At 38.4% G+C, this 72,089-nt stretch overlaps 1 protein-coding gene and 2 long non-coding RNA genes across 3 annotated transcripts; 1 reads left to right on the top strand and 2 right to left on the bottom strand.

The window, feature by feature from the left end:
• Window positions 1-17,519: 17,519 nt before the first annotated feature.
• On the top strand, window positions 17,520-18,784 carry LOC134485985 (uncharacterized). The gene is made up of 2 exons (XR_010064468.1): window positions 17,520-17,600; window positions 18,273-18,784. It is a non-coding gene; the product is annotated as an uncharacterized LOC134485985 (long non-coding RNA).
• Window positions 18,785-41,135: 22,351 nt separating this feature from the next.
• LOC103691720 (uncharacterized) lies at window positions 41,136-54,595 on the bottom strand. The gene is made up of 2 exons (XR_010064469.1): window positions 54,372-54,595; window positions 41,136-41,271 (listed from the first exon to the last, which is right to left on the bottom strand). It is a non-coding gene; the product is annotated as an uncharacterized LOC103691720 (long non-coding RNA).
• Pdha2 (pyruvate dehydrogenase E1 subunit alpha 2) lies at window positions 50,766-52,314 on the bottom strand. The gene has a single exon (NM_053994.2). It carries the CDS (start codon window positions 52,272-52,274, stop codon window positions 51,099-51,101), a length of 1,176 nt encoding a protein of 391 aa, NP_446446.1. The 5' UTR covers window positions 52,275-52,314; the 3' UTR covers window positions 50,766-51,098.
• Window positions 54,596-72,089: the final 17,494 nt, after the last annotated feature.

Raw genomic sequence — 72,089 nt, forward strand, 5'->3', positions numbered from 1 at the left:
ATAATTTACTAGTGAAGACCATACATCTAAATAAAACTGATACTTCTTCAAAAGTTACAGTTAATTACTTTTTAATCTAAGACTGGCATCCAAAATGATTGTAGGTAGATACATAGATGATAGATCAATACATAGATAGATGATAGATAGATAGATAGATAGATAGATAGATAGATAGATAGACAGACAGACAGACAGATGGATAAATACATAGATACATAGATAGGTGATAGAACATTTCAAGCAACGTTAAAAAACCAAAGTTATCAAACTAGAAGTATCAAAGTCTTAATAAACTATGCAGCAAATAATTTTAAACATACCTGGGTTGATATTCTATAATGCCTCCTGAATGAGACTTAATTTCTAAATTGAATAATAGGTTGTAATGACAATTTCACTTTGCTAGAAAGGTAATCATAATGTATTACATTCCTAATAAGTACCATGAAACATTAATTCATAATTCCACTTGTCATTACATAATTTACAAAAGTTATCCTGAAGAGTTACTGATTAGAGATATCATTCTTCCAGTAAAGTTCTTTGTTTCAAACTTGTGTTTGTGGCTTTTCCTTTGAAAACATTTACAATATTCCTAGCATGCCAAAGCCATCTACAAGTGTTCATGTCAGATATGATATTTTTCCATCTAAATATAATTTCAAATATCAAAAATCTGTAACTGCATATTCACTTTTTCTTTCCAAGGTTATCAAGCTGCCATACCTTTTGTGCAAACCAAATCTGGAGTTTCTCTAAGTAAAAGAGTTTCTTAAAGAGATTCCCTTCTGTAGCCCTATCTGGTTTGGAATTCCACTCCTCAACAATAAAAGAACTTCTCAGGGAATCAACATCCCTAAATTTCAGCTGTATTACAGAGCAATACTAATATAAACAAAAGAAAAAGAAAACAAACAAAAACTATATGGTATTGGTAAAGAGACAGGCAGTTAGATCAATGGAATAAAATTGATGGCCCAGAAATGAATCCACACACCTAATGGAAAAATGACAGCATTTTTAACAAATGGTGCTGTTTCAACTGGAGGTCAGCATGTAGAAAAATGCAGATCAATCCATTCTTATCACCATCTACAAAGTTCAAGTCCAAGTGGATCAAGAACTTCCACATAAAGCCAGATACACTCAAACTAATAGAAGAGAAAGTGGGGAAGAGCCTCAAACACATGGGCACAGGGGAAATTTTCCTGAACAGAATACCAATGACTTGTGCTCTAAGATCAAGAATCAACAAATGGGACCTCATAAAATTGCAAAGCTTCTGTAGGGCAAAAGACACTGTCAATAGGACAAAATGACAACCAACAGATTGGGAAAAGATCTTTACCAACCCTACATCTGATAGAGGGCTAATATCCAATATATATACCAAGAACTCATGAAGATAGACTTCAGAGAATCAAATAACTCTATTAAACAATGGGTTACCGAGCCATACAAAGAATTCTCAACTGAGGAATATCTGAGTGACAGAGATCCACTGAAAGAAATGTTCAACATCCTTAGTCATCAGGGAAATGCAAATCAAAACAACCCTAAGATTTCACCTCACACCGTTCAGAATGGCTAAAATCAAAAACTCAGGTGACAGAAAATGCTGGCAAGGATGTGGAGAAAGAGAAACACTCCTCCATTGTTGATGGGATTGCAAGCTCGTACAATGACTCTGGAAATCAGTCTGGCAATTCCTCAAAAAAATAGGACACAGTACTACCTGAGGACCCAACTATACCACTCCTGGGCATACACCCAAATGATGCTCCAACATATAACAAGGAAATATGCTACACTGTGTTCATAGCAGCCTCATTTATAATAGCCAGAAGCTGGAAAGAACCCAGATGTCTTTCAGCAGAGGAATGGATAAAAAAGATGTGGAACATTTACACAATGAAGTACTATTCAAATATTAAAAACAATGACTTCATGAAATTCTTAGACAAATGGATGAAACTAGAAAATATCATCCTGAGTGAGGTAACTCAATCACAAAAGAATACATATGGCACGCACTTACTGATAAGTGAATATTAGTCCCAAAAGCTCGGAATATCCAAGATATAATTAACAGACCATGTGAAACTCAAGAAGAAGGAAGAGCAAAGTCTGGATGCTTCAGTCCTTCTTAGAAGGGGGAACAAAATTACTCACAGGAGGAAATATGGAGACAAAGTGTGGAGCAGAGACTGGAGGAAAGGCCATCCAGAAACTGTCCCACCTGGGAATCCATCCCATATACAGTCACCACACCCACACAATATTGCTGATGCCAAGAAGTGCATGCTGACAAGAGCCTGATATAGCTATCTCCTGAGAGACTCTGCCAGAGCCCGACCAATAGGCAGATGCTTGCAGCCAACCATTGAAGTGAGAGCAGGGTCCCCAAGGGAGGAGTTAGAGAAAGGACTGGAAGAGCTGAAGGGTTTTGCAACCCCATAAGAACAACAACAATATCAACCAAGCAGAACCCCCACAGCTCCCAGGGACTAAATCATCATCCCAAGAGTACACAGGGATACACCTATGGCTCCAGTCACATGTAGCAGAGAATGGGCTTGTAGGAAGGAGAGGCCCCTTGGTCCTGTCAAGGTGGGGTGCCCCATTATGAGGGAATGTCAGGGCAGGGAGGTAGAGAGGAATTGGGTGAGTGAGACAGGGTTCACCCTCATAAAAAGCAGGGGGAGATAGAGGGTTTTTGGAGGGGAAATCAAGAAAGGAGATAACATTTAAAATGTAAGTAAAAAATATCCAATAAGAAAAAAAAGAGGGGGGTTGGGGATTTAGCTCAGTGGTAGAGCGCTTGCCTAGCAAGCACAAGGCCCTGGGTTTGGTCCCCAGCTCCGAAAAAAAGAAAAAAAAAAAGAAAAAAGAGGATTGTCAGTGGAAGTAGTAAAATCAAAGTTGCTTTTTAAAAAAGTAAGTTGTCCTTGTCCTCACAGCTATTTGCCATGGTCTTAGCTAGGCCAATGCCTACTTGTGGATAACTCATTCTTGGCTAGACCCCTAACCCTGATCCTAGCTCTACACTCACCCAGTCCCTAACTCTAACCCTAACCCTTACTTTAACCCTAGCTTCTCAGTTTAATTTTAATGTCAAGTCCCATTAAACAGCAAGTGCCATCAAACCTTGATTGGATGCCATATCAGAAAACTAAACTAAGTGACAAGCACGATATCAGGTGTCCACTGAGAGGTTTGAAATGTAAACATAAATCTCAGGGAACTAATGCTCCAGGAACAATATTATTATAATAGGAATAAAATATGGCCTCAAATTTTTATATAAAAATGATTAAGTGGGAAACCCAAATGCTTATATAGTGGAAAATACTAAGTGTAGTCCTTAAATAGATATCAAAGCTAAATGATGCTAAAATTTTAATGAGATTTGACTCACTACCATTAGAGGCCCATTTCTTGCTCCTCCCTGATAACAACAATGCTGACCCTGGAACCATGTAGGCAAACTGGTTTTAGACAACACAATTGGAATAAAAACCCAACAGGGAGGGCACACTCTAATGATAGAAAGCAGCCAATAGGGTCTCATGCTTCTTCTGAGATAAAATAGGATTCTTTTTGGGAGGTTCAAGAGACACTAGTGCTACAAAAATGTGAATCAGAAAGTAACCCCATCATGAAAAAGTGGTCATGGAAGAGTTCGATTTCACACCACACTGAGTCCACAACTCCTCTCAGAGTCAAGACAGAGGAACAAAACTAATGAGAGGGAAACTCAGTCATAACACTCAGTCACGTATACGAAGTCGGAAAACTCCATACCGTGTTCCTGCTAGGAAAAGCCGAATATGCAAGAAACACCCAGCCAGAGACATTAGATATTCATCTGTCCAGAGGCACTAGAGTCAGTGGATAAACCCTCAAAAGGGACAAAACACACACATACTGTTGGATCTGGACCCATATCAATAAATTTTGACCCCCTGAAAAAAATAAGAAAATAAATACATTATTCTTGAAATTTTTTCATGTATTAATTGCTGCAGCTTTGCACTTTTGCCTCTTTCAACCCCCTGAATATTCCTTTTTAAAATCATTTTGTTTGTTTACATTCCAAGTGTTAGTCTTCCTCCCTGTCATCCCTCCATGAAGCCCCATCCCATTCCCCTCCCTGTGGCCTCTCCCCACCCACTCACTGACCCACTCTTGCCTCACCCCTCTACCTCTGAAAGATCAAGTGCCTCCCCTCTCACTGATGCCAGATAAGGCGGTCCTCTGCTACATATGTAGCAGGAGCCATGGACTAGCCCATGTACACTCTTTGGTTGGAGGTTTAGTCCCTGGAAGATCGGCGGGGTCTGGGTAATTGATACTGTCTTTCTTTTTTTTTATTATATATTTCTTTACTTACATTTCAAAGGTTATTCCCCTTCCCAGTTTCCTGTCCATAAGCCCCCATTCCCTACCCTTCCCCTCCCCCATACGGGTGTTCCCCCATATACATCCCGCTTATTGCCCTCCCCCATATTCCCCTGCACTGGGGGTCTAACCTTGGCAAGACCAAGGGCTTTCCCTTCCACTGGTGCCCCAACAAGGCTATTCTCTGCTACATATGCAGTTGGAGCCCTGGGTCAGTCCATGTATAGTCTTTCGGTAGTGGTTTAGTCCATGGAAGCTCTGGTTGGTTGGCATTGTTGTTCTTACGGTGTTGCAAGCTCCTTCAACTCTTTCAGTGCTTCCTCTAATTCCCCCCAAGGGGGTCCTATTCTCAGTTCCATGGTTTGCTGCTAGCATTGACCTCTGTAATGGACATGCTCTGGATGTATCTCTCAGGAGAGATCTATATCCTGTCTCTTACCCATGCATTTTTTAGCTTCATCAATCTTATTTAGTTTTGGTGGCTGTATAGATATGGGCCACGTGTGTGTCAGGCTCTGAATGTCCATTCCTTGAGTTGCTGCTCTAAACTTTGTTTCCATATCCCCTTCTATGAATAATTCCCCCTTTGAAGAAGGAGTGGGAACATCTGCATTTTGGTCATCCTTCTTCCTGAGTTTCCTGTGGTCTGTAGATTGCATTTAAGGTAATTGGAGCTTTTTGGCTAATATCCACTTATCAATGAGAGCATACCAAGTATGTTTTTCTATGATTGAGTAACTTCACTCAGGAAGATATTTTCCAGTTCATTCCATTTGCCTATAAATTTCATGAAGTCATTTTTTATACCTGAGTAGTACTCCATTGTGTAGATGTGACACATTTTTGGAATCCATTTCTCTGTCGAAGGGCATCTGGGTTCTTTCTAGCTTCTGGCTATTATAAAAAAAGGCTGCTATGTACACAGTGGAGCACGTGTCTTTGTTGTATTTTGGAGCATCTTTTGGGTATATGCCCAAGAGAGGTATAGCTGGGTCTTCAGATAGTGTAATGTTCACTTTTCTGAGGAACGTCCAGACTGATTTCCAGAATGGTTTTACCAGTTTGCAACCCCTCCATCAAGGGAGGAGTATTCCTCTTTCTCCACATCCTCGCCAGCAACTGCTGTCACCTGAGTTTTTTACCTTAACCATTCTGACTGGTGTGAGGTAGGATCTCAGGGTTGTTTTGATTTGCATTTCCCTGATGACTAAGGATGTTGAACATTTCTTTAGATACTTTTTGGCCATTCGATAATCGTCAGCTGGAAATGTTTTGTTTAGCTCTGTACCCCATTTTTAATAGGTTGATTTGGCTCTCTGGAGTCTAACTTCTTGAGTTCTTTGTATATTTTGGATATTAGCCCTCTATCTGTTGTAGGATTGGTAAAGATCTTTTCCCAATCTGTTGGTTGCCATTTTGTCCTAATAACAGTGTCTTTTGCTTTACAAAAGCTTTGAAGTTTTATGAAGTCCCATTTGTCGATTCTTGATCTTAGAGCATAAACCATTGGTGTTTTGCTCAGGAAATTTTCTCCAGTGCCCATGTGTTCGAAACTCTTCCCCACTTTCTCTTCTATTAGTTTGAGTGTATCTAGTTTGATGTGGAGGTCCTTGATCCACTTGGACTTAAGCTTTGTACATGGTTATAAGAATGGAGCGATTTGCATTCTTCTACATGCTGATCTCCAGTTGAAACAGCACCATTTATTGAAAATGCTATCTTTCTTCCTTTGGATGGTTTTAGCCCCTTTGTCAAAGATCAAGTGGCTGTAGGTATGTGGGTTCATTTCTGGGTCTTCATTTCTGTTTCACTAATCTACTTGTCTGTCTCTGTACCAATACCATACAGTTTTTATCACTATTGCTCTGTAATGCAGCTTGAAGTCAGGGATGGTGATTGCCCCAGAAGTTCTTTTGTTGTTAAGTATAGTTTTCACTATCCTGGGTTTTTTGTTATTCCAAATGAATTTGCAAATTGCTCTTTCTATCTCTATAAAGAACTGAGTAGGAATTTTGATGGGGAATGCATTGAATCTGTAGATTGCTTTTGGCAAAATGGCCATCTTTACTATATTAATCCTGCCAATCCATGAGCATGGAAGATCTTTCCGTCTTCTGAGATCTTCCTCAACTTCTTTCTTCAGAGATTAGAAGTTCTTGACATACAGATTTTTCACTCACTTGTTTAAAGTCACACCAAGATATTTTATGTTATTTGGGACTAATGTCAAGGTTGTTATTTCCTTACTTTCTTTCTCAGCCTCTTACCCTTCAGTCTGCTGGCACATCTTAGCATCAGCAATAGTGTCGGGGTTTGGTGTCTATGGATGGAATGGATTGCATGGTGGGACGGTATTGGGTGATCTTTCCTCCCCTGATTATTCTTTAGCTTCTCTGTATGATCGTTGTTTTTCAATTCTGTTTTTCTTTCAAATATTCTGTCTGAAAATTTTGTCTCATGTTGCTATCCATAAGTTGATGAATACAGGTTTTCTTTTGCCCAGTTTGATAACCCTCCATCTAGAGCCTTAGTTACAGAACCAATTGTTTACTAGATGCCTCTCTTTCGTTGATTTGCTAACATCTGTGAATAGATTTGATTAAATTGCATTCATAATCTCCAGCTGGTACACAGCTGCTGGGTTTCCTGTCTTGGTAACTAAGCAATTCTGTCAGCTCTCTCTCACCTTTCTTTCTTTCTACGCTTTGACCAACTGTAACCATTTCAACAAAATGACAAACTTAGTGTACCTGAGACAGTTCTGGAAACACAACTGCAAAATCCATCTTAGTAGCTGGCATTTGGATCTGCAAAGTAGCTTTATGCTGCATATGTTGATGTCCAGAATTAGAACATTTGGGGTTGAAACTTGGCTCTTCCATGCAATGGCGTGTGAATTTGGTCAGGACTGTAAATGTCCTATTGCCTACTTCGTTCATCAAGCAAAAGACTATCATAGTACTTAATGAAGAGAGTTTTTGTGTCCTAAATGGTTTATATACACAAGGTAGAGGAGTTGAACACGCTAATGTTCATGTGATAACTGTTTCTGCTACTGCAATACAGACATCAAATCTCGTGCTGTCATCATTTTGGCATACATTTTCATGCTTTTTCTATTTAAGTAACTATGATAGTCTCTTTTAATCTCCACTTGGCTGTAAGTCTTGACCTTTGTCCTAAGAAACAGTTATTATCTCTTACTCTACTGTTATTCCTCAGTGACTTCATTTTTCTCTAACAAAATTAAATTATTCAAAACCTTCTATAAACCCACTCACGAGCTTGATTTCTGTACCTTTCCAAATTCATTTCTAGTACACCTAAAAGTCTACTCTGCATTCTTACCCAAAACATGAATATAGTTTCCATCTCTTAAACATACAACATTGAGTTTCCATTTAAACGATTTACCATTCTGGCTCATATATGTAGAGCATTTCTTTTTTTGTATATCTATTTATGAAATAACTCCTTCTCAACCATTAGTATTCTTTTTTAACATTTATTTATTATTATTGTATGTGACTGTGTGTGCCATATATATGTATATATATGTGTATATATATATGTGTATATATATATATATATATATATATATATATATATATAATGTGTACGTAAGTCAAAAGCTAGGAGAGGGTCTCATATTTCCTGGACCTAGAGTTTCAGGTATTTACATGCAGCTTGAGGGAAGTGGGGCAAATGGGTCCTCTGTAAGAGTCGCCAGTGTTCTTTACCATTGGGCCATCTGTTTAACCCTTCATTCTTATTGATAAAAAGAATGTCTCTCCACCAACTTTAGGTCCCATGGCCATGTATTCTACTCTTATTAGAATTATTCATATATAACAAAGCAGATGTGGAAGTATGAGTCTATCTCCATCACTCAACTGTAACCACTATGAAGACAGACATCTTCTCTTCTTACATTGTTTATCTCTGCTCTCAATATAATATCTGGAAGGTCAGGTATATACAATGTGAAGTGAAGTACTCTTCACTGTCACACTATCTCTCCTGTCACACTGAAGAAAAAGACCCCTAATTACCAATAAATATAAAATGTGACATAAAATAAACAGAATAGCAGTATAGTCCTGGAAACAGCGTTCACTTAATGATCACCTTTAGGTAAGAAGAAGCTTAGCCTAAATGTAAACACAGAAAAGGGAAGTAGATGACACATAAGCATAACAACTCTTTGAAGAGATATTATCAGTTGAGAAAGTCTTATAGAAGTTTTATTTTGTATTATGCTAAATAAAATCATTTTTATATAATCATACATTAACATTTTCACTATTGTTACCTTACTTTTAGAAGGAAAGAGAGAAAGAAAAAATAAGTAATGGGACTTAGCCACAAATCTCGTCTTGATTAGTTGTGATTTTAAAATTCACTAATGTGTATCCCCTCAAACTGGGACTGGTAGCGAATATTCTGAAGCCAACTGACACTTATTGTTGTGTTAAAGCAGGGGAAAACAATGAAGAAGGGGAAAACAAACTAGAAGCTAAAATCCCCAGTTAAGAGAAAGGAATTCTGGGTTGGGTGGAGACTGAGCATGGACATTCCAGTAAAATAGCTCAATCCTTAGCCTTAGAGACCACCCCTATGAAAGGGTTATTCTATAAAGGACAGAGTCACTATATTTTCTTACTTTCTTCTTCTTCTTCTTCTTCTTCTTCTTCTTCTTCTTCTTCTTCTTCTTCTTCTTCTTCTTCTTCTTCTTCTTCTTCTTCTTCTTCTTTTAATTATTCATTTTAAGTTCTGATCACTGCTCCGCACCCCTCCTCATCACCTCCTTCAGCAATCCTTCCCCCATACCTCTTTTCCTTCTCTTCTGAGTGGGTGGTGGCCTCCCTGGGTATCCCTGCCCTGACCCTGGCACTTCAACTCTGGGAGGCTAGGCACATTCTCTCCCACTGATGAGCTTGAGAAACAATGGAAATTTGCAACTTTCGGGAGAGACAGAGAACTGTGAAAAGAGAGTTGCCCAGGAATCATTGGGGGTAACCTCAGCTGTGACTCCCAGCATTGGGGATATATCATCTGTCGGGGCCACCTCCAGCAGTAAGGCAGAAATCAGGGTAGAAAGACAGAGTGACTCTTTAATGAAACACCATTACAATCCAGAACCCTTGTCCCCATTGCGGTATCTTAAGGGCCAGAGCCATAATTCATAGATCTGTCTACTTTGACTTACTCAGAAAATCATTACTTTTTCTTTTCTTCTTTCTTTTCTTTTCTTTTATTTCTTTTTTTTTTCAGAGCTGGGGACCGAACCCAGGGCCTTGAGCTTGCTAGGCAAGCGCTCTACCACTGAGCTAAATCCCCAACCCCTCTTTTCTTCTTTCTAGTTCTTTTCTAATATCGGTTTTCTTAAATTGTGGTACTTTTGTCCCACCATTTTGGACTTCCTTGCTCTTCATCTAAAGCCATGTGTCTGCCCTCCATGCCAATTTAAGTGGCATGGCCTTCGCTTTTCTCTCCTACATTCTCTTCTTGACAGCATCTAGATTTACATCTTGCCTTCTCTAGGATTTTCCTTTTAAATTCTACTAGAACTGTCCTTATATTTCCATTTGAGTCCGTGCTAAAACTATTGCATTAATGAAACGAAGACCCTAAGTGGGATCTCAATTTCCCTGTGTCATCAGTCCAAAGCACTAATATCCTTGACCTTATTCAACTACATTCATAATAGAAGGCAGAAAAAGAAGATGGATTGATTTATCTTTTACCTATTAAACATAATAAATTAAATTAATTTGCTCATCAATAAAGATGAAATATTTCTTTTATCACCATACAAACACACATGCACACACACACACACACACACACACACACACACACACACACACACAGATATCACCATAAAATACCATCAACTCCAAATAATTAACTTAAGAGAACTTTACCCATTACACCACAAAATCCTTAGGCCTAACATTACAATTTATAGTCCTGTATTATATAAATGTATATGTATCTAAAAATGAAAAAAGTCGATTGCATAACGCAGCTTCATTTAACTTTTCTGGTGACTGCTTTATGACAGTGACCTACATGGTCTGAAAATGTAATGTGACAAAGAATATATCTGCTTTCCATCCCAAGGACATTCTTGAAAATGAGCTGTAATATTTCAAGAGTTTTATCCTTGTGAGTAAAATGTTAATAAATAGATAAATCTTTAGCACTTGCCAAGTCATGAGCTCGTGTTCAGTGGAACTAAAGGAAGAGATGAGAAGCTGGAGTGAAGAATAGAATAGAAATTTTTAAGGTTGTCACCATTATAAAAGTTAGTGTAATCCGATGAGTTTTTCTTGGTCAAGGTTGACAGACACTGCAATTGGAAGAAGTTATTAGTATGTATCCATCTACAAAGAATCAAAACAAATAAGCCACCTGTACGAATAAAACAGGGTGAAATCCACATCGGCATTATCTCTAGAGTGACCTCGACAACTAAGAGGACTGGCTGTGAGGTGTCCTTCCGTTCACACATTTCCTCATGCTAAAGAAAAAGAATGACCATGACAGTGAAAGCAGCTTTATCAGAGAAGAGAGAAGAGAACTCCAGTGGGCATCCCTCACAGATAAACAGAAAGAAATTATTCAGTAAATTTAAAATTTTTTTGATAGTTTAATCTTAAATATTGAGCTAGAATTTATATTTAACATATCATTTCAGTTTATCTATTTTATTTAAAATTTATTTTGTAATAAGTAAAATAATGTGTAAAAGTTATATGTTCCCCACCTTTAATCTTCTTTATAAATTTAGATTATCAAAATCCGATGACAGAAGACTGGTTTTATGATATGATTTTCAAAGACGAGGTAACTAGGTTCTGAATAAGCACATGATAGGGAGAGTCCTAGTAAATGATAAGGTGTAAGTCCAACCCAGGATCCCTCAGACTCAGAAGGCCTGCTTTGAAATATACCATGTTCTATAACTTATCTGTTGTATTATACAAATAATAACCCTCCACAGGCAAATTGTGTTCATCATTGGTTCTCCAGCTTGCTTCAGTCAGGCCCAACAACTCACATTCTTTTTTCAGAAGAACCATAATATATGCTTTAAATATTCCTTTAACATTAATCAGTCATAAGATAAGGAATTCACATACAATCCCCACTCCCCATAATTACTAACTATATGTTCTTATGATTCAAAATTGGAAATACAGTTGAAACAAAATATATTTACAGTGCCACATAAAATAATTGAGTAAAATAGCACTTACATACCTCCTTTTAAAAATATGTTGAGGAATCATTATGATTTGTAAGAACTGGATTGCTTGAGAATGTTTAAATTAGAAGTCCACTTAAGTCTTTTAGGATGGCACAATTTCTATTTAATAAATACCAGAGCAACTGTTCAAATACCTTCTCATGTTAGTCTCTCACTCAGTGGCTTCTCTGACAGTGTTTAGATGACCCATGATGTGGCTAGCTTATAGAAGTTAATGTCCCATTATTACCAAACATTTGCCAATTCCACTCTCTAATTAGTCATTAGGAAGGTTACTGATTTTACATTTCACAGAAAATGTTTAGGGGGACAAAAATCTATACCAATTTATTATTATTATTATTATTATTATTATTATTATTATTAATTAAAATACATGTTTTTACAACCCAGTCATTATCCACTTCCAGATCCACTTATTAACAGTTCCTCATCCCATTCCTCCTCCCCTGTCTCCAAGAGAATATCCCCACCTGCCTCTCAGCAGACATCCCCATTCCTTTGGCCTCAAGTCACCCAAGGGTTAGGTGTGTCTTCTCTCACTGAGGCCAGATAAGGCAGTCTGCTGTCTATGTGTCAGGAGCCTCATATCAGTCCTGGTTGGTGGCTCAGTGTCTGAGAGCTCTCAGGTATCCAAGTTATTTGAAACTGCTATAGGGTCGCCCTCCTCCTCAGCTTCTACCAGCCATTGTATCGTTTTTTTTAATAAATGGTGGCATTCAGCCATTTATAAACATGAGAAGTGGTAATTACTATGATAAAGTTTTAAAACTTAATATATTATTCATATGTGTGTTTGTGTGTGTGTGTGTGTGTGTGTGTGCGTGCGTGCGTGCACGCGCGCCATTCATGCCATAGCATTTATATGGTTTTCATTTGTAGAATCAGTTGTCTCCTTGCTCTGTTACGTGGAATTGAAGGAATTAAATCATTCAGTCAGATCTCAGCAAGCACCTTCACTCACTGAATAGTTATTTTTTATTACTTTCATTTATTTATTTATTTATTTATTTATTTATTTATTTATTTATTTATTTATTTATTTTGGATCCAGCCATTGCCTCCTCCCAGGTCTCCCTCCCATAGCTCCTCATCCCATTTCTCCTCCCCCCTGTATTCAAGAAGATGTGTGTGCTTTCTGGTTGGTTGCTCAGTGTCTGAGAGATTTCAAGGGTCCAGGTTAGTTGAGAGTGCTAGTCTTCCTTTGGGGTCCCCATCCTCCTCAGCTTCTTCCAGCCTTTCCCTATTCAACCACAGGGGTCCCCAGCTTCTGTCCATCTGTTGGGTGTTAGTATCTGAATCTGACTCAGCTGCTTGTTGGGTCTCTCAGAGGATAGCCATGCTAGTCTCCTGTCTGTTAGCACAGCATAGCATTAGTAATAGCTTCAGGTCTTGGAGCCTTCTCTTGAGATGGATACCAATTTGGGCCTGTCGCTGGACCTCCTTTTCCTCACACTCTTCTCCATTTTTGTCCCTGCAGTTCTTTTAGACACAAACAATACTGGGTCAGAATTTTGGCTGTGGGATGGCAACCTCATACCCCCACAAAATGCCACTTTATTGGAGGTGGAGTTTACAAGTTCCCTCTCCCGACTAAGGCAACTCCCTTTAAGTCCTGAGAGTTTCACACCTCCTAGGTCTCTGATACTTTCTAGAGACCCCCCAGCCCAACGTAGCATATTTTCATTCGTTTCTTCTCTCTCCCAAGTGGAATTGAAACATCCTCACTTGGGCTTTTCTGATTGTTAAACTTCCTGAGTTCTCTGGGTTGTATCCTAGGTCTTCTGTACTTTTTTGGCTGATATCCACTTATTAGTGAATATATACCATGCATGTACTTTTTTGTCTGAGTTAACTCACTCAGAATGATATTTTCTAGTTCTGTCCATTGGCCAGAAAATCTCATGATGTCCTTGTTATTAATAGCTGAATGGTATTGTGTAAATGAACCACATTTTCTGTATCCTTTTTTTTCTTGTGGGACATCTGGGTTGTTTGCAGATTCTGGCCAATAATGATAGTGGAGCACATGTCCCTGTGGCATGGTGAGGCACTTTTAGGTATATGCCCAAGAGTAGTATTGCTGGGTCTTCAGGCAGATTTATTCCCAATTTTCTGAAGAACCTCCAGATTGATTTCCAGAGTGGTTGTACCAGATTGCAATCCCACCAGCAATGGAGGAGTGTTCCTCTTTCTCCACATCCTCGCCAACATGTGCTGTCACCTTATCTTAGCCATTCTGATTGGTGTAAGGTGGAATCTTATGGTAGTTTTGACTTAAATTTCTCTCAATACTAAGGTTTTTGAACATTTAAGTGTTTCTCAGCCATTCAAAATTCCTCTGTTGTGCATTCTCTGTTTAGTTCTATATTTCATTTTTTGATTGGGTTGTTTGGTTTTGTGGTGGTTAGCTTCTTGAGTTCATTATATGTTTTGTATACTAGTTCTCTACTGGATTAGGAGTTAGTGAAGAATTTTTCCAATCTGTAGGCTGCTGAGTAGTAATATTGACTGTTCTTTTGCTGTACAGAAGCTTCTCAATTTCGTGGGGTATCATTTATTAATTCTTAATCTTACAGCCTGAGGCATTGGAGTTCTCTTTAGGAAATCTATCCACCCCCACCCCTGCCTGCCATTGAGTTAAAGGTTCTTTCTCACTTTGTCTTCTATTTAGATTCAGTCTATCTGGCTTTATGTTAAGGTGCTTGATCCACTTGGACTTGAGCTTTGCAAGGTGACAAATACAGATCTATTTTCATTTTTTCTAACCAGACTTCCAGTTAGACTAGCATTATTTATTGAAGATGTTTTTTTTCCATTGTATATTTTTGTCTTCTTTGTCAAAGATCAAGTGTCCATAGGTATGTGGGTTCATTTCTAGCTCTTCAATTGTATCCCATTGTCTCTGTATCAGTACCATTCTGTTTTTATCACTATTGCTCTGTAATACAGTTTGAGCTCAGGGATGGTGATTCCCTCAGAAGTTCTTTTATTGTTAAGAATTGTTTTCACTATCCTGGGTTATTTTCTTTTCACATAAAATTGAGGATTGCTCTTTCCATATCTGTGAAGAATTGGGCTGGAATTTTGATGGGAATTGCTTTGAATCTGTAGATTGCTTTTTATAGGATAGTCATTTTTACTATGTTAATCCTGCGAATCCACAAACATAGAAGATTTCTTCATTTTCTGAGATCTTCTTCCATTTCTTTCTTGAGAGACTTGAAGATTTTGTCATACAGATCTTTCAGTTGTTTGATTAGAGTTACCCCAAGATATTTTATATTATTTGGGACTGCTGTGTTATTTTACTTCTTTCTCAGCCCACTTATCATTTCTATAAAGAAAGGCTATTAATCTGTTAATCTGTTGGGTTAATTTTATATCCAGCCACTTTGCTGAAGTTGTTTATCAGCTGTAGAATTCTCTAGTAGAATTTTTGGGGTCTCTATATATACTACCCTATCATCTGCAAATAGTGATACCTTGACTTCTTCTTTGCCAATTTGTATCCTCTTGATCTCCTTTTGTTGTCTTATTGCCCTAGCGAGAACTTTGGGTACTATATTGTATAGATACTGGAACAGTGGGCAGCCTTGTCTTGTCCCTGAATTTTACCCACTGAATAATCTTTAAGAGTCATTACTTCATAATTTTTTCTTCATTTTACTCAATGACAATATTATATTTACTCCTAGAAGCATGCTTACTAAATAACTTCACAGTGGTGAATAATGAGTAATAAAAAAAGAGGACCAGGGCATAGCATGGAACAACTTTACCATCTGAAAAGATCGCTATATCAAATGCACTTTTGCCATTCCAATAGCTTAATGAAAATGTATCTGTGCACAGGGACACCTTTACTGTATGAGATTATCTAGCTGTGTTTTAGGCTATGTGTAGTTTCGTAATTTCATACATCATCTTCATGCAATGGAAAAGGTAATGGGGGCAAAGCATGTATATTCATCACCAATAATTATTAGAGCAAAGATTAATTGCCACCAATAATGATTAGCCAAGTTGATAATTAATGACCATAGCCTACCTACCACAGCATTAAAAAGGCAATTATGTTCCTCACTGCGACATCTCATCTGTATCATGTAGCAAATTACAATTGTAAATGATAATGCATATTGAGGATTTTATTGCTGCATAATTAATTGAAGATGTGTTCTCAAGCTATGAGTCACTGACTGATTTTATGCAAATGGCATAATGTAAATAAAACATATGATGTAAATTTATTGCTCGAAATTTAATTCAATAAAATTGAATCATCCCAGCATATGGAAAAGTACTTAAATAAATGTATTTGTTAAAATTTAATAGATGTAGCTTTCACTCCAACTGGAATTCTAAGTTGCAAAGACCAGCAAGAGAATGTTTCCATAAAATTTCTTTTCAGAAAACTAATTATTGATGTAGATAGTAATTAAATGACAAGTGAAGAGAAGAGCAATGTAATTCTGAAATGCTGAAAATAATGGGACTCAAATACTCCATTTTTATAAAACAGATGATGTTAATTTTTACAAATAAAATCATATAACTATTTTTCCAAGACATGGTCTCACTATGTAGCCCTAACTAACCTGGAACTTATTGTGTATACAAGATTAGTCTTGAACTCCAGAAATTCACCTGCCTCTGATTCTGGAGTGCTAAGATGAAAGGCACAGAAGGAACTGGGAGAGAGGTATAGAGAATCAGGAAATCAAATAAAAATATGTAGCAGTGGAGGATGAGGAACTGGAGATAGCCACTGGTGGGTCCCAAGTGCAAGGGAAATGAGAGGCTCCCAGGACCCAATGATGACTTTAACTGAAATGAGCAAAGAAGGGGAGCTAGAACCCATAGATCCCACCTCCAGGAGATAGTTATGGCCATGGTTGAGGCATGGGACCACCCACCCATCTCAAAGTTTTTAACCCAGAAATAGTCCTGTCCAAAGGAAGAACAGGGATAAAATGGAGCAGAGACTGAATGAAGGGCCAACCAGGGACTGTCCTACCTGGGGATCCATCCTGTCTGCAAACACCAAACCTGACACTGTTGGTATTGTCAAGAGGCACTTGCTGACAGGAACCTGGTGTGGCTGTTCTTTGGGAGGTTTGGGCAGCAACTGACCAAGGCAGATGTGGATGCTTAGAGCTAATCATCAAACTGAGCCCAGGGGCCCCTGTAGGGAAGCTTGCAGAAGGACTGGAAGAACACAGTGTGATTATAGCTCCATATGAAAACAACATCAGCTGGCTGGACCACTCAGTGCCCTCAGGGACTAGACCACCAACCAAGGAATGTATAGGGAGAGATCGTGGCTCCAGATACATATGTAGCAGAGGATGACCTTGTCTGACATCAATGGGAGGATAAGCCAGGGGTTCTGTGGAGGTTTGAAGCCCTAGTAGTAGGGGGATCATGGAGTGGTGAGGCAAGAGAGGATGGGTGGGTGTGGGAGCACCCTCATAGAAGCAAAGGGGGGGATGGGATAGGGGTTCCAGAGGGGAAACTAGAAAGTGGGATATCATTTGAGATGTAAACAAAATAAATGGAATGATTAATAAAACACACAATTAAATTAAATGTTAAAAAGCACATGTCATCACAAGCAGTCTAACTAGCAATTTTACAAAAAGAAAAACAAACAGCAATTGGACTTTAGACCCACATCACAAAAGGGTCATCATACCTGGTTCTGGAAACCTAGGCAACTTGCCATGGGTCTTGGAAGGGAAGTCACAATGTCACTTACTAAGTCATCATAATGCTTGACTATATTCTAAATTTAGAACCCACAGATAAAGGTTCTCTTAACCTATCACAAAGGAAACTTCTCTGTACAATATAGAGCACTGTAGAAAACTACAGCCAATAAAAATGCAAAGACATGGATGTCAGTCAATGGATACAGGTACAAAGGCACAGGAATCACTGTAAAGAGAGGACAGAAAGATCTAATCCAGAGGATCAGGGAGTTTGCTGTAGGTCTCTGTCTTCTAGGGATGTCAGATGCTACACCCGTATAGTCTTAATAACACCACTGCCTGAGCATGACACAGATGAGGACAACAACAAGAGATATGCTAAAATGGATGAGGAAATCTCTTTCACTTCAGCTCTAGAAAAGAAAAGGAATGCTGAGATTGGAAGAACTACTTACCCCTAGGGACAGGGACAGCAACTGGCTATCCAATCTTGGAGATACACTTTTAAGGATTATGCTTTTAATGCATGATACTTAAACACCAGAGCATAAAGAAATAGCTACATTTTATAACTGTAAAACTAACAAAAACAAGGAACAAAGTGGACATCATCATTTCAACAGATGTTACAGGACATTTGTAAACAGTACTATCTAGGATATTTTTCTTGAGGCCACTTTAGTAACTTGTATTTCTCCATATCTGGGGTAGAGCAGCAAAAGTCAGTACTAGCTTTTTTTGTGGAAGGAGAAGTTGAGGTTCCTATGGGATCTCACCACTGAGCATGATCTATAAACAACAGTCAGTATATTGTCTGCAGATAAAACTCCCTATAAGTCTCTATTGCAAGCACATTCTGACTACTTCATATGACTTAGATTTCAGCAGAGTTGGATAGAAAGGATCTCCAGCCTCATCACCATGCCTGCCTTTAGAGTCATCACCAAGACAAATCAGCTTCCAAGAAGCTCCTCAGACACACAAGTCGGAAGATGATTGGGAATTTTCATAAAAGCGTAAAGGATGCTAAGTACAAATCCCAGAGAACCAGACAACAGAGATCATTGTTCTTTCTAGCTTCCTGCGATATCTGAAAAACTGAATCCAAACAAAAGAACACAAGGAAAGTTGGCATTGAAAATTGCTATCACGCTGATGTGCAAGCAGATAGAAAAACTAACAAGCAAGGATGTCTTAGAAGTTTCCAGAACATTGGACTTCTATTACACAACCCTTTAGAAAAATGAGTAAATATAAATAAGCAAACAAAAAAGGTGTTTAAGGAGACCAAATGAATCATTCACTATACACTAAATTAGATTATTGTAGAAATGGTCATTAGGAAATCAAACTCTAAAGATAAATTGGTAAATCTATTAAAATATATACATTTATATCTGTGTCATTGGATGCTAAGTGGGTAGATGGACAGGAAGATGAATGGACAAACAGAAGAACAGGTCTGTCAAACGGAGTGCAATCTACATTTTGGAATATATTTAAATCCTAGGGGCTTTAAAGATGGCTCAGTATTTCAGAGTGCTTATTGGTTTTTAGGAGAACACAGGTTCGGTTCCCAGGACCTACATCAAGTGTTTTACATTTAGGTGCTTCTCAGACATTTGGTATTCCTCAGTTGAGAATTCTTTGTTTAGCTCTGTATCCCATTTTAATAGGATTATTTGAGTGTGTGGAGTCTAACCTCTTGAGTTCTTTGTATATTTTTGATATTAGCCCTCTATGGAATGTAAGATTGGTAAAATTTATTTTACCAATCTGTTGGTTGCCATTTTGTCCTAATGACAGTGTCCTTTGCCTTTCAGAAGCTTTTCAATTTTATGAGGTTCCCTTTGTCAATTCTTGATCTTAGAGCATAAGCCATTGGTGTTCTGTTCAGGAAAATTTCCCCTGTCCCTATGTGTTTGAGGCCCTTCCCTACTTTCTCTTCTATTAGTTTCAGTGCATCTATTTTTTTCTTTCTTTCTTTTTTTTTTTGTTGGAGTCCTTGATTCATTTGATCCACCAGAGTAAGGATGCTTCAGTCCTTCTTAGAAGGGGAGAACAAAAATCTCACAGGAGGAAATATGGATACAAAGTATGGAGCAGAGAATGGAGGATAGGCCATCCAGAGACTGACCCTCCTGGGGACCCATCCCGTATACAGTCAGATACCAAGCCCAAACAATATTGCTGAAGAGAGGAAGTGCATGCTGACAGGAGTCTGATGTAGCTGTCTTCTAAGAAGCTCTGCCAGAGCCTGACAAATACAGAGGTGGATTCTTGAGGCCAATCATTGAACTGAGAACAGGATCCCCAATGAGGAGTTGGAGAAAGGACTGAAGTAGCTGAAGGGGTTTGCAACACCATAAGAACAAGAGTATCAACCAAGCCAACCCTCCAGAGCTCCCAGATACTAAACCACCATCACAAGAGTACACGGGGATTGATATATGCCTCCAGCTGCATATGTAGCAGAGGATGGCCTTGTCTGGCATCAATGGGAGGAGAGACTTTTGACCCTGTCAAGGCTCAATGTCTCACTATAGGGGAATGTCAGGGAGGGGAGGTGGGAGGGAGTAGGTGGGTGGGTGGGTGAGTGGGTGGAGGAGCACCCTCATAGAAGCAGGGAGAGATAGCATGTTTCTGGAGGGGAAACTGGGAAACTGAGAAAGGGGATAACATTTGAAATGTAAATAAAAATATCTAATAAAAAAGAAAGGTGTAATGACAAAAAATATATAAAATTTAAAAAAAATACTTAAAAAAAAAAGAAAATGAGTAAGAAACTTACAGAATGGGTGAGAGTATTTGCAAGTCATGGCTGACAAAAAAAAAAAAAGTACATCCAGAATATTCGAAGACTTATTACAATTAATCAGGGAGACAGTTCAATTAAACAGTAAAAAGTGAAACAAAAACAAAAACATTTAAAGTTTTTCTTCAGACACACAATGCCTATATGAACATGAAAAAATTCCTATTATTAGTTGTTTGAAATCACATACAACTAGGATGGATTCAAGTCACAGGTACAGAAAATAGAAAGCAGTCTAGAGAATGGAATCCGCAGAGGCTGCTGCCGAGAATGGAAAGGTGGTCTTGTTCTACTGCAAGCCTATGTTTTCATACTGAGGTGTGGAATTTCAATAATCCTTTCTTGGTGATGGTATTGTGGACCTACCCATCTATACCTCAGAACAAGACCATTCTTTTCATTCTCAGCAACAGCCTATCTGGCATAGATATCTAGGGATGGCTGGAAAGCTTACAGTATAGACTATAGTGAAGTGCTAATCATCAGGGATCTGGGATTTAATGGAGCACTAAAGAAAAAGTGTTCAGTATTAAAAACTGGAGTGCCAATGCACGCTGCAAAAGAAGTAAACCTTGAACATAGCCCAGCTGAGATAATCAAGTTGTGAAAAGTCACTTATTCTGTGACACTGTGCAGGTGCAATATTCAGAGCAAGGAAAGGGTCAGGTGCAGAGAATAAATTAGTTACTACAGGAATGGAGTTTGAATGAAATATGGGAATACAAGTGGAAACGAGTAAATGGAGGGTTTACATTCTGTGTAAAAAAATTAAATTTAATTGATAGCATTGCACAACTAAATATATTAAAAATCAGTGATACATGTCAAATTGGCTACTTACATGATAGGAATTATACTACAATAATTGTTTTTAAAATGACATATCAGCCCTCTCTTTTTTTCTTTTCTTTTTTTTTATTAACTTGAGTATTTCTTATTTACATTTCGAATGTTATTCCCTTTCCCGGTTTCCGGGCCAACATTCCCCTAAGCCCTCCCCCTCGCCTTCTATTCGGGTGTTCCCCTCCCAATCCTCCCCCCATTACCGCCCTCCCCCCAACAATTACGTTCACTCGGGGTTCAGTCTTGGCAGGACCAAGGATATCAGCCCTCTCTTAAAGAAAAATGTCATATAGGAACTCAGATATAAAATAAAATTAATCTACATGTCTGAAAAATGAAATGACTCAGTAAAGAATATATTAAAGTATGCTTCGGCATAAAATATTATTTGATTATTCATTATAGTGTATTAAATGATGGTATCCAATGAGTAATAAGAGTGGACATCAGAAAAGTTGACAGTGGGCCCAATGATAGCAACGTTGACTGAAGGAGAAAGTAGATTTGGGGCTTGACGTTTCCATGTAAGAATTTCATGCAAGAAAACTCTGATTGCTTTTCTGCATCATAAGATGAAAATAACGCCACATACTGAAATCTTCACTCCCATAGACCTTTGCTTTCAGAAATAAATCAGCCCAGATTCCTATCTCCATTATCCATGTGATGGAATATGGCTCTTTGACACTTTGATTGGGTTCAAGACCATAAAGGACAAACAGAAGGAACACTGAACATTGAGTGGTTTTTTAGCTTCAGAGTCATTTTCTGTCTGAGTTGAGTCCTGTGTCTCTCAGCCATTGTGAGAGCCATCGGTGATCCTTTCAGAATAGTATGCATGGCTGATTCATGAAAATACTGCATAGCTAGTCTTGTGGTGCAGTTCTTCGGGGTTTGGGTTTCAAGAGTTTTTGAAGAACAGAAATAGGTTGAAAATAAATATATAATGATAAATCAAATCAGTAGGAAGGATAGGTCTCATAGAGGTCTTGAAACCAGTCAGTGTCTTCATAGAGCCTGTGCCGTACTGTTCATCTCCTTAGAGCTCTCTCTCTCTCTCCAATAATCATGGCCCATTTCTACTTTCTTAGTTTCTGTTGTTAGCCCTGCTTATATGTTCAAATAAAATATTCAGACATAGGATTTACAAAGAGAAAACACTTCATGTTCATGTTTCTGTGTCTGAGTTACCCCATTCAGTATAATAATTTCCAGTTCCATTCACTCCCCTATAAATTTAATTTATAATTAAATATATAATATAATTTGCATATTTTTCACTTGAGTAGAATCCCAGTGTACCTATTGCTACCTTCTCATTATTCATTCGTTAGCTGGAGAGCCATTGGGTTATTTCTCTTTCTCAGCAATTGTGAATAGAGTGGCGATATACTAGAAGGATATATTGAGCCCTTTGGAGTAGAATTGTTTGGTCATAGAGATATACTTATACAGTTTGAGAATTCCCCACAAATATGTCCTTAGTGGATGTACCTGTCTGCCATCACAGGAAATTATATCATTTGTTTTCAGTTGCTTCCTTGATCTTGGGCACCAAGATGGGGTAAGCTAAAAAAAAATCTCAAAAGTCATTTTAATTTCTGTTTCCCAAGATCCTAAAGATGCTGAAAAGCTTAATGGTACTTCTTGGCCTTCTTTTCTCTGTTTTTCTTTTTCTTTTCTTTTTCTTTTCATTTTCTCTTCTTCTTCTTCTTCTTCTTCTTCTTCTTCTTCTTCTTCTTCTTCTTTTTCTTCTTCTTCTTCTTCTTCTTCTTCTTCTTCTTCTTCTTCTTCTTCTTCTTCTTCTTCTTCTTCTTCTTCTTTCCTTCTCCTTCTCCTTCTCCTCTTTCTTCTTCACTTCTTATGAACATTGCCACAATCATTGTCATCAGAAAAAATAAAAATAAAAACAAACAAAAAATCCACCACCACGAACAACAAACAAGCTTGTATTCTCAGGGCTGGAATGAGGATGTGGGCAGCTTCCTGAGCATTTCTGACTAGTCATTCTATCCAAACCAGTGAGCTCCAGATTTAGTAAGAAAGCATCCCCAGAAAAATGAAGAAAATGGTTACAGAAGACACACAGAATTGACTTCTCGTCTCCATCCATTGGCACACAAACATACATGTGCACTTATATGCATAATGCACACAAGCAAACATGTACAAACACACACATTCACATAAAGAAAAATTAAATGTAGTATACTCTAATTGAACAATGGTCTGTGAATAATGTGGGAGTCAGGCCACCATCTGAACAAGAAATGTATCACAGCTCTTTGTACGTCTGTATGAGGTACCATTTTTAGAAGGTAAAGTGAAGTGAAGTCCACAGGGGATAATTGATTATACAAGTTGCTGTCTGCCCCATTTGAATATGGGCCTATCAGTTGTAATTCAGAGAGGGTAAGTTACTATGATTGGCCAATATTCAGCTACTCAAAGAGAGTTCTATTCTATGCATTCAAAATGAAGGAGCATGCTCAGAGTAAATTTACTTTAGCAGTCTGTCAATATTGTGGTCAAAGTGAAACAAATTTCTCTTGAGTAAACTATTGTAACTTTGAGTTTGGTGTTACAGTTGATTGATCATAATTTTAATTAAGAAGTAATTTATCAACAGAAAAAAATTGAGACTATTTTATTTACACATTTACTCTTAATTGTTTTAATTTTTTTCACTTACTGCTTCTTTCCAGTGTTCTTTATGGGTGCCCATTAGCACTGCCAGTGGAATTCTGCAAATTTTTTAAAGTTTGAGTATCACTCAAATTTTTTAGTAATTTTGATAATTCTATAAAGTATATGTCCACTTTATCTAGCAGGATGGTTTGAGAACTAATTTAAAATGCAAATTGCACACATGTGTTCTTACACACACACACACACAACATTATTTTACATAAGTTCATAATGAACAACAATTTTTATTTTTAATTTAATGATTACTTATTTATTCAATGGAAGCATGAGCTAGGAATTATTTCTCTATCATAGAATTATAAAAAGCTTGGTTGGATGATATCTTAGTAAGACATAATTAATGTGATTCTTCTTTACAGATGAAGATGCTTGGAGCCATAAGGAGAAAACCACAACATCACAAATTAATTTAAAGTTCAGTGACACGGATATAAAAGCACAGTGATTAAATTTCCAGCACATTCAATGCAGCCATCGAGATCTACTTCATCAGCACAGACTACTGCAGCAAAGGCATTCCCTTTTCTTCTCTATAAAACTACTTGAGATCCCGGCCCGCAGCAGCTCTCTGCTCCCAGACCCGGTGAGAGAGAGACCCAACCGCCTGGTCAGGTGGGCACTCCTGAGGCTGCAGAGCAGAAGAGACCACCAACACTGCTCACCCCTGCCCACATCCCTGGCCCAAGAGGAAACTGTATAAGGCCTCTGGGCTCCCGTGGGGGAGGGCCCAGGAGCGGCAGGACCCCTGCCAGAGACACCGCCGGAACCTGAAGGAAACAGACCGGATAAACAGTTCTCTGCACCCAAATCCCGTGGGAGGGAGAGCTAAACCTTCAGAGAGGCAGACAAGCCTGGGAAACCAGAAGAGACTGCTCCCTGCACACACATCTCGGACGCCAGAGGAAAAAGCCAAAGACCATCTGGAACCCTGGTGCACTGAAGCTCCCGGAAGGGGCGGCACAGGTCTTCCTGGTTGCTGCCGCTGCAGAGAGCCCCTGGGCAGCACCCCACGAGCGAACCTGAGCCTCGGGACCACAGGTAAGACCAAATTTTCTGCTGCAAGAAAGCTGCCTGGTGAACTCAAGACACAGGCCCACAGGAACAGCTGAAGACCTGTAGAAAGGAAAAACTACACACCCGAAAGCAGAACACTCTGTCCCCATAACTGACTGAAAGAGAGGAAAACAGGTCTACAGCACTCCTGACACACAGGCTTATAGGACAGTCTAGCCACTGTCAGAAATAGCAGAACAAAGTAACACTAGAGATAATCTCATGGCGAGAGGCAAGCGCAGGAACCCAAGCAACAGAAACCAAGACTACATGCCATCATCGGAGCCCAATTCTCCCACCAAAACAAACATGGAATATCCAAACACACCAGAAAAGCAAGATCTAGTTTCAAAATCATATTTGATCATGATGCTGGAGGACTTCAAGAAAGACATGAACACACTTAGGGAAGCACAGGAAAACATTAATAAACAAGTAAAAGCCTACAGAGAGGAATCGCAAAAATCCCTGAAAGAATTCCAGGAAAACACAATCAAACAGTTGAAGGAATTAAAAATGGAAATAGAAGCAATCAAGAAAGAACACATGGAAACAACCTTGGATATAGAAAACCAAAAGAAGAGACAAGGAGCTGTAGATACAAGCTTCACCAACAGAATACAAGAGATGGAAGAGAGAATCTCAGGAGCAGAAGATTCCATAGAAATCATTGACTCAACTGTCAAAGATAATGTAAAGCGGAAAAAGCTACTGGTCCAAAACATACAGGAAATCCAGGATTCAATGAGAAGATCAAACCTAAGGATAATAGGTATAGAAGAGAGTGAAGACTCCCAGCTCAAAGGACCAGTAAATATCTTCAACAAAATCATAGAAGAAAACTTCCCTAACCTAAAAAAAGAGATACCCATAGACATACAAGAAGCCTATAGAACTCCAAATAGATTGGACCAGAAAAGAAACACCTCCCGTCACATAATTGTCAAAACACCAAACGCACAAAATAAAGAAAGAATATTAAAAGCAGTAAGGGAAAAAGGTCAAGTAACATATAAAGGGAGACCTATCAGAATCACACCAGACTTCTCACCAGAAACTATGAAGGCCAGAATATCCTGGACTGATGTTATACAGACCCTAAGAGAACACAAATGCCAGCCCAGGTTACTGTATCCTGCAAAACTCTCAATTAACATTGATGGAGAAACCAAGATATTCCATGACAAAACCAAATTTACACAATATCTTTCTACAAATCCAGCACTACAAAGGATAATAAATGGTAAAGCCCAACATAAGGAGGCAAGCTATACCCTAGAAGAAGCAAGAAACTAATCGTCTTGGCAACAAAACAAAGAGAATGAAAGCACACAAACATAACCTCACATCCAAATATGAATATAACGGGAAGCAATAATCACTATTCCTTAATATCTCTCAATATCAATGGCCTCAACTCCCCAATAAAAAGACATAGATTAACAAACTGGATACGCAACGAGGACCCTGCTTTCTGCTGCCTACAAGAAACACACCTCAGAGACAAAGACAGACACTACCTCAGAGTGAAAGGCTGGAAAACAACTTTCCAAGCAAATGGTCAGAAGAAGCAAGCTGGAGTAGCCATTCTAATATCAAATAAAATCAATTTCCAACTAAAAGTCATCAAAAAAGATAAGGAAGGACACTTCATATTCATCAAAGGAAAAATCAACCAAGATGAACTCTCAATCCTAAATATCTATGCCCCAAATACAAGGGCACCTACATACGTAAAAGAAACCTTACTAAAGCTCAAAACACACATTGCACCTCACACAATAATAGTGGGAGATTTCAACACCCCACTCTCATCAATGGACAGATCATGGAAACAGAAATTAAACAGTGATGTAGACAGACTAAGAGAAGTCATGAGCCAAATGGACTTAACGGATATTTATAGAACATTCTATCCTAAAGCAAAAGGATATACCTTCTTCTCAGCTCCTCATGGTACTTTCTCCAAAATTGACCATATAATTGGTCAAAAAACGGGCCTCAACAGGTACAGAAAGATAGAAATAATCCCATGCGTGCTATCGGACCACCACGGCCTAAAACTGGTCTTCAATAACAATAAGGGAAGAATGCCCACATATACGTGGAAATTGAACAATGCTCTACTCAATGATAACCTGGTCAAGAAAGAAATAAAGAAATTAAAAACTTTTTAGAATTTAATGAAAATGAAGATACAACATACTCAAACTTATGGGACACAATGAAAGCTGTGCTAAGAGGAAAACTCATAGCGCTGAGTGCCTGCAGAAAGAAACAGGAAAGAGCATATGTCAGCAGCTTGACAGCACACCTAAAAGCTCTAGAACAAAAAGAAGCAAATACACCCAGGAGGAGTAGAAGGCAGGAAATAATCAAACTCAGAGCTGAAATCAACCAAGTAGAAACAAAAATGGCCATAGAAAGAATCAAAAAAACCAAAAGTTGGTTCTTTGAGAAAATCAACAAGATAGATAAACCCTTAGCCAGACTAACGAGAGGACACAGAGAGTGTGTCCAAATTAACAAAATCAGAAATGAAAAGGGAGACATAACTACAGATTCGGAGGAAATTCAAAAAATCATCAGATCTTACTATAAAAACCTATATTCAACAAAATTTGAAAATCTTCAGGAAATGGACAATTTCCTAGACAGATACCAGGTATCGAAGTTAAATCAGGAACAGATAAACCAGTTAAACAACCCCATAACTCCTAAGGAAATAGAAGCAGTCATTAAAGGTCTCCCAACCAAAAAGAGCCCAGGTCCAGACGGGTTTAGTGCAGAATTCTATCAAACCTTCATAGAAGACCTCATACCAATATTATCCAAACTATTCCACAAAATTGAAACAGATGGAGCACTACCGAATTCCTTCTACAAAGCCACAATTACTCTTATACCTAAACCACACAAAGACACAACAAAGAAAGAGAACTTCAGACCAATTTCCCTTATGAATATCGACGCAAAAATACTCAATAAAATTCTGGCAAACCGAATTCAAGAGCACATCAAAACAATCATCCACCATGATCAAGTAGGCTTCATCCCAGGCATGCAGGGATGGTTTAATATACGGAAAACCATCAACGTGATCCATTATGTAAACAAACTGAAAGAACAGAACCACATGATCATTTCATTAGATGCTGAGAAAGCATTTGACAAAATTCAACACCCCTTCATGATAAAAGTCCTGGAAAGAATAGGAATTCAAGGCCCATACCTAAACATAGTAAAAGCCATATACAGCAAACCAGTTGCTAACATTAAACTAAATGGAGAGAAACTTGAAGCAATCCCACTAAAATCAGGGACTAGACAAGGCTGCCCACTCTCTCCCTACTTATTCAATATAGTTCTTGAAGTTCTAGCCAGAGCAATCAGACAACAAAAGGAGATCAAAGGGATACAGATTGGAAAAGAAGAGGTCAAAATATCACTATTTGCAGATGACATGATAGTATATTTAAGTGATCCTAAAAGTTCCACCAGAGAACTACTAAAGCTGATAAACAACTTCAGCAAAGTGGCTGGGTATAAAATTAACTCAAATAAATCAGTTGCCTTCCTCTATACAAAAGAGAAACAAGCCGAGAAAGAAATTAGGGAAACGACACCCTTCATAATAGACCCAAATAATATAAAGTACCTCGGTGTGACTTTAACCAAGCAAGTAAAAGATCTGTACAATAAGAACTTCAAGACACTGAGGAAAGAAATTGAAGAAGACCTCAGAAGATGGAAAGATCTCCCATGCTCATGGATTGGCAGGATTAATATAGTAAAAATGGCCATTTTACCAAAAGCAATCTACAGATTCAATGCAATCCCCATCAAAATACCAATCCAATTCTTCAAAGAGTTAGACAGAACAATTTGCAAATTCATCTGGAATAACAAAAAACCCAGGATAGCTAAAGCTATCCTCAACAATAAAAGGACTTCAGGGGGAATCACTATCCCTGAACTCAAGCAGTATTACAGAGCAATAGTGATAAAAACTGCATGGTATTGGTACAGAGACAGACAGATAGACCAATGGAATAGAATTGAAGACCCAGAAATGAACCCACACACCTATGGTCACTTGATTTTTGACAAAGGAGCCAAAACCATCCAATGGAAAAAAGATAGCATTTTCAGCAAATGGTGCTGGTTCAACTGGAGGGCAACATGTAGAAGAATGCAGATCGATCCATGCCTATCACCCTGTACAAAGCTTAAGTCCAAGTGGATCAAGGACCTCCACATCAAACCAGACACACTCAAACTAATAGAAGAAAAACTAGGGAAGCATCTGGAACACATGGGCACTGGAAAAAATTTCCTGAACAAAACAACAATGGCTTATGCTCTAAGATCAAGAATTGACAAATGGGATCTCATAAAACTTCAAAGCTTCTGTAAGGCAAAGGACACTGTGGTTAGGACAAAACGGCAACCAACAGATTGGGAAAAGATCTTTACCAATCCTACAACAGATAGAGGCCTTATATCCAAAATATACAAAGAACTCAAGAAGTTAGACCGCAGGGAAACAAATAACCCTATTAAAAAATGGGGTTCAGAGCTAAACAAAGAATTCACAGCTGAGGAATGCCGAATGGCTGAGAAACACCTAAAGAAATGTTCAACATCTTTAGTCATAAGGGAAATGCAAATCAAAACAACCCTGAGATTTCACCTCACACCAGTGCGATTGGCTAAGATCAAAAACTCAGGTGACAGCAGATGCTGGCGAGGATGTGGAGAAAGAGGAACACTCCTCCATTGTTGGTGGGATTGCAGACTGGTAAAACCATTCTGGAAATCAGTCTGGAGGTTCCTCAGAAAATTGGACATTGAACTGCCTGAGGATCCAGCTATACCTCTCTTGGGCATATACCCAAAAGATGCCTCAACATATAAAAGAGACACGTGCTCCACCATGTTCATCGCAGCCTTATTTATAATAGCCAGAAACTGGAAAGAACCCAGATGCCCTTCAACAGAGGAATGGATACAGAAAATGTGGTACATCTACACAATGGAATATTACTCAGCTATCAAAAACAATGAGTTTATGAAATTCGTAGGCAAATGGTTGGAACTGGAAAATATCATCCTGAGTGAGCTAACCCAATCACAGAAAGACATACATGGTATGCACTCATTGATAAGTGGCTATTAGCCCAAATGCTTGAATTACCCTAGATCCCTAGAACAAACGAAACTCAAGACGGATGATCAAAATGTGAATGCTTCACTCCTTCTTTAAATGAGGAAAAAGAATACCCTTGGCAGGGAAGGGAGAGGCAAAGATTAAAACAGAGACTGAAGGAACACCCATTCAGAGCCTGCCCCACATGTGGCCCATACATATACAGCCACCCAATTGGACAAGATGGATGAAGCAAAGAAGTGCAGACCGACAGGAGCCGGATGTAGATCGCTCCTGAGAGACACAGCCAGAATACAGCAAATATAGAGTCGAATGCCAGCAGCAAACCACTGAACTGAGAATAGGTCCCCTATTGAAGGAATCAGAGAAAGAACTGGAAGAGCTTGAAGGGGCTCGAGACCCCAAAAGTACAACAATGCCAAGCAACCAGAGCTTCCAGGGACTAAGCCACTACCTAAAGACTATACATGGACTGACCCTGGACTCTGACCCCATAGGTAGCAATGAATATCCTAGTAAGAGCACCAGTGGAAGGGGAAGCCCTGGGTCCTGCTAAGACTGAACCCCCAGTGAACTAGTCTATGGGGGGAGGGCGGCAATGGGGGGAGGGTTGGGAAGGGAACACCCATAAGGAAGGGGAGGGGGGAGGGGGATGTTTGCCCGGAAACCAGGAAAGGGAATAACACTCGAAATGTATATAAGAAATACTCAAGTTAATAAAAAAAAAAAAAAAACAAAAAAAAAAAAAAAACTACTTGAGCCCAGGCAGCCTTTACAGGGAGAAAGTCCTGCAGCATAGCTTTGGAGTTGCCGGGGTCCTCCATGACCACACCAGTACAAAGTTGTAGAGACAGAGAAGAGAACCTATGAATTCCCTCTTCACAGCAGCTCCTCTCCTCAGCACACGTTCTTGGATAGTTTCTCTGGCAAGAGGATGTCATAGGTATCCATTTATTAATGGATGAAAAGTTAATAGCAAAACGGCTGAAGCAGCACAACTCAAATGATACTTAGCGAAATAGATGGACAAGTTTTATTTATTTTATTTAATCACGTACTGCTCTTTTATTCTTCAGCAACAGGGAAGCAATCATTTTTGTTTGCTTTAGCGATTACCTGAGGCATCTTTGTACCTGACCACAATCTCCCTCATTTAACCTCCATGAATGATGTCTGAAACACAAGCTTTGCATTTAAAAAGAGAAAGAGAAGGAAAACCTCATTATGCACACAATCTTTCCAAGGGATGGCAGCTCTTCTTTAATTCATTTTGTCTCTGCCTAGTGCATTGATCTTTTGTCTATTTCTGTGCAAGTTAACTTATTCTGATATTTTATGTCATGAATCACCATAGGAATTTAATTAAATTGATATATTAGTTGTGCTGTAATTGCCATTGAAGGACTGTAAATGTCAGGCCACTCTGGTCCCTTCCCAGGCCATGACTGGAAAGAAGATGGTCTAAGTCACATCATTTTCATTATCAAAATAAGTATTCAGAACAAATGACCTGGAGATATTTTGACCTAAGTCTGCAGCGAGAACTTTACATTTTTAGTAAGAAAAAAAATGATAAACGCTTTTGCAAACTATTTGATGAATAACTCCAGTTATTCCTTTTGAATTTTCCTAATGCTGTGCTGTGCTCCTCACCTAATCACTGATAAGTAGCCTGTCAATATCAATTCTGCTCATTTTTTGACTCTAATTTATTCAGCTTTTACACGGTAATTTCACCTCACTTCTTCCTGAGAATATTTTCAAAATATCGTAGTAACTCTGAGAGTTTCCATACAAAAATAATCAATGTAAAACTCTTATACAAATAAAGTACTCAGTTCAACAAAGTCGTCATCTGAGTACATTAGCTATGATTAGGTGCCTGCAGGTACTTATCAATGTAGCCGTGGCAGCGTGGGTGCTCTATGATAGAACTGCAGCTGCGCCTGAGTAATTAAGATAATCAAACTTGTATCTAATAGAAAGCACAAGATTACACATGGTTGATGCTATGGTGGAAACAGGAACATTTTATATTTCTTAATAAATCTAAGCTTAAACAGTTTGGTTGTTGTTTAATATTTGCTTTATTCAAATGCACACTGGTGTGTGCCTGAACAATTGGAAACAAAAGTTAATTTAGGCAATAAGTCATGCTAGTCTAAGCCGACTACTTATGCCAAAGGATATTTGGACATACCGTTATGACAAAAATAATTTTTTTCATCTACAAATAAAGTATAGGAAATACTTAGGATATTGGTAAACGGTCATATAGTTTTAATTAACCTCATAACAGTAAACAGTCATTTAATGTCCTTTGTAAAAATTTTATTTAATCTTTTTTTAATTGTATATTTTTTATTTACATTTCAAATTTTATTCCCTTTCCCAGCGTTCCCGTCCATAAGCCCCCTATCCCATCCCCCTCCCCTTTTTCTATAAGGGTGTTCCCCCTCCCCATCCACCCCCTTTATCCCACTCCCCTGACATTCCCTTGCACTCGGGTCCAAATTTGGCAGGACCACGGGCTTCTCCTTCCATTGGTGCCCAACAAGGCCATCCTCTGCTACATGTGCAGTGGGAGCCATGGATCACTCTTTGAGTAGTGGTTTAGTCTCTGGGAGTTCTAGTTGGTGGTATTGTTGTTCTTATGGTGTTGCAAGCCCCTTCAGCTCCTTAATCTTTTTTTTACACTCCAGATTTTATTCCCCTCTTGGTCCACCCTCCAACTTTTCCACATCCCATACGTCCTCCCACCCTACCAGATCTCTAAACTCTCTGGGGCCTCCAGTTTCTTGAGGGTTAGGTGCATTTTCTCTGGCTGAGTTGAGGCCCAGCAGACTTCTGTATATGTGTTGGGGTTCTCATATCAGCTGGTGTGTGCTGCCTGGTTGATGGTCCAGTATCTGAGAGATTTTGGGGATCCAGGTTAATTGAGACCACTGGTCTTCTTACAGAGTCGCAAGTCTAATTAGTTGATACTTGATTTTCCAACGTTTTCACTTTACACTTTTAATGACTTTTCCCCTACATGAACAAATACTCTATGTTTTATGAAGTTAATTAGTATTTGGTTTGATTATGAGATCTTGAAATATACTAGAAATATATTTTTATATCTAAAGTTCTATGGAAAAGCCCATTTCATGTAGAAATCTGTTTTTTATACTAACTGGAATCATGATGCTGACTTTTAAAACCATTGTTAGACTTACAGGGAAATTGCAAGATAATTGAGTTTCTATTCCCACTCAGTTTCTTCTTCTGATGCTATCTAATATGAACAAGGTTACAATTACTAAATGGATACTTAAATGTTACCATTAATTCATATTCATGCTTTTCTCACATCTCCTTAATTTCTACCTAATGTCTCTCTTCTCTTCCAGGATCTCATCCAAGTTACAATATTATTCATCTTACTAAACTCCAGTTAGCAGTTTTTCAGACACTAGTTTTAAATGACCTTTATAGGTTGAGGAATGTTGGTAAGAAAATAAGGTATACTGTCTCTCCCAGAGGAATTAGTATGATGTTTTTCTCACAGTTAGACTGCAGGTAAATGCTTTACAATGAAGAATAGGGTGCACTATTTTAACAACTCAAAGATTGATGTTAACAATTTGATATCTCATTGCTCCTCACTTCTCAATGTCATATTGACTGAGGTGGAGTTTACCAGCTTCTTTTCTATAAAGGGTATCAATTCCAAATTTCATGCCACAGTCTTTGAAATTACGTCATAGTGCACATCATCTAGACTTATAATGCCACATTCTTAATACAGAGACTTAGAGAACATTCATAGAAATTTTTCCGTCAAATAATTATTCCTTCTCCCTACCTGCACATGTGTTGATTGTTCATTTATAGCAGTCCAAAGGAAAATCTACTCCAACTCAGTATCATCCAGTTCCAGTGACAATTACAGAAAATGGAAGAATCATTCAAAACACTTGTTTCTAAAAAGGCATTTTGAGTTTCCATTTCTAGCCTATGACTTGCCAAGCTGTCTCTGGCACTATGACATAGTAGTGATGGTTCTGTACAAGAAAAGAGAAATGTATGTTCCTCTTTCTTTGATTTTTCTCTTGTGTTTTTGAATAATATACATCTTCACAAGTAACGAGAAAAATATCTGTCCTCAGCTGCTCTTTATATGCTTCAGAAAAACCTGGATTGGAAAAAAAAACCAGTTTTATCCAACGCCATTTCTCATGCTCTGATTGTGACCTATATATTCATTTTCTCCCTATACAGTAAAATCGTATTTTCTTAATTTTCCCTTTATTTACGAAGTTCTAGCCATGTGTTCACTTCTGAGGGTAATGAGCAAGTGTGCTATGTATAGTTCTCATCATGGTTACTATATTTAACTTTGGTCCATTTGCAGTTAAATTGAGGAAATCTGAGATTAGATATAGTCATTGCATATTTTAAATTATGTGGTCACTAAAAATACATCTCCTGCTCGATTCGTTTTACAATTATGTCAGATATCCTTGGTCAAATACTATACATTATCCAGGAGACTATTATATATCTAGTTCTCAACACTTAATATCAATAAAATCATAACTGGCAAGTAACTGGGTAGAAATCAAAGGTTTTTTGTTTGTTTGTTTGTTTGTTTTTGTTTTTGTTTTTTGCTATCTTGCAGACACTCTAGTATGCTTCAGTCACAGTAGAATGACATTGTATAAACATAGATTTCAACTGAACTTGTCCCCATTAAATTGACATAGAAGCAGACAGTGCAAACCCATGTGACTCTGCTTACATCTTACAAATATTTCAACCTTTATAATGGCAGTGACTATGGTAATGATTGTATAGGATGTTAAAGACTCTTATAGGTAGCAATTCAGTTCTCTCTTTCTGTATACAGATATATTCACAAAGAACTGGTTTAAGGAATGAATTGAGATTCATGTGATACTCAAGCCAATAAAACTGATCCTGTCCTAAATGACTATGCTTGCTGTTTTTAACCATGTTTATGATAAATAATGCTATGACAAAAAGATAATATAGAATCACACTTCCAAGAATATTCATACACAGTTTTTATAAAGATGAAAAAGCGCAGTGCCATTTACTTGCACACAAGTAATTCAAAAAATAGTCATCGCCCTCTGAGGGAACAAATCTACAACAAACTTCTTAAATTGAAAAAGCAGAGAAAAATCCCAATGTAATAATTCTGTAGAAAGATCATATTGAACAAAACATTTTCAAATCAAATGTCACTACATGTTACTGAACTTCAAATATTTTCTTTCATAAAATACTAGCATATTTTCCTAAAATATCATATAGTATAGATGAATATTAGAACTGGTTTTCTGCTAGTCTGCTTGATCTATACCATACAATCAAATTTGAGTGCTTTTTAAATCCTGTGTGATGCAAGTATATATCATGTCATCTGATGGCCCAGAATACCACTTTCTTCAAAAAAAATTTTTTTGGAACTTCTGCCTATGAAAATGCAAAAAAGAGTAGTGATATGAAAAACATTTAATATTTGAAAATTATACAGAATTTCATATAATTCTACACATACAGAGTAGCAAATGAATAATTACCCAGGTAGTCATGAAGTCATTAAGACGTCATGGATGAATAACAAAGCAATTTACTCTTTTATTGCCAAAGTAGTAACTCAATAATCATGTACTTCCTGTTTATGGTGGCATGATTTTAGAGACTGTATATAATGAGCCAAATGACAATAACAGCTGTTCATTTATCCTGAATATTGTTGATGTTTCAATGAAGATTTCCTGAGAACAGACACTGATTTGAAGCCATGCACATAGGTGAATTTACAAAAGGAAGAGAGGCAGCTTCGAGTCATGGATCTGATTATACCCCTCAGAATTTAAAACCTACCTATCGCCATGCTGAGAGTTCTTTCCTTTTACAATTTTGTATAGTGTCTCCTTAATTACAGCTGTAAAAGCAGAACAATTTAGTCAACAAAGACTATTATTCTATGGGAGAGAAGAAAGCCAACCAAGTTGACATCTGCAAATTATGCAAATAGGGTAGTAGAAAATAACAAGACCCTAATAAGCAAACCCTATTCAGAAGGCAAAGAGGAGTGGGAGAAAGGCTCTTCCGAGATAATTACTAAAGTTGGGAGGGCACTTATTCCCAGGGTGCTTCTCTGGGAGGACCAGTTTGTTTTCGCTTGCCTCCTCAAGTGGAAATTTAAGTGTGAATTAAAAAATGGCATGCTGTGTCTGAGGAGTGGGGCCCCTTTTCTCTTGCCAAAGAGTAGCAATGGATAGAGGGCAACATGTCACTGATTTTGAGGCTCCAGTTCACTTTTCACACCCATGCGGTGACTAGTAAGTCGTTTGATGCGGTTTACACTAGAAACTATGAATAATGTTAATGCATCAAGTATCTGCGTGGCTTCTCCTTGAAAAAAAATTGTTGACAATGTCTCCCTAATGTTTTTAAGATTGAGATAAAAATCCGTATAAGTGAATAAAACCAGGAAATTTATTCTCAAAGGGATGTCTTATGTGCATGTAATTCCTCCTGTGCTTATGTCAAGAAAATTAGATTGCTTACGCTCATATCCTGATGGGGATTCGGAAGATTTCACACGAGTCAGCTTGTTATTGTAACTATGATGTCACATACTAGATTTTTGACAAAATGGAACACAGTGGAGTTATTAGGGAAAGCAAGCTTCTAACATATTACCTATGTTCCATGTATGGTAAGCCCTTTAGACCAGGTGTCATTAAAATGTTCCCATTGATAATCGGTGTATCAAAAATAACTGCAGTAAGTAGAAGTTGTATGGCATCAATTTAATGGAAAATCATGAAGTATTTATGACATCTGATTCGCAATCTAAATGAGATTGGTGAGACGACGCGAGACCCAAACGGAAGGCTCTATGGGAAAGATCCCTGGGAAAAAGAAAGGCTTCATCACATTTTAGCTGCAGGCAGACATGGGGAGATTATAGAGAGCTGCAGCTCGCATCTGAGGTCTTTACTGTGTGTCGAGCGATAGGGCTTTCAGTCCTCTACTTCCAATCTGCCCAGCAGCACTCCAAGAAAAGCATCATACTGCCATTTTATACAGTGCTTCAGAGAAATCACCACACAGGAAGAAACAGGGCAGCTTCCTCTGCTCTTATCTCTGCTCGGAACGCAGGAGTAGTTGGGTTTTATTCTTGATGTACTGGTCAGAGATCTTTTTTTTTTTTGCTTGTGCTCATAAATGAAAAAATGTAGAAAATGTTCACTGTTAAAAAAGTGAACAGTCTATGTATGGTTTTAGCTCTGCTTGGAAGTTTAATTCTGCTTTGAATTCTGCTCTCAAGGCAGAAAGGTCTAAGAAAATGCATAACGCATTAACAAGAATATAGAAGAAATGAGAGAAATGACAAATGACTTAAGGGAAATTTAAATCAAAAGATCATCAAACTGACTTCAGAGTGTGCTTTACCAATGGTAAAAACTGATGCGTGATTTCCATAGGCGTTTGTTTTTCAGGGAAGATCTAAGAGTTTGTATCTCTGAAATGTGTTGAAAACCTGACTCTTGGTATATTGCAAGTCTGGGAGGAGATAGAACCTTTAGGAGAAAGAAGGGAGTTAAGTTATTTGAAACATGTATTTGAAGGGGAACTGAGAATTTCCCCTCCCAATCTATCTCTTTACTGAAAGACTATTAGAACATGAACAGCTTCACCATTGGGGTGCAGTGTGCCTACAAAGATTCAAAATAGAGGAACCATGTGACCAGGAACTCAAACACCTGAGAACACCAATAACTTGGCCATCTTACAAATCTCAGGTATTATCACTGTGTTGACAAACTGATTGATCAATGACTTAGGCTCTCTATTGCTGCAGTGAAAAACCACGACCAAAAAGAACGTTGCAGAAGAACTTATCTGACTTATACTTCCATATGGCTATCATCATCTGAGGAAGTCAGGACATGAGCTCAAACAGGAAAGGGACCTAGAGGTAGGAGCTGATACAGAGGCCTTGAAGGAATGCTGCTTTCTCGCTTGCTAGCCCTGTTTGCTCAACCTGCTTTCTTTTTGCTTTTCTGTTTGTTTGTTTGTTTTGTTTTGCTTTATTTATTTTTATTGGATATTCTCTATTTACATTTCAAATGTTATTCCCTTTCCTGGTTTCCTGTCCATAAGCCCCCTATCCTCTCCCCTTCCCCTTCTTCTATAAGAGTGTTCCCCTCCCCATCTACCTCTCCTTGCCCCCCCCCACGTTCCCTTGCACTGGGGGGCCAACCTTGGCAGGACCATGGGCTTCTCCTTCCACTGGTGCCTAACAAGGCCATCCTCTGCTACACATGCATTTGGAGTCCAGGGTCAGTCCATGTGTAGTCTTTGGGTAGTGGTTTAGTCCCTGGAAGCTCTGGCTGGTTGGCATTGCTGTTCCTATGGGGTTGCAAGCCCCTTAAACTCTTTCAACCCTTTCTCTAATTCCTCTAACAGGACCATATAACCAGGGATGACACTGCCTACAATGGGCTAGGTTTTTCCCCTCAATCACTAATTATGAAAATGATTTATAGCTTGATCTTATGGAGGGTTTTCTCAATATAGGTTCCCTTCTTCACCCTGTTTGTGTGCCAAGTTGACGTAAGACTTGCTAGCAAAACTGACTCCCCACCAATTTGGCACACAAACAGATCTATATTAGGCCATACCTTTCCTTTAGTATTCATCTCCAAGATTTCACATTTAAAACATAAATAACTATAAAAGTCCCACAGTCTTTACAAATTTAAACACAAAAATTTCAGTCTCTTTAAAATATCCAATCTCTCTAAAAATCCACAATCTTTTTTAAAAAAGTCTTCAGCAGTGGGCTCCTTTAAAAATCAAAATTAAATTAAATACCTTCTTCAAGAGTGACAGACCAGAGTACAGTCATATTCATAACTAAGCAAAGGTCACAAATCCAACAGTATAAATAACTCAATGTCCAATTATCTGGAATTCATCGTGGTCTTCTGGGCTTCTACCCTCTGCAGTGCACACAGCTTTTCTTCTAGGTTCCAGTTGGCTCAATCCCAAGGCTGCTGCTGTCCTTAGTTGCCATTATCTTAGTACTGGCATCTCTAAAATGCTGGGCTGTTCTCCTGTAACTGGACTCCACTTTCACCAATAGCCTCTCATAGGCTGTCTTCATGGTAGCAAGCTTCTATTTCTTTGCATGACCCTCACAGTTCCTGGGCCTTTAACTGCCACCTAGGTTGTACATTTACCTATAAGCCTCTCTAACCTCTCACAGTGCCAAGCCTCAGCCATTCTTCATAACTCCTTCATACATTCAAAATCAGTACCACACCTTGGTGCCTGTTACACTACAATCAAGTCTGGGTACTAGGACAAGATTCAACCTTGGCTGTTTCTGAAACACAGTTTGTGTGTGTGCTGACCGTGTGGAAACACTTCCAAGATAAATTTACCTCAAGGTTGTTGGTCTCTTAAAATAACTGCTAATTCCTTAGTTCCAAGTAACCAGCATCAATTGTTCCAGTAATGCAAAAGTGGCACTTTAATGTTCTCAGTCTTTTCAGTCCAAGCTGAGCAGAACATATTCTCAATTTAAAAGAAAAAATGGCTTTAAAGTTCCCTGTAAGACTTTACAAGCCAGGCTTTCATTTTCTGCACAGCTCTAAACATTATCATTCAGAGCCTACAGAGCATTACACTAAGCTCTCTACACTCCCTGGCTTTTCTAGCACAAAGTTTCAAAGCACTTCTGAAATCCTCCCAAAAACATGGTCAAGGCTATCACAGCAATACCCGACTCCTGGTACCAACTTGTCTTAAGCAGGGTTACTATTGCTACAACGTAACACCGTGACCAAACTCCAAGTTGGAGAAAGGGGGCTTAGCTAACAATTCCACATTGCTGTTCATAATTTAAATAAGTCAGGACAAAACCTCAAACTGGCCAGGAATCTGGAGGCAGAAACTGATACAGAGACCAGGAAGGGGTGCTGTTTACTGTCCATTTACTCCTGGCTTGATAAGCTTTCTTTCTTAACCAGCAAATAATACAGAAACAAGGACTTGATAAGCTACCCCTTCAGCAGCATTGCAGATTTCGTTGATTACACTGAGAAGAATTTTCTGTGCCCATTTTGTGTGCTTCTTTCATTCTTCAATGGAAGCAAATAATATTCTTTCTGAACTTATAGCATGGCTAGAGTCACATTCAGATAGAGTTTGTCAATGAACTCTAATAGCTCTTACCCTCCAGAAGTGATGTTAAAATAACTCTTTCCTCCTCCATTATTTTCTTTCTTTTTGTGACAGAGTGATACTTCATGTAACCCTGAGTTCTTAAAATGAAGGTACCAGGTACAGCCCAGCACAGCAACTATACGGGCGAAATTCTGTTTAATAATTCTAAGATAGGAGTGCTGAAATAACACTTCCGCCCGGAAAGCTGACTTTTAATAGAACATTGGTGGATAATTGAACTCTTGCTCATTGTTCAAAAGGTCCTGCAGCTTGACTGTGTTCTTTTTCTTTGGGTAAATTATTCAGCGTAAGTATTATATGAACTCTCTGTTACTCTTCAGCATTTCTTAATTTGATTGTATTTTTTTTCTGAGTGTAACCCTACCAGAAAAATCTCCATCTTTCCTCCTCCAATTCCAGTACAGGGACCTCTTATATTTACTCTGGGCTCAGCATCCTCTGTGTATCAGCTTCATGAATCACATAGACATGAATTTATTCAATGGGAAAATTATAATACTGATTGAATGGAGTCTTTGATTTTCCTTTCAAGCCTGATTCAATTTTTTTAAGTATTTGAGAGCATTGCATAAAAGGAATCTTCAATAGGAGTAAAGCAAATTTTGAAGACATCACTAGTATTAGATTATCAATGGTCACCTATATTAGAATAAAATGACAAAATGTGTATTCCCTTTCAAATTAGTACATGTATAGTATCTAAGTGATATATGATAGCTAACAGATTGAGGAATCACAGATGTAAATAAAATCTGGGTGCAAATTGGAGCCTCTAATATTGCTACTCAGACATCTTCCATATAAATGCTGCTATGCCAACTTTAATATCCAACAAAGGCTAAGTTTAAAAGGTTGCTGAATTTGAGAAAATAAATTTTATAAGCTGCTTTATTTTTGTCAAATTGTCAGGTTTGCACTGATCTACCTACTGCATGCTAAGAAGTTTATTTCACTGCATGAAAATTAAGGCTTAGTTTTCTTTCAAATTTTGTGCCTTAGTTCCAATCTGTAAAAACAAGACAGAAATTGATATGAGGTCATTATGCTAAGCTACAAGTTATACTTAATTTCTTCGCTTAACAATTATAATACCTATTTGGTTAATTTTTTTACAGAGGATGAAATGGAGATAGGCAAAGTGAAGTCAATTCCCATGATATCATCTTTCTCTAATGCGAAGGTCAATATAAAACTGATTTAAAGCGCAATCAGTCTATACTCTCCTTCCATGCGTGTGACCTAACAGAACTAGGAAAGACTGACTGTGTCCAAAGGACAGATAAGTGGTGAGGAGCTACCAATTCGTGCCACGCAATAGACTCTGGCTTCTGTGATTACACAAAGATCACTATGTCAGCTACATCTTTGGCTCCTTCCTCTTTGGTTGAAACCACTTGTTCACCACACTTTCTGAAGTTCTGGTTTAGAGTTTGTTTGGCTTCGGTTGTTGTTGTCTTATTCATTTAGCTGTGTATCTTTGCTAAAGGAAATGGCCATTCTAGCTTTCTTTCTCATATTCCATATTCATGGCCACTTGGGTGCTGTATTTCTCTTCTACTTGGATAGACTGAACATAAAGACTATGAACTCTCAACTTGAGTACACTTTCTTACAATTCCAAATGCTAGTTTTAATTCTAGATGTAATATTTTTGTTTTTTAAAAAAAGGAGTGTAATCTGGAATGTATGACAGGCCTGAGTCTCTGAAATTGAAAATATTTTCCATTGCACACATCTTAACCTATACTTTCCCCTGTTTTGTTACAAATACGTGAACCTCAACACTGTATCTTGATAATCTAAAACCAGTCTAAAATAGTTGACAAATCTACTGAACGATTGTCTTACCCCCCTCTTCTTTTTTATTGCTATTTTCCTTCATGTTTTATATATTTTTATAGTTTTATATTGAAAATATCTTTCTTGATATATTGTGATCACAATTTCCTATCCCCCAAATTCCTCCAGATTCACCTGATTCCCCACCAACTCAATTCTTTCTTCCTTTCTTCCTTTTCCTTCCTTTTCTTTCATTCTCTTTTTTGAAAACAAATAGAAAATAACAAACTAGAATTTAAAAACAAAAAGCAGAAGGAGCACATACACCAAAATAAAAAATACAAAAGCAAACAAACAAAAACATTACTAAAACTCATAAAAACACAAAGCTGGAGACCATAAAACATAATTTAAAAAGCCAAGTAAGAGATACAAAATGAGTGTGTGTGTGTGTGTGTGTGTGTGTGTGTGTGTGTGTGTGTGTGTGTGTAGTATTTATGCATGTATCAAAACAATGCATTGTAGACTATAGAGTTCATTTTTTGTTGGCTATGTACTTACTCTTAAGTGTGGTTAATACACCCAGGAGAATCCATTGGAGAAAACGAATTTTCCTTTGCAAGTAGATGTTGAGTGGAGATAGTTTATTGTTTAGAGATGGGAATTCATTTCTGCACCCTTCTTTTCACACTGGGATCCTATCTGGCTTGTACCTGTTGAAATCCTGTGTATGCTGCCACAGCCTCTGTGACTTTGTGATTTCATACATGTGTGGGTCCTGTTAGGTCTGGAAGGAACTGTTCCTTTGGTGTTATTCATTCCATGCAGCTCTTACAAACTTTCTGCTTCATCCTCTGCTTAGCTCTCAGAACCTGAGGTAAGCAGTTTGATGAGATGTCCCATTAAGGAATGATAGTTTCAAAGTCTTCCACTCTGTACATTTCTAGTTATGAGTCTCTATTAAAGAGCAATTACCTTTTGTTTTTCTGTGGTCTTCTGTTTGGAGTCTGCTTGTTGTCTCTTGCACTACAAACCTTCCTGTTATATTCTGTCACATGCCCAAATTTGACTTGGCCTATTTTAACTGTTTTGTAACATGCCTATCTTTGCCTGAACTCTAATTTCTGCTCATATGAGACTTGTATTTTGACCATATGTTGCCACAAATTGACTCAATAATTGAAATCATACAGGAGATAATTTTTGCTTTTCACTGATATCAGTACACTGAAAATCTGGTAGGTGACTGTGTCATTTTACAGAGCACTAAGGTCAATGCTTACCTTACAGGTAGCAGATATCCTGCCAGAGGGTCCAGCAAAACCCTCTGTGTCTATCATGTGTCTGTTGCCTTTCTAGGTTACAGTAAAGTAACCCATTTAAGGCTGGTGTCTAGAGTGTCTAGTCATGATACTTCTAGCAGGAGCATCCTGATGATTTTTGCTTCTAAAAGAGAATTACATCACATAAAATGTTTCTTAAATATATGAAGTACACACTTCTTATTTCTCATATTATGGTCCATAAAACTGCATGCTATCAGGTTTGCTACTTTTCCTTGGTCAAGAAAATTATAAGTCAATACAGATTCAAGAAAGGAAAAAGAGCATCTATTTCTTAATGGATCAATAACACAAGTTTTACAGTTATCTTTAATCTGCCTTATTCTCCATGTTCCTCTCAATTTTGATAAGTTGACAATAATTAAGAAAATCCCCAAATTCCAGTTTAATTTCACTTTTTATTAATGTCAAATTTTCCACCTATTGACTGCTTGAGTATTACTGGAGGGGGGAATTAGAATTCAATATAAAAGCTAATTTTCAATATATAGATTTTTTCTAACTGGCTTTCAACCTCTACTACATATAAATTGTGGTATCTTAAACATTTTTGAGCTTCAACTTTGTACTTAGAAAAATAGACACGATGCATATAGATGTCAACTACAGTAAGTGGGATATTGTAACATGTGAATCATTGTTTTTTGGCACTAAAAATATTCTGATAGTTTTAGTAAGGCTAAATTTTAGAATAGAAGCGATCTACACTCACTATTATCTTTGTGTGAATCTGAACTAGTCAAGTTTCTCCAATTCCACTCCTAGGTATAGATAGAGCTTTGGATGCTACACGAGAAATGGAATGTTGTTTGTTGTAATAGTTCTGTTTTTTCAGTGAACGTAAACATTTCCAAAACTACAAAGGAAGAGACTCATAAAAAATTTATGAAGGAGAGTACAAAGTATTACACTTATATATTTCCCATGGCTTCACATAAACTTAATAAGGCAATACTGCCTTGTAACCTACAATCCCAACACTTTGGAGGTGGCCAAAGGAGGAGCAAGAACTCAAAAGAAGCTTTGACTAAAAATTCTATCCCAACCCTCTACCTGCTGCCAACCCCTGACCCCTGGCCTACATGAGACTCAGTCTCAAAAATTGTTCTAGGAGCTAGAATGAGAGCTTAGTGATTAAGTGTACATACTGCTGATCCATAAGACCCAATTTACATTCTAGAACTGAAATCTGGTGGTTCACATCCACCTATGTCTGCAGGAAATACAATGTCATCTTCTGGCCTCTCTATAAGCACCAGCACAAACATGCTATACATTAACATAAACAGCCACATACAATAATCTTAACTGAAAATAAAGTGAATAAATTCATCTTTTATGTTGACTCAGCATTTACCAGGGTCTTGGTTCGTTTTGTTGTTGTTGTTTTGTTTTTTTTTGTTTTGTTTTGTTTTTTGTTTTGTTTCCTTTTGTTTTTAACATTTGTATCAGGAAGAAATATCTAAGGAATCCAAGATTATCTTAAAAGCATTAGGAAGTTTTTACATGGGCTTTGTAGGTTTTGCACAAACCAAGCATGATCAGTTCATCATTTCTTTTACTGAATATTAATAATGCCAAGCATTCCTTGAAATCTTCAGTGCAGGTCACAGAAAGCCCTATACATCACACCAAGTTTTCTTTTCATTTCTTTTTAAATTGGATTTCTTTATTTACATTTCAAATGTTATTTCCTTTCCAGGTTTCCTGGCTGTAAACACCCTATCCCATCCCCCTCTTCTTCTTCTATAAGGGTGTTCCCCCTCCCCAACCATACCCGCTTCCTGCTCCCTACACATTCCCCTACACTGGGGGGGGGGTGGTGAGGTCCAATATTGGCAGGACTAAGGGCTTCTCCTTCCATAGGTGCCCAGCAAGGCCATCCTCTGCTACATATGCATCTGGAGCCATGGGTCTGTCAATGTATAGCCTTTGGGTATTTTTTTAATATTTATTTATTCATTATGTATATACCATATAGCTTTCTCCTTGCCCATATACCTACAGGTCAGAAGAGGGCACCAGGTCAGAAGAGGGCACCAGATCTCATTACAGATGGTTGTGACCCACCATGTGGTTGCTGGGAATTGAACTCAGGAACTCTGGAAGAGCAGACAGTGCTCTTAACCTCTGAGTCATCTCTCCAGTCCCACACTTTTTCTATGTTTGCTACTGTTAGAAAAAAATGAAGTATATGAAAATACACATTCTCAAGATTTACATTTGTAACCAAAGTTCTATGATTCTTTTAACTTTGGTCAGAGAATACTTCAGCATTGAGTAAAGGTTAGTTAAAGGACTCATAATTGATCATAGTGCCAAACATGAAAAATCTTTGAGTGCTGAGTTGTAGTTAGATCATCCTTCTCTGCATATCTAACTATCTGAGGCTCAGGGAAACTTATCCCAAGAGGAGAGAGAAGCAACGTATGAGCTTTCCAATGGGAAGAAGAGCTGTAAAACTCTGACTTCTAAACACAGCCTTTTATGTCACACATCAGCCAATAGCATCTACACAAAACCTGCATGAGAGTAAACCAGTTAAAACAATGCCTAGTGGCTCCAAAGGCCTGATCCCTATGAGAGACACTACTGACAGATGTCATCTAGAGGACGGTCACTCTCCTTTGGGGTTATGGTTATGAGCAAGCTACTGATGTCCAAGTCAATGGCCACATACCCATAGGCATATGAGCAGTACTAATTAGACTCAGAGTTATTAATAACAAAAATATAAATACAGCATGAAGCTGGGGAGTAGGTGTGTGAATGCGACCTTAAGGAAAATAGGAAGAAGGTAGCAGTTAGTGAGTGGATATTATCAATATCATTATATAAATGTATGGGGCTCTCAATAATTAAAATTTTAATTTATTTTTAAAAATTAAAAGGAAGTCATCCTACATAGGATACATAACTCTCTCTCTCTCTCTCTCTCTCTCTCTCTCTCTCTCTCTCTCTCACGCACACATACACACACACACACACACACACACACACACACACACACACACACACACACACAAATAATAAAGCCAGCATCTTCTAGAAAGGACAAGTTCATTGTCCTAGAGCTCACAGCAGCTGTGATGACCTGTAAAAGACTTGTATAAAATCAAGCCACTCAACATTCTACCATGAAATGGGAAGTGACCTCTGAAATACAAGAGAAAAAAATCTACTAACTAAAAGCAGAAAATAGATGGTTTCCTAAGAAAACTTAAGCATTAAATGGATATTCTTTTTCTCTCTGGGACAATTAATATATCCTGAAATCATATAGTATTAAGGTTGCATTACTACATAAATAAAATAAATTGCTACATTGTATATTCTTAGAAGGGTCATTTTTATCACATAAATTATACATAAATTTTTGAAGACTAACAAATTTTCAGTTTAATTTTACTGATATTGTGCCTTGTCATTTGTATCTATGTATCCTCTAATTCTGCACCTCTAAATATAAACACACAATCCACCTTCCTAGAATATCATACAGATTAATTTCTCACTTTTTTCTCACCCTATTACAAGAATAGAATTATTCTTATTCCTAATCTAGATCACTATATGTTGTGGTTTGCCCTAGAGTTATCTGTATTTTGATGCTAATTCTACTGCCCCAAGGATGGCTGCCTAGTCATGTACTCAGGACTCAGGTGACTTCACCAGAACCTTCTCCCCATTTAAATTGTAAAATACTGGTGAGGGCAGGAACAGGATAGAAGGAGGCCTATCATTGGATGAGAAGGAAGGATGGGCGAAAGAAGAGTTTGAAGGAAGAGGAGGAGACAGGAATGGAAGGGGGGGGGAGCGAGAGTAGCCGGTAGACAACATGGAAGGTGATGTTAAGATTCCGCTCTGTGTATTTACAGGTTGTTATTAATGTCCTTAAGGGATGGATGGTACTGGGCTTTGTTTGTTTAGGGGGGCAATTATATCTTATCAATTGGGTCAAAGATTATTGTGTTGCGTGTTCTTTCATGTGCAGATTTAAGTGTAAAGGAGTGTGGGGCAGCTAGGCTGAGCCTCCACAGAATTGGAATATGTGCTTCTGGCAAGATATCCAGCAGAAATCTTGGGGCACTACAGTACCAGACCTAGCAGGGTAAAAGACAGTATTTTATTTTTTACAATTTTTTTATAATTTTTCAAAAACTATAAATTATAGATAAAATAGCACAAACAAGATAGTAGTTTAGACAGAATTGATGCCAACTGTCCGATTTCTACACATTCTGGATTTAAAGTCTAGCATAATTAGTGCTAGATTTATTTAAGGGACAATGTTTGACCTAATAGGTTAGGGTAGAATTTATTTAATTGATAATGAATTAATATGATTATTATCCCTGCAAACATGGAAATACTGGTGTATTAAAGAGGTTCTCAGGAACCAACAGGGATGGCATTAGCCAAAACACCCAGCAATGGTGAGATAGAACCTGTAGAGACTAAATTTATTGGTTGGGCATGGCCCCTGGTTGAGGAGGGAGGCCACCCATCCATCTCAATATATTAACCCAGAATTGCTCCTGTCTAAAGGAAATACGGGTACAAAGAATGGAGCAGAGATTGAAGAAAAGGCCATCCAGAGACTGCACTTCCTCGGGATCCATACCATCTGCAGACAACAAACCCAGACACTATTGCTGATGCCAAGAAGTGCTTGCTGACAGGAACCTAGTATAGTTGTATCCTGAGAGGCTCTGCCAGAGATTTACCAATACAGATGCGGATGATTGCAGCCAACCATCTGAGCATGGAGACCCCAGTGGAAGAGTTAGGGGAAGGACTGAAGGAGCTGAAAGGGTTTGCAACCTCATAAAAACAACATCAACCAATCAGAGCTGCTCCTATCCCCAGAGCTCCCAGGGACTAAACCACCAACCAAAGAGTACACATGGAGAGCCCCATGGCTCCAGATGCATATGTAGCAGAGGATGGCCTTATCTGGCATCAATGGGAGGGGAAGCCCTTAGTCCTGTGGAAGCTCAATACCCCAGCATAGGAGTATGCTAAGGTTGTGAGGCTGGAGTGGGTTCTTGGGTAGGGGAGCACCCTCTTAAAAGCAGCGGGGAGAGGGAAAGGGATAGGGAAATCAGGAAGGGAATATTTGAAATGTAAATAAATAAAATAACCAGTAAAAATTAAAATATGTTGTCATTAGAAAACTGTTATTATTCACTTTTAATATTTTTGAAAAATCTTTTTTTCTAACTACAGAGATCAGATTCTATAATCTCTGAATAGCTACAGTATTCTTCCCAAATCACATGAGCAAGTGATACCACTCATTTATAAACATATCCTTGGGAGAGTGAAATGACTCAGCAGGTAATGGCCCTTGTCACCAAGCCTGATCTTCATAATCTGTATGATGGAATGAACTCCACCAAGTTCTCCTCTGACCATGCACAGTGTGGCATGCACCCTCAAGGTAAAAACAATGAATGGAAAAATAAAAGCAAATAAGCATGTTTACCTCTGTAAATTTAGAATTTTAAGCTCTTGTTTTGGGAAGGATATAGAGACAGTGCCTATATGTTTGTGTGCAAATATTAAACAGACAAGCCCCTGAGCTTTTGGTTCTCCGTTAAAGTTCTTGGAAACCAGATTCTCGAGATTAGCACTGTCTACTGACAGGACTATCTGAGAGATTGGCCTCTGTGCATGCTGCCTGTGAGGGAATTATGGTAACTGGGATGCTATTCAACAGCATAGCAATTTGCAATATGTACTTCATCTTTAGGAGAAAGTAGATCTGAATTGAGTGTATTGCCATCTCTTTAATTTCACATTTTAATTCAACTCAAAAAAGTAGAGTTGAATTAAGTGCATTAATGTCATCTCGATTCTACCCTCTTGACTTTGAGAGGGAGAAGTGTTTATTTGTCAGTCAAAAATCCCCCAGGGCTGCTTTCTCAAATCTAGAACACATTTAGCACAAAAGATTGTAAAGCAAGAATAACATCTTTATGAAGATAAATGGAAATAAAATTCCTCCTAAATTTTTTTCATTTACATTTAAGCCAGTCAGTATACTACGAATTTTATAAACAAAATAAAGTGCAATGAAAACCAGCAACAACAAAACATTGTCCTTTGTATTCCCTACTCCTGCCTTTGCCCTGTTAATTTTTTTTCTGTAATCAGTGCTAACACACTTCAGAGCCCATACCATATGTGCAAGCCTACTATACCACTCATTATTGGTTAGTGTTACAAGTGGTTTAGCAGGAGAGGTGACTTGAACTCATCCTTATCTTTAATCTTTTTTTAACACTCCAGTCAATACCACCCCCCTCCTGGTCTGCCCTCTGACACTACCTCTTCCCACCCCCCAACCCACAATCTCCAAGAGGATGTCTCCACCCCAAGCTTCCAACTCACCAGGCCTCCCCACTTCCTGGGGCTTCAGGTTTCTCTAGGATTAGGAGCTTCTTCTCTCACGGAGGCCAGATCTGGCAGAATATATATATATTATATTCATGTTAGTTGAGACTGCTGGTCTTCCTATGGTGTTGCTCGCTCTCCTCCTCAGCTTTTTCCAGCCTTTCCCTAATTCAACCAGAGAGGGTCCTGACTTCAGTACAGTGGGTGTGTGTAAGTATCTGGATCCATCTCAGTCAGCTGCTTGTCAGGCCTCTCAGAGGACAGCCTTGTTAGGCTCCTGTCTGTAAGGAGACCATAGCACCAGTAATAATGTCAGGCCTTGAAGTCTCCCCTTGAGATGGATTCCAAGTTCAGTTACTGAATCACTTTCTCTCATTTTCTTCATTTTTGTACTTGAAATTTTTAGACAACAATACTGGGTCAGAATTTTTTACTGTGGGATGCCAACCCCATCCCTCCACTTGATGCCCTCCCTGACCTTCTACTGGAGGTGGAAAGGGAGTACCCTTTTCCTACTGTTGGGCATTTCATCTAAGGTCCCTCTTTCTGAGTTATAAGTGACTCTTACTAACCAGGTCTTTTGTACTTTCTAGAGAATCTCCTCACCTCCTACCTCCCAAGGTTGCTTGCTTCCATTCTTTCTGATGGCCCTCAAGGCTTCACTCCTTTTGCAGGCAAAAGAATGGAAATAGAAAATATAATGCTCAGTGAGATAACTTAAGACCCAAAAGGACATGCATGGCTATTAGCCAAAAAGGTACAGAATACCCAGGATACAATGCCCAGAACTCAAGAAGGTAAACTGAAGGGCCCAAGTATGGATGCCTGAATCCCACTTAAGAGGGAGGGATCTGGGTGAGAGATGGGACAGGGAGGGCAAAAGGGGACTATGATCAGGTACTGGGGATGGGGGAGCACCTCCTAATTTTTCATAAGATTTTCGACAAACTCATCCAACAAGAAGCAAGAATCAAAAATCTACTTCTTTTAAGTGTTTATTTCAAAACTAAAATTCAAATGAAACTATTATGACAAATTGGGGAATTTAACCTGTTTTTCCTATTATAATTTTATATATTTAAAATATTCTAAAAAATATTCATACTATTTGCAATACAATGTTAAAACAGAAAGTGGAACATCTCTAAACAAATTTTTATCTTCTAATTCCTTTAAGGACCCAAGAATGTATCTTTATAAATGCTTATAAGACTTTTGTCTGTAAAGCTGTTTTATTTTTTCTTCATTAGCAATGTTGAAAAATGTCCTAAAGTTCACCATAAATGTCCCACTGAAGAATTTTAACAAATCTCTAACTGACAGACTTAAACTTCAGCCATTTATGTGCACCACGGACTTCAAATGGTGGATTTTGGTGGTAGAGGTAATTGGCTAAATCTTCCAGAGGTGGTTCTGGATCAGTTGTAGCAAACTGAGCTGCTTCCTCGACTTCTTTCTTCACATCTGCATCAATTTCTTTCAATTCTTCAACACTGCTGAGGTTGTTGCTTATCATTCTCTCTCGGAGAAGCATTATTGGATCACTCTTACTCCTCACGTTCTGAACTTCTTCTCGTGTACGATAACTGATCCCTGGATCGCTCATACTGTGTCCATGATAACGGTATGTCTGCAACTCCATCACAATGGGCCCCTTTCCGGATCTGCAGTGATCAGCTGCAAACTTGGTCGCCTCACGAACACTGAGAATATCCATCCCATTCACCCTCAGTCCAGGGATAACAAAGCCTTTCTTGTGGTAATCAGTACTGGCTGCTGATCTCTCAATAGCTGTTCCCATTCCATAGCGGTTATTCTCACAGATGAAAACACAGGGTAATTTCCACAAGGCTGACATATTGTAAGCTTCAAATACCTGCCCTTGGTTAGCCGCACCATCGCCATACAAAGCCAAGCAGATCTGACCATTCTTCAGGTATTTACAGGCGAGAGCCACACCAGCTCCCAGGGGTACCTGTGCCCCAACAATGCCATTGCCCCCATAGAAGTTCTTGGCGTACATGTGCATAGAGCCTCCCTTGCCTTTAGCACAGCCTCCTTTGCGTCCAGTCAGCTCTGCGAGAATGGACTTCACTGACAGTCCCCTCGTGTAGCACAAGCCATGAGCTCTGTAGGACGTGATGATGTGGTCTGTGGGATTTATCCCTGCCTCCAGCCCCACATTGCAGGCTTCCTGCCCATCACACAGGTGACAGAAACCACGGATGAATTTCTGCTTATACAGCTGGTCGGCCTTCAACTCCATGCGCCGAATTACCTGCATGTTCCGGTAGTATTTCAGGGCCTCCTCTCTGGTGAGCACAGTGGAGGTGGGGGGGCCCTGTTCCAACAGGTACAAGTCGCATTTCTTGATGTCACAGGTGGCGTCGTTGGAGAACTTAAGAGATGACAGCAGTCCCCTGAGAGCTGGCTTCTGGACCATTCCTGAAAATACTTGAGACAGCACAGTGGCCAGCATTTTCCTCATGGAGAAACGTGAGGCACAACCGTAGCGGCTTCCAACGACCACCCAGCGACTTTCAAAATGGCGGCCGAGCTCCTCTGACGCAACAATAGCGCGACACAAACCCGTTGTCTATGTCAGCAAGTCAGAAGCCACGCCCACTAGGCCTGCTCCTCCCATCCTTCCAACCCTAAAGTGAGGATCTCTAGCATTTTCATCCCATCAGTACTTGCCACCCACAGCAACCGAGTGTCTTTTCCCTGTACAACTCAGTAAAAGTCCTGGCAGGATGAGGACATAGCCTACCGTACTTAGCCTTTGGGTCCATCCCAGCACATCTAAACTATAAACCTGTAATATCAAACAGTAGGCATGAAGATATGTGGGAACCGGACTTTAATCCTGTTCTCAACCAGTTTGGGGCCTCTTTGGGCTCAAAAGGAGGGGCAGTGGGGAGGAGGGGGAGAGGAGGAGGAGGAGAAAGAGCAGGCAGGAGGGAGGGAGAAAGCAAAATGACATCATTCTTCTACCTTTTCGTTTTTAAGAGAAAAAATTACCAACATCTTGACATATTTACTGAAAAATATGTACAAATACAGAAACACTCTGAACTCGACCGTGGACTTCTAAGTGTTCATATATTGTCCTAGTGTAGTAGAGGACTTACTGTTTTCTAATGAGGAAATGGTTTGAATAATAATTCATTTGTGACTTATTTAAAGGTCCTAGTAGATAGGTCAAAGCTTTTATCACTGCTTCCATTCCTCTGGTTTTGTTTTTGATCTCTAAAATACGTTTGGTAAGTTTATTCCCTCCTATAGTATTTTTTTATCTAATGAAAAATAAATTTACAAATTATCTGTAGTTTAAACTGTTTAAACGCTAACTTTTCAAGATAACATTGCCACTAAAATGTTGAAAACAATAGTTAATATTCCTGAAAACAACGCAACTTTCATCCTCCCACTTTGTCACAATCTTGAGGTAGCAAGTGCCTGAGGGCACTAAAGCTTTGTCTTATATGGGAACTTTGAATGCAGGATTGACATGCAGCCTCTATTACAAATTTTTCAGCCATTCAGGCCTCTCTACCCTTTGTGACAGTCTGAATTATGCCTTGTTGTTTATTGTTGCTATTTGTTTGTTTGGGGGCATTTTTAATATATATATATATATTAATTTTTGTTTATACTTCTGTTACCACTAAGGTGAACATGGATTTTCATGTACTGAAAAATATCTCCAATAGACTTCCAAAGGTTCTCATTTACTTGTTTGAAATTAATAAAAAATTAATATTACTAAGGGAAATATAGAACCGTGTGATGTGTGTGTGTGTGTAGCTCATGTGTAAGGAGGAAAACTTTGTTAGCATTAAAGCAAACATAATAAAACAAACAAACATAAAACATTATAAAACAAAACTAACAAAACAGACAAAAACTAGGAGAACTAGAAACAGTATCCTAAACAGAAGGACTTTGGCTGGGTAAACAGAAGGCAATTTTCTGTTCACCATTAAAACAGACCCCCTCAGGCAGGGTTTCTGTTCAACAAGAACCACCTTTATTTCTCAAAAGGTCAACTACCTTAGGCCAAGGCATCCAGTTTCTAATCCATCTGCATATCCTGTATCAGCTCCAATGTCCCATCCTGCACATAAACACTATTTTTCTGACATTTTGCTCTCCTCACACACCCAAACATGTCTTTGACAGTTTGATCCCCAAATAAACCTTTCATCCTACTCATGGAGCACTCTCCTTTGGAGACTTTACTATGGCCTGGTTTACCAAGCTGGGGAACCACTTGTCTCCTCCCACTTTAACTTAAGTTCTGAATATTGAACTCTGCTCACTAGACTTTGGCCTAATGAGCCATCTCACCAGCCCTAGAGTCAAGTTCTCTCAATTCTTCTTCATATATTAACCATAAACATAGCTTCTAAGAACTTGCCCATGAAACAATAAGCTAGTTTGAACCTCTAGAGAGCAGTTGTGCTTTCTTATGTCTCTGATTCCAGTTCAGTCTTGACATAGAAGAAGCCTTAACTGTCACAGGGCTATAAGGATCTTTGATAATCTTCATTTTTAATACACTCTTATTTAAAGAAAATGTTACCTTTAGATCAGTAAGCAATCCTCCTGGATGTGTGCTCTGTTCTGTATCCATTGCTGCTATTCAGTTCTAAATTCTCACCCATAATACCCTAATACAGGTTCAAAGCATCCCCCTTCTTCATTGCAAGTCTCATATTGGATACTTTTGATTTTCAGACAGAGCAAAGAAAATGGTGTGCTAAAAATTTACCATAGTTCTTAAAGCTGGACCGACCCTCTTAACACATTCCAAAAGCCGGCCGTCATAATAGGCCTCTTTTACTGCATTAAGAATTCATCTGTTGGAATGTGTGCTCTGGCAGTGTTGTCTGCACTGCCTTTGATAGTTAGCCTGAATCTGCTGTTCTCTCTCATTCCTGCAGGTATCTGCAGTCTCCTGGGAGCATTATATCCATAAGAATGAAAAAAAAATTGACACTGCAGGATGGAACAGTTGTGTTAATGGGTCACTGAATGACAGCTGAGACTTCTCTCAGAGGGCTCTGCCAGGCTTGTGCTGCCAGGAACACAAGAGCTATACAGCGAAAGTGTGCCAATTTAATCTTGTCCCATGGAGCCTGTGCTGCAAAGATAGAGATTCCTTTAAAAGCCCAGTGTACAGGACTGAACAAGAATCACGGCAGAGGAGACCATGCACGATAGCCCTTTTGGCATCAAGATCTTAGCAGGATAATTAGTCACAAAATGTGAAACTTACAGAAACCATTTAGACATCAACTATGTATCCCATATTCACCTTAAAGTTAGACATCACATGTGTAGAATACAATGTGCAAGGATATTAATTGAATTGGTTAATCTCAATGACAAGGTTTCAGAATTATATTACCGTCTTCCCAAACTCATCTATATTTTCAAAGACAAATCTAAATTTCAGACATCAGTGCAACAGTTAAAACTTGTTTTCTTCTTCTTTCTTCTTCTTCTTCTTCTTTCTTTCTTCTTCTTCCTCTTCTTCTTCTTCTTCTTCTTCTTCTTCTTCTTCTTCTTCTTCTTCTTCTTCTTCTTCCTCTTCCTCCTCCTCTTCCTCTTCTTCTTCCTCCTCCTCCTCCTTCTTCTTCTTTCTTCTCTTTCCTCCTCCTCCTCCTCCTCCTCCTTCTTCTTCTTCTTTCTTCTCTTTCCTCCTCCTCCTCCTCCCTTCTTCTCCTCCTTTCTCTTCTTACTTCTTCTGCTCATTGTTTGATACCATCTTCATTGGGAAACAGAACTAAGGAACACTTTGCATGTCCTTCTGAAGTATTTTTTTTTTGCAATTAAAATCCCTATAAATTCTGTGCATTTAATCAATGCCAATTCTCACTTTTAATCTTCTTCAAATTAAAGCAAAGCAGATGAACACTTTCATAAGGCCAGTGGCAGATATCTTGGCTAATTAAGAAAAATACCAATAAAGAGAAGACAGTGATTATGGAAGCAGCCATCCATGCCTTTGTGACAAGTGTTCATTTCACGACCAGTGGGTGAGCTGACGAAGGCTTTTCTGGATTTGCCTTAACAGTGCTACTGCTTGCATCCACAGCAAATGAAAAACTTTACGGTAACAGGCAAGGCTATATGAGAAAAGAACAGTATGAGTGTTTACATGTTTCCAGCAATAATTGCACTTTTCACCAAATGTTAATTAAAGAAAGCTGTTAAAGAGTGAATATGTTCTTGATAAATAATATCAGGCTCTCATCCTTATGATTAGTGGAAATATAATTTTTTCTTAGCTCTGAGGTTTGGCAATCAGGAGTGATGAGTAAGAACTCTGCACAAATTAGAAGTTATATATAACTCAACATTAATTTCTCCCATTCTGTCTATTATTTTCTCCTCCTCAGAGAAAAGAGAAAATATCAGAATCATATATTTTACAAAATCATGACAATTAAGCAAGGCCTCCTTTCAATGTTATAAAAGTGAGGCTATTTTAGGAGGTCGAGATTCTGGATAGCATTTTTGCCCTCTTTTTAGTTCTACTATATTTCTGAAATGTCATGAACTAAACATCAGAAGAAATTATTATGAAGAGAAAGTGAAGGGAAAGTTTCCTCCTTCCACCTCATGATGACAATAAGAGAAAAGAAAATAATGTTAATTAACTTTAGAAGTTGCTAGTTAAGCCACCATTAGTCCTCTGCTGATGACCAGAATAACGTGACTTTGCTCTCCTGAGTCTTCTAACCCTAGAATTTGGGGCCTGTAACTGAATGTATCAAAGTGGCATAAGAAATAAAATTTCTTCTTTATAATCTAATACTACAATTTATGTGCCTAGCATCTCTATTAGAAAGAAATCCATAGAAGAGTTGGGAATTATGAATTAACATCTGATTTGTTTTTGCATTTATTTTGCAAACTCAAAATCTTCATTCAAATTAAAATTCACAAATAAATGTTCTTGAAAATCAAGGTAATCATGAAAGCTACAGGCTAGAGCTAAGTTTATTTTTACCTCCTCTAAAAGTTTTTAGGTCACATATTTTAAAAAGTCTTAAGTTTTTATTTTGTAAACAAATGTTAATGCTTATAATATTGACTTTATTTACTATTAAGTTGAAAATTAAAAACATGGACTCCATAAAAGGAGTGCTTATTTTTAAAATTTTATTTTTCTTGGATATTTTATGTGTTTACATTTCAAATGTTATCCCCTTTCTGCCCCTCCCATACTTCCTCTCCCCTCCCCCTGCTTCTAGGAGGATGCTTCCACTCCCACCCACCCACTCCCACCTCAACATCCTGTACCCTTTTTTGTTTGTTTGTTTGTTTTTCCCTTGTGTCTTTTAAGATCTTTTATGATATTTTCTTTTTCTGGTCTGTATTACTATATTTTCTTTCTTTTTAAGTGTTCTCTACTATCTGTCCACTTAATAACTGTGATAGGATATTACCGTTTCTGACGTCACTGTGGCCCTCAATAGCATGGTTAACACATTTTATATTCTTAGAGTTTGCTTCTTTGAAGAAGACCTAAGAAGTAAAGAAGAAGGTTTAAATAGAAAGAATGGTTGGCAAAATTCCAGGGCACTACTGCCCCCTAGAAGAAACTCTGCGCAACACACTTGACCAGTGCACTCACTTACAGAGGCTGAGGAAAAAAGTGAACCATTTTTGCTACTTTAATTACTTCCTACAGCTCACTGCTTCTTTGGTTTCCTTTGCCCCACACTATGTCTAAGCTGTGGAGGGATGTAACCCATCATGTTCTAAAATACTGGTTGCATTCATTCTTCCTGATTGACAGGAAGTCCCCATTGATGTTTGCAGGCACACTAAATATATTTATTGTTACTGCTTTTCAACAAGGAATCTAAACATTTGTGCTATTATACACATTAGTTTGAGGTTTAAGGGACAGTGGTAAATGTTGTCTGGACGTGAAGCTCACATCAATTTGCTAGAGAAACAGATCACATGTGCTTATTTGATTCTCTGAGTTCAGAAATTTGACTTATTCCTGCTTTCCACATTGGGGAACTAAGGACGGTGAAGATTATAGAAGAGGGAGAAATTGCAAATGTACTTGAAGAAAATAAAGTCTCTATTCTTATTCCACTCTTCTAGAAATGCTGCCTTCTACGCAACCCCTTCTTGCTAAGTAAGAGAAGTGTAATGGAGACACACAGAACTTTTCCCTGTTCCCGTTCATATGATGGGGTTTTGCCACAGTCTCCTCCAGCTTCTTGGGCATGGCCTAGAGAAAAGGATACATCATCATTGAATGACACATGAACAGCTGTTACAGAGGCAATAAAATGAAAATGCCACATTCCAGGCAATAGTTAGAATGACAGTTTGTCTTTATTAGTATCATTGATGAACAAATTAAACTTAGAGTAGTGGTGTACAGCAACACACAAACTTAAACTAAAACACTTAGTTTGTAAAGTTGCACTGTCTCCTTTAATTTGGTAATATAACGGAGTTGAAAAGCACTCTGGGAAATGGGAAAATCAGAATCTCACAATTATGCAATCTATTGTGAATATGAATGCAGAATCCCCATGCCACCTCAAACAATGCAGTCAGTACATGTTTTATTGAGCCTTTCTTGTATGAGAATAGTTCTGTTCCTATGGACCCACTGTGTACCTGGATTCTAAGATAGTTGAAATGTATCCGGTACTGAGAACCTAAATGTATCCAGTAGTGAGAACCTAAAAGGACACAAACGGGGATCATCAAGGACAATTTTAACTCAGAAGCACAGAAGATAGCACCCACGTTGTTAATGGAAGAATGTACTAGGGAGATTTTTCAGATCGTATTATGGAAGGCATTGATCAAAAGGCGCATATTGAGTCAGCCAGATCATTAGGTTTTGTTAAAGTACCACAGGCTGGGCAGGCTCCTCTCCCGACTTGATTTCTGGAGGTAACATGTTGCATTCTTCTAGTAGCCAATAAATTGTAATCCTATATAACCCTTCTCTTACCTTACCCTCTGTGAAAAATTACAATTCATTAGAACAGATTGCGATATCTCCGAGAGATGGGAAGAAAAATGCACAGGGGCTGGTAAATCAGTACACACTGGACATGCCTCCGGGCCCTTCCTTCCTTCTGAGAGAGCCATTATCTTCTGACCCTGTGCTTCCTTCCTGCACACATGAAGCCTACAGCTTCCCAGACACAGCTGCCTGTCCTCTGATAAGATTTTACTTCAATCAGAACTTCCTGCTCACCTCAGCAGAGGAAGAATCTTATCTGGAAATCTAACCCTGTCCCTTGCAACATAACCTTCTCATTTATCATAATGATGCTCCCCAGACCCCACAACCCCACCAGAGAATCATTGATTTTCTTTTCTTCGGATTGCTTTCATGCTCAAATTTCCTCATCTGTAAGTAGATACCAGAGACCGCATTGCCTCCTTGAGATTCCATCCCATATTATTCCTTTTATCTAGTCAGGCTCCACAAATATGTAGCCAGCACCCACTGTCTCCATTTACTTTCTTCTAATTGCTTCCATATGCCTCTGCAATCTGTGTCATCAACAATGAACTGAAATTTCTCACATCAAGGACTTGGCTAAATTTAATGACAACTCTCGTATTATCGGTCTCTGGAACTCTCTGCCACACCACGTAACTTTTCCTCCACAGATAAATTCTTACCCTGACTCAAAAGCAAAACGAAGTATTTTGAGTTTATACTGCTTATAAGCAGTCTTCATTTTCTAATATATAAGCCAGGACCCAAGAGTGAATGTGGACCTATGGCTTACTGGTATATGTTCTGCTCTTGCCAACTTAAACAATTTCCCACAAGGACTCAGTTGCCTTACTGATTGAATTCCCACCAGCAAAGAGATGCCAGTTCTATTTTCAACATTAGCTTCTCTTCATTCTCTGTATCACCACAAAGATGTATTGTAAACTTGGTGCCTATTTAAGCTTGAAAACGCCTGAAAGGGTTTCTTTTCTTTCTTCTCATTTAAATAAAATTAACTTTTCAAATTTACTATTACCAACTGAGACAAATTATCAGCTTTTAACTTGACTGTATCCTTGACTGTAGTGTCTTTTGATTTTTTTTTTCACTGCCAACATAGGAAAACACAAAGACAAAAACCATAAAACCTCAAAAGTTAAAAGTTGTTCAGTTTGATTCTCTTCATTTTTAACTTGTGTTATGATTAAACCCACATTATGCATTTTAATAACTTCTTGAGATCCTTTCTCTTATTTCACATTATAAGCATTTCCCAAATCACAAAAACATTTAAAAGATCATTTCAGCCACTGCAAACTATCTCCAGTATATGGCTATGTAATAATTAAAGCTTTTCCCTGTGACTATACACTTATGTTACTATAAATCTTATCTTAAGTATGAAGCCCTCCTTGCATCAGTTAATCAATGCTTTGAACTTAGTTGCCAATGATTTCATCCAGAAGATGTAAAGTCTTCACTGTAACAATGTCCTTCATTCAGCTTGTTACTTGTATAGTCTTGTGATCATATATTGTAAATAACTGTTCTTTGAGATATCAGAAGTTACTGTTGCATTATGACAGGAGGTGACATTGCAATTTTATCTATTCAGATCTTTCTTCCTTTGTGTATGGAGTAGTTGATATCTTTTATTTTTTGAGTGGTCGTTTAATTTATTTATAGAACTATTCCTACACCTGTGCTTTCACAAAATATATTTTCATTTCAGAGCTTTTCAGATCTATAATCTGTCAGTTGAATCTTATGCAATCACTCCTCCTTTTGGCTATTTCAACATTATGTAATTCTATGGTTAACAGAGTAAACCTTTTCCCATTACATTTCTTTTAATAGACCTAAGATTTCATAGCATAAATAATGTATTTCATATAATTATTAAATCAGTATCTTTTTAAGATAGTTTGTGTATATATTAAAATGAAAACTAAACAAAGATTCCATCTTTAATGAAATTTCTTCTCCACCTAAAAATATGCATCTCTTATGTTATTTGCAATTGTATATCCTGACATTATTTGATCTTCCTAATGGGTGCCCTAGACTTTGAAAAGTTGTTTTTCAGACTGAATGATGACAGTTTTAATATACAATTATTTACTGAATCTTACCGTGCTCCAGGCACTTTTTAGGCATCTGGCTAGCCATGCTTTACCTAGCTGTCATAACATTCCTATCACAGCAGTTAGATCACATTACTCTTGTTGATGATAAGAAAATTATAGAATATATGTAGCTGTTTTCAGAGATGAAAAGCCAGCAAGTTACATAAACAAAATTCTAATCCATATCTAACTCCGAAGTTTCTAATGTCTCACTAACAATTAGAAACTTAGCACTGAGACTGAAGTATATATTTGGCATAGAAAATATTTCGAATTTAGTTTTTAATACATTTTGAATAAATGTGTAATAATTAGTTAGACATCATTATTTTAATTTTCTTTTCTTTTTATTGAAAAATAGATCATTCTCTCAAACAATACATTCCAATGACAGTTTCTTCCACTCATCCCACCTTTCACCAATCTCAAACACCTTTTTAAATATACAGTAACATTAACTTATATTTTAAAATATTAATGGGTGAGCTCTGTGTGTGTGTGCATGTGTGTGTGTGTGTGTGTGTGTGTGTGTGTGTGTGTGTGTGTGTTTATGCACACAGGTCGACATAGACAAAAAAAAGCATTTCCCCCAGTACATACGTGGAGTAAGAGGCCATTGTTCCAGGGTATCATTTCTCACCTTCTCTCTTGACTTTAGCAGGGTCTCTGTTGTTGGTTCCGTAGCACTGATCCTTAATCCAGGATAGCTGGTCCAGGAGCCTCTGGCCTATTCTCCTGTTTATGTTTTCTGTTTGCCTGTCAAGAATTCTGTAAGATCCATCCACTGTCATTTTCAGCAGGTTCTATTCACTTGCAGTATATATTATTTTAGTCTCCATTTTGGTAAAATGCAAATATTTTATTTCACATTTTATTACTTGCTCATTTATCAATTGTCTGAGAATTTGATACATTGTATTTTTACCTTATTTATCTCTTTCAGGGAGCTCTTCCCAGATCTAGCCTTCGTTCTCTACTCTTCACTTGGTGTCCTATTTTTAAAGAGAATCCATTATGTACATATTAAACTGCTAACTTTTTATTGGAGTGCTCAGCACTAAACATTCACTATTTAACACAGATTGATATAATTTTCACAAGCCCACTTTTAGGGCAATGTTCATCATGCTTCCTCATAGTTAAAGTTAGTTTTACTAAAGTATATCACTCACCCTGTCCCCCCCAGTCATAAGCCTTAGGAGTTCTGTACCCATGTTTTGAAATGGCTTAGTTTGACTCTAGTTTTAGTTCAACTGTCATGCACTAAAGAAAGAATGAAAAAGTCAGGCTTTATGCCTTCAGGGACCTTAAATTCTCGTGCAGGTCCTTGAGAGGCCTAATTAAATTCCACTTCATTCCAAAATGGGCTCCACATAAGTTGGCATATATGATAAATGATTCACTAATGGAAGAAAAAGTACCAACCTGAACCTTTTTGTAAAAGTTCATTGCAGAATACCTCAGTAAGAAAGCAAAGGTGGTCTCCTTTCTCACAGTTAGGCAGGCAGATTCACTCTGTCAGGGGCTGTGCTCATTCAAAATACGATTAGGACCACTGAAGGAGGGGGACCTGAGAAGATGTTCTACCACCTATGCTGTGCTCATTCAGGAAGGAGACAAGCCTAATTTGGGACTTAGATTTTATTTCCTAAGCTTGTCATTTAAAGCTTCACTCTGGGGGTTGGGGATTTAGCTCAGTGGTAGAGCGCTTGCCTAGCAACCGCAAGGCCCTGGGTTCGGTCCCCAGCTCCGAAAAAAAAAATAAAAAATAAAGCTTCACTCTGTCTTACCTGTAGGGTTGACTTAAAATCTAGAATTCAAATAGATAGATACAGGTAATTGCAGAATTCCTTTCTCTCTCTCTCCTGCCTGTTCCACTGTCCCTTTCCCTGTCCTCTTCTTCCTAGGCATCCCACTACCCCACTGTGCTCTGTTAGTCTGTTCCCTGCTCCAGGAACATACTCCTCCTATTGCTGTCAATGCTCCTAGATTTTGTTTTGTCTTCTTAGTGGTGACTCACTTCTTATGTGGGTGGTGAATTCTGTGATATTTTTATATTTGGAACCATAAAATAATTTAATACTTGGAAATATCCTTCCAAAATTTGTAGCTAGAAAACATAAAAAATGATTTCCTTAAATGAATTCAAATAATAACTTGTTTAATGAGTACAGAGAACATACATTTATAGATGAAAGAGTCATTAGAAATTTAGAAAAGAGTTGCTTTCATACTTGGTTTAAAATTGTTTGGAAAAAATTAAGACAAACTCCTATAGAAGAAACCTACAATTTTAGCAACAATAGTCTAAAACCATGATAAACAAAAATTTGCTTGGGTACATTGCAGTACAGGTAAGATGCTGTATGTATGTCCAACATGTGTGGGGCATTGTTCATTGATTGGACAGTTTGGGCATTTTGGTGTGTGTGTGTGTGTGTGTGTGTGTGTGTGTGTGTGTGTGTGTGTGTGTAATCATTGTTTCCTTCAAGAAAAATAACACAAAATGCTAGAGTAATTCAGGAGAAAGAAGTTCAGAACATAATATTAGACATTATACAATGAATAAGGAAAATTTATATTATGTTCATTTGTTTCAGTGCTACAACACAGCAACTGTATATCTTTTTTAATATAAAAACCACACGAACAGTATGTATATACTCAAAAAGGTCAACAAGCTGAAGGGCCCAAGTTAAGGACACCTCAGCTCCCCTTGGGAGGAAGAAGAAAGCAACCATATGTGGGGAGGGAGGGAGAGATAGGAGAGGGAAAGGGGATTGGGTGTGGGAGGAGAGGGGAACATGATCTGGTATGGGGGGGGGACTGAAGCTCCGAAGGCCAACAGAAAGAATAGAAATGGGTGATCTTGGGAGGAAGGAGATTGAGAGGACACTCTAGAATGTACCAGAGACCGGGAAAGTGAGAGACTCTCAGGAATCAAGGTGGCTGGAGGGGAGGGGTGGTTGATGAAATGCCCTTCAGTGGGGAGAGAGAACTTATTGAATCCACCTCCAGCACAAAAACAGGGCATCATGTGAGGGACCAGGTTGCTATCCCACAGCAAAAACGCTGATCCAAAATTCTTCCTGTCTGAAAGAAATGCAGGGATGGAAATGGAGAAGAACCTGAGGAAAAGAAGGTCCAGCGACAGGCCCAAAGTGGGTTCCAGTTCAAGGGGAGGCCCCAAGACCTGACACCATTACTGAAGCTATGGAGCACTCACAAAAAGGGACCTACCATGACTGTTCTCCCAAAGACCCAACCAGCAGCTGAAAGAATCAAATGCAGATATGTGCACCCAACCAAGGAACAGAAGCTGCTGACCCCTCTGTTTAAATTAGGGAAAAGCTGGAAGAAGCTAAGGAGGAGGGCAACCCTGTAGGAGGATGAGCAGTCTCAATTAACCTGGACCCTGTTGTCTCTTAGACATTGGATCACCAACCAGGCAGCATACCCCAGCTGAGATGAGACCCCCATCACATATACAGAAGAGGACTCCTGGGTCTGGATTCAGTCAGAGAAGATGCACCTAATCCTCAAGAGACTGGAGGCCCCAGGGAGTTTAGAGGTCTGGTGGGGTGGGGCCATTCTTGTGGAGAGGGGGGATGAGTCTGGGGTGGGGGAGCATGGAGGAGGTATGAATGTAGAACAGTCGGGGGTGGACTGGGAGGGGAATAAAATCTGGAATGTAAAAATAAATAAATAAATAATAATTAAAAAAGGAAAACAGGGCAAGTTTAAAGATAGCATGAAAGTGAGAGGCACCATGAACAGGGTGATGGGAAGAAACCTGTAGGGTGGCTTTCAGGGAAATACCATGAGCAAAGTAGAGGTCTGTTATGGTGAACAGTTCCTCACAATGTCATTTAGTCTGTGATTACCTATGTGACAAGGAACATGGGCAAGTTGGTACTAGATAGGCTCATTAATATTAGCTACAAAAGAACAACACTCAGAATAGCTTCTTAACTCTCCCTTCCATGCAGAAAGCTAGAGAGAGGCATAGCCTGATGTTTTTAGGCTTCAGGATCTGACTTCTCAGAGTGCCGATCTGTTAAAGGGACACAGACATTATCTCACAGTGTATATAACCCTACTTACTTTGAAATGTCAGAGGACAAAATCTAAAATATATGCAGAGAAAGGAGACATGTTGAAAAATGTTCTAGGAAAAGTGTAAAAAGAGCGGTCTTATTACATTTCCTTTTCTTTTTCCAAGCAAAATTTCACTGTTGATGAGTTTGGTTATAAAGTTAAACATGTTAGTCACTATTCATTTATGGCAGCACACAAATACACAAACACACACATTCACACACACACACACACACACACACACACACACACACACACATGCAAAACACAGCAGCAAAAGAAAACCTACTTGAGAATGCTTTTCCCTTTGACACCTTTTCTGTGTTCTACATGCTCACAAATTCAGCATCCCTAGGCTGTCTTTAAGACTACTCATTCTGTCCAAGGGAAATCTCATATTTAGTCCATTACTTGATTTCTATTTATTTTTCTTGGTACCTTGGTACAGTGAGGACTTCTGGAAACCAAAAATGTATTTTCTTTTAAGAAAATTTCCCCATTGTATATTTTGGAATCTTTGTCATACATCAGATGACTAAAATTATACACATTCTTGTTTGAGTTTTCTATTCTGTTCCACGAATAAAACTAAATAAGGAGATGAAAGTTCTCTACAATGAAAACTTTAATTCTCTGAAGAGAATATGAAGATGCTAGAAGATGAAAATTCTTCTCAGACTCATGGATCAGCAACGCTAATATTGTGAAAATGGTCATTCTACCAGAAATATTTTACAGAGTCAGTGAAGTCCTCTTTAAAATCCTAATGACATTTTTTAAAGAAGCAGAAAAAAGTCTTAAAAATACATATGAAATCATAGAAGAGTCTAAATAGCTAAAAAAAAAAATGCTGAGCCGAACATAGTGGAGCATGTGTCTTTTTTATATGTTGGGGCATCTTGTGGGTATATGCCCAAGAGAGATATAGCTGGATCCTCAGGCAGTTCAATGTCCAATTTTCTGAGGGACCTCCAGACTGATTTCCAGAATGGTTGTACCAGTCTGCAATCCCACCAACAATGGAGGAGTGTTCCTCTTTCTCCCCATCCTCGCCAGCATTTGCTGTCCCCTGAGTTTTTTATCTTAGCCATTCTCACTGGTGTGAGGTGAAATCTCAGGGTTGTTTTGATTTGCATTTCCCTTATGACTAAAGATGTTGAACATTTCTTTAGGTGTTTCTCAGCCATTTGGCATTCCTCAGCTGTGAATTCTTTGTTTAGCTCTGAACTACGTTTTTAATAGGGTTATTAGTCTCCCTGCGGTCTAACTTCTTGAGTTCTTTGTATATTTTGGATATAAGGCCTCTATCTGTTGTAGGATTGGTAAAGATCTTTTCCCAATCTGTTGGTTGCCGTTTTGTCCTAACCACAGTGTCCTTTGCCTTACAGGAGCTTTGCAGTTTTATGAAATCCCATTTGTCGATTCTTGATCTTAGAGCATAAGCCATTGGTATTTTGTTCAGGAAATTTTTTCCAGTGCCCATGTGTTCGAGATGCTGCCCTAGTTTTTCTTCTATTAGTTTGAGTGTTTATGTTCATAGCAGCCTTATTTATAATAGCCAGAAGCTGGAAAGAACCCAGATGCCCTTCAACAGAGGAATAGATACAGAAAATGTGGTACATCTACACAATGGAATATTACTCAGCTATCAAAAACAAAGACTTTATGAAATTCGTAGGCAAATGGTTGGAACTGGAAAATATCATCCTGAGTGAGGTAACCCAATCACAGAAAAACACACATGGTATGCACTCATTGATAAGTGGCTATTAGCCCAAATGCTTGAATTACCCTAGATGCCTAGAACAAATGAAACTCAAGATGGATGATCAAAATGTGAATGCTTCACTCCTTCTTTAAAAGGGGAACAAGAATACCCTTGGCAGGGAATAGAGAGGCAAAGATTAAGACAGACACAGAAGGAACACCCATTCAGAGCCTGCCCCACATGTGGCCCATACATATACAGCCATCCAATTAGACAAGATGGATGAAGCAAAGAAGTGCAGGCCGACAGGAGCCGGATGTAGATCTCTCCTGAGAGACACAGCCAGAATACAGCAAATACAGAGTCGAATGCCAGCAGCAAACCACTGAACTGAGAATAGGACCCCCGTTGAAGGAATCAGAGAAAGAACTGGAAGAGCTTGAAGGGGCTCGAGACCCCTTACGAACAACAAGGCCAAGCAACCAGAGCTTCCAGGGACTAAGCCACTACCTAAAGACTATACATGGACTAACCCTGGACTCTGACCTCATAGGAAGCAATGAATATCCTAGTAAGAGCACCAGTGGAAGGGGAAGCCCTGGGTCCTGCTAAGACTGAACCCCCAGTGAACTAGATTGTTGGGAGGAGGGTGGTAATGGGGGGAGGATGGGGAGGGGAACGACCATAAAGAAGGGGAGGGGGAGGGATTAGGGGGATGTTTGCCTGGAAACCGGGAAAGGGAATAACACTCGAAATGTAAATAAGGAATACTCAAGTTAATAAAAAAAAATGCTGAGCCGAAAGAACAATGTTTGAAGGCTTATCACACAAGACTTTAAGCTTTATCACTATAGAAATAAAAAGATCACAGTAACGACAGAAATAGACATGTACACCAATGGAACAATAAATTGTCCAAAATTTTGTAAGTTCATGTAACAACAGATACCTGATGTTTGATAAATGTTCCCAAATCCAAACCACACACTAGAAGAAGATAGCATCTTCAACAAATGGTTTTTGGAAAACTCAAAATCCACATGTGCAACAATAAAGTCAGATCCATATCTATCATCCAATCAGAAAATGAAATCTACGACAACAACAACAAACCTCCAGATGGATCAGAAGCTTCAATGTGAAATCTAAAATAATGAAACTACTAGAAGAAAACATAGACCATGTCATAGAAGATAAAGGTACGCCAAGGAACTTTCCAACTAGAACTCCATTGCTTAGAAATTGCTCCTAACAATTGACAAGTGAGACCTCAAAAACTTAAATGTTTTTATACACCAAATGAAACAACCCATTTCAAACAGTCTGAACTCTAGTCATTATACATTCAGGACAAGTATTTTATCACATAACTCTCTCCCGAATATCACGTTCACTATTGCCAGATGGTACAGTTTAGCAGGGAATCTAACGCTCCCGAAGACTCCTCTTCCTATTAGGCAAGTGGACCCCGTGTGACCTGAGCATTATCAGCAAGTTTCCATACAGGAAGTGAAAAACTGGGAATTTCAGCCTTAATAAGCTACTCATGTTTTCAAGGTTATAATTTCCAAATTTACAAATCACATGCTTTTCCTGTAGAGCAAAGTGAAGGAAGAGAAGCTTAGAGAAGACTCAATGTACGAAGTCTTTTTCTATGCAAAGAAGCAGCAGGCATAAGGAGCCCTGGCCCCAGTTCACTAACTTTATTTGGTCTGACATTATTCAATAGAATTATTTCTGTAAGTTTGTAATAACATAGAGTTCAGGGGTTGGCTGGACTTTTAAGTAAAAGCTTGATCTGGTCTCTTGATTAGTATGTGTCAATAGGAATTATTTGACAAAAGGTGGTACTTCTCAGTAAGCAGTATTTCTCTTCGAGCAATATTCTATTTTGATAGGAGTTCCCCTTGGCAGTTTTTCCCCTTTTTTTGCAATTTTTATTGGATAATTTATGAATTTACATTTCAAATGGCTTTCCTGGTCTCCCCCATCCCCTGCTTCTATGAGGATGCTCCCCTTCTTACCCATCCACTCTCACCTCACCACCCTAGCATTCCCCTACACTGGGGAAACGAGCCTTCACAGGACCAAGGGCTTCTCCTCCTATTGACAGTGCGATCCTCTGCTATATATGCAGCTGTAGCAATGGGTCCCTCCATGTATACTCTTTGGTTTATGGTTTAGTCTCTGGGAGCTGAGGAGAATCTGGTTGGTTGATAGTGTGGTTCTTCCTATGGGGTTCCAAACCCCTTCAGCTCCTTCAGTCCTTTTTCTTACTCCTCCATTGAGGTCCCTGTGCTCAGCCCCATGGTTAGCTGCAAGCATCCTCATCTGTATCAGTAAGGTTCCTGCAGAGCCTCTCAGGAGACATCCATATCAGGCTCCTGTCAGCAAGTACTTCTTGGCATTAGCAGTAGTGACTGGGTTTGATGGCTGTATATGGGATGGATCCCCAGGTGGAACCATTTTTCTTAATGTAATATTTTCATTTTAAAGAGAAAATACTTGAAAACCCAACATTAAGCCAAGTTCTTGATTGTTTGAGTACCCCACACCATTGGGTACTAAATGACTTAAATGCGCTCTCCTCCATCCATATGAGATATTCAGTTGTTAGCAGTGATTTTGCTCTCTACACTCAACTATGCTCTGGTTAGAGGAAATGTCCTTAACAGGTCACACATTTCAAATAACTTTAGTTCATTAGACTATTATCCTTATTTAAATCTTTGTAGTTTTAAGTCTCTCATGCATAATTAATAAATTAAATTTCACTGTAACAATGTATATTCAATAAAATATATTCTGGTTGGGTCAAATACTTGGAGAGTCCTTGGATGAGTCTCCTTCTTGTGATGTAGGAACACAGAGAAATAAAATAGAAATTTTATAATTTCTTAAATATTCTCTAAATCGTGGCATGTTGTTCACCTATTAAAGTGTTCCAGATAATCAAGGAAAGTCCTCAGACTCTACTCTGTAATTTGAAATGTGAAATAAAGTTAAAAATAATTGAAAGAGGAAAAAAATTCTAGTCTAAGAAACTAATGTTTAAATAGTGTGCAAGAAGGAAGTTCATAGCATGATAAGAGCTCACTCATGAGACATTTGTACCTAGAGCAAGGGCAGTAGAGGGGTAGGGGTGAGCAGAAAAGGCTAAGGTCCCAAATGACATTAGTGTAAACTACTAAGTGATTTAATAGAGGAAATAGCACATAACATCTAGTTAAAAGTGAGTGATTTCACTGTGTGATTCTCACTGGAATAAGCTTATGGTCAGATAGTAAATCTGGACAAAAATCTGAGTATCCTTATAAATTGTGTGTGGGGTGTGTGTGTGTGTGTGTGTGTGTGTGTGTGCATGTGTGCGTGTTTATAGTTTTGCTTATTTGTTATTTTGTGAGGATTTTTATAAGTAGAATATAAGCATTTCATATAAATTGAAAACAGAGCATCTTTTAATTACCCACGCCTTCCCTTCTCATTGATTTCCACACCATGTAATTGCATATAAGTTGAAAATAAATCCAGTTGTTCCATAGCACATACACTACACGTGAGCCTCGCTCTCACATTGCTTAGTCTTTAAAATTTAAGGAAAGAAAGTTCAAGGATTTGCTGATGAAGGTGTTTGGTTAATTGACAAATAGTAAAGTAAGAAACACTTAAGTACTCACTTCACATTTCCTCCCCTGAGGACAGACCCTTCTATAACGGAAGTTTGGTTCTTTCCCAAGGATGATCACAAAGAAACCCTAACAATTCCTGAAGAAGTTTAGAGACCCAGACTGGCCAATGTACACTCCTTTATTTATTACAGTGAGTGGAAATGGGAAATTTTATTGTTAAGGTAAGATAGCGATTAACCAGGTAACGATATACACCTTCCTACAATATGTACAGTGAAATCCTAGTTAATGCTGCTTGTAGAATGAAGTCATTATGTTCAATGAAGGGACTATAATTTCAATAGATCTGCTGTACCAAAGCATGCTCAAGGTTAATTTCTTTTCCCCAATTTAACTAAATGCATTCTAATAGTCTGTAATACTCCTCTTGGAGTTTCAGAATCTATCCTCTGCTGATTAGCCACAATAAAGGATTTCCCAAAGTGTACAAAGATATTTTAAAATAAATACCATGACCTTCAGTGTTCATTAAATTGGTATCTAGGAAGCCAAACATGTAATTATACAGTAAATTTGGAGTCTAAACTTAAGTTAAAATATTTTAATTTTCACCATATGCTTCTTCCAGTATAATTATATAGTACATGGAAACTTTGCACAGCTCATATTTTCACATAGTTTGGATTTCTTCCGAGAAGTTTTTTTTAAGAGTTATTTATTTCATTTTATGTGTATGTGTCTGTGCCTGCATATCTCTCTGAACACCATGCATGTGCTCACAGATACCTGCAGAGACCAAAAAAAAAATCTGTTAGATCTGCTGGAATTGGATGTATATTGTGTGAACCCAAGCCTCTGCAAGAGCAGGAAGTTCTTGCAACCATGGAGCAATCTCCTCAGCCATTTCTTAGGGCTGAAAATATGTACCAAACAGATGCCTCACCCTTCTGTCCTAGATTGCATAGATTGCGGTTTTTTTTTTTTGTTGTTGTTGTTGTTGTTGTTGTGATAAAATACTCTGAAAGGCAACATGGAGAGAAAGGGTACATGTTACAGTCAATCATCAGAAGAAGCTAGCAGACACAGAAGCAGAGACCATGGAGGAACACTATTTACCTACTGGTCCTTCAAGGCTTGCCTAGCTGGCTTTCTTGTACAACTCAGAACCAACTGATCAGAGGATAGCACTCCCCAAAGGGTGCTGGTCCTTCCTGCATCAATTGTCAATCAAGAAAATGTTGCCAGACATGCCTGCAAAATCAACCCAATGGAGGCAATTAATCAATTGCCTTGGTTGACTTGTATTTTTGGAGAAGTTGACAAACACGAAGCAGAATATATGCCAACAAACGAGGAACGGAACACGAGCGATTGTTGTTTAATCTGAGGAACACTTGAAAATGTTCAACTTCATACATCGCCTTTAGAGGAATGTTGAAAATACAGGACAATCAGAAACTTACAACATGGCAGGAACCGGAGCAAGAGAAGCTTTTGGATTCTCAGTCTTAAATGAGAATGTCCACCAAATTCCTCCCCTTAGGAGTCCTGTGTAGAAGGGGGAGGAAAAAAGAGAAGTAGATTGAATAGGAGGAAGAGGCAGAAAAGAAGAGAAGATTTTAAGAGCAAGAGATGGTGGGGACACTAAGGAAACACCTTCTAACCACAGCAGGAGCAACAAACATGAACCCGATGAGATTGAAGCAGCATGCATAGGGACTGCAGTGAGTTGGGCTAA

This window comes from Rattus norvegicus, chromosome 2, assembly GCF_036323735.1.
Source record: "Rattus norvegicus strain BN/NHsdMcwi chromosome 2, GRCr8, whole genome shotgun sequence".
Taxonomy (NCBI): Eukaryota; Metazoa; Chordata; class Mammalia; order Rodentia; family Muridae; genus Rattus; species Rattus norvegicus.

Bases quoted from the DNA above. Each gene is read 5' to 3' on its own strand.
- Pdha2 (NM_053994.2), bottom strand. From the start codon at position 52,274: ATGAGGAAAATGCTGGCCACTGTGCTGTCTCAAGTATTTTCAGGAATG.